This window comes from Amphiura filiformis, unplaced genomic scaffold (assembly GCF_039555335.1).
Source record: "Amphiura filiformis unplaced genomic scaffold, Afil_fr2py scaffold_22, whole genome shotgun sequence".
Taxonomy (NCBI): domain Eukaryota; kingdom Metazoa; phylum Echinodermata; class Ophiuroidea; order Amphilepidida; family Amphiuridae; genus Amphiura; species Amphiura filiformis.
The window spans coordinates 1,210,436-1,274,597 of NW_027305486.1; the positions used below are offsets into that span (position 1 = coordinate 1,210,436).

The window sequence follows — 64,162 nt, forward strand, 5'->3', positions numbered from 1 at the left end:
ACATCAGACATATCGAATTGCATTCTGAATACGAAGAATGTCATTCTGATATCAAATAAGTTTGATTTTTTGAAATTCGCAATTTAAGAGGCATTATCTGTTATTTTGGAGAATTTTTTTTAAATGTTTGCCACGGTCAAAAAATGGATTTCCTTTAAACTTTCATATTTGATGGACCTTGACCTGAAACAAACACACATGAAATAAATTTGGGAAAAATATCCCCGTTGCCATGGTAGCAGCCAAATTTTCATTTTAGGCCTATTTTCACAATTTTTGCATTTTTCAGCAGTCAATTTGTCAAGTTTTGAAGCCAGTGTTACTAATATACACAATATATATATACTGTTTTCTTTATAAGGTATGAATAGGTCAAACCTTAGATGCCGCATTGAAAGTATAAAAATAATCACCAGATGTCAGGGTGGGTTATACCATTTATTTGAAATAGGGGTGTTTTTCAATTTTTTCAAAGTATGAAAATATATCAACTTTGTATAGCTCATAAACCATATGTTAGTGTTCCGATTTCAACATCGACCACAGCATGTTGAGATGATACATTGATCTTATGAAAAAGTTACATTTGAGCTTGGGAAAACACATCTGTATATACAGTGTTGCCAGACATTTTCCTATTTTTCGAAATTCAACACAAATCTCACCTTAAGTTAAATGATGTGAAAATGAAACATCATCCTTTCAAGGAACATTTATTAGAAAGAGAGTTTTTATTCATATCAAATTTGATCAGTTATAATGGTCAGTATTGTTCTAAACCACATGGGTGTTGCCATAATTGGGGTTTTATTGTGATTTGTGGATATTTTCAACTTTTTAAAAGTTATAAAAATACCAAAATGCATTTCTATAATAAAGAAAAAAACATACATCGACCTCGTCATGTTGAGATGATACATTGGCCTTATGAAAAAGTTATGTTGATCGGGGGAAGTAAAACATCAGTTTATACAGTGTTGCCAGATATTTTCCCATTTTTTCAAAATTCAACACAAGTCTCGCCGTAAGTTAAAAGATATGAAAATGAAACTTCACCTTCATATATTATGGAACATATCTTTTTAGAAAGAAAGTTAATTTCATATTCAATTTGATCATCTGGGATGGTCAGTGTTATTCTAAGCCATATGGGTGTTGCCATAGCTGGCGTTTAATATGACAATATTTAGATATTTCCAGCTTTTTACAAGTCTTAAAAATAGTACACACCTTTAAAATTATTGTGGAATGAACGCAATATTAAGGTTAAAAATTAACCTAAGAACACTTAGTATGTGAATTCAAATTTTAAATTTGAGTTCGGAAAATATTTCCTTCTATACAGTATTGCTAGATATTATCACATAATTCAGAATTCAACGTATGTTGAGCTTTTTTCAGCTTTTTTCAGCTTTTTCAGCTATTTTTCAGTCTTAAAAATGCCAAAATACAATGGCATGCATTCCTAAAATAAAGATGTGAAAATGAAACATCGACCTCATCATGTTGAGCTGATACATCGGTCTTATGAAAAATTTACATTTGAGCTTTCTGTTTATACAGTGTTGCCAGATATTTTCCTATTTTTTCAAAATTCAGCACTAGTTTCACCTTAGGTTGAAAATGAAAGTTTATTAGAAAGAAATTTACTTTCATATTAAATTTGATCAGTTGTATAAATGGTCAGTGTTGTTTCAAACCACATGGGTGTTGCCATAATTAAGGTTAAATAGCGAGATGTGGTTATTTTGAACTTTTTACAAGTTTTAAAAATACCAAAATACCATGGTATGCATTCCTTAAAAAATATGTGGAAGTGAAACATCAACTTCACCATGTTGAAATGATACATATTTGGTCTTATGAAAAATTAACACTTAAGCTTGGGGAAAACATATGTTTATACAGTGTTGCCAGATATTTTCCTATTTTTTCGAAATTTAACACAAGTCTCACCTTAAGCTAAATTATGCGAAAATGAAACTTCACCTTCACAAGGAAAGTTTATTAAAATGAAATTTACTTTCATATTAAATTTGATCAGTTGTATAAATGGTCAGTGTTGTTCCAAACCACATGGGTGTTGCCATAATTAGGGTTTAATAGTGAGATGTCGATATTTTTTAAGTCATAAGGGTTCAAATAGCGACGTTTTCACATATTTTTTGTGGACCTGAGAGCACATCAGACATATATTGAAATTTGCGATATAATACAAATTTTATGGCAAATGATTAAAAATTGATATTTTTGAAATTTAACAGATCTCAAAAGTAAATTGTATAAATCTAGTGATATGTACTTAAAGTGTATGTAGCTGGAATGAAAAGCCGTCCATATGAAAATTTGACCTTTCGTATTGTAGATATAGATTTTTTCACCAAAACACCTAAGGTCTTTTGGGGGAAAATCTATATCTTCACTATGAAAGGTCTAATTTTTCAATTAACATTAATTAATTGATTAGTGGTCGGCTTTTCATCCCAGCTACATACACTTTAAGTACACATCATTAGATTTATTAAATTAACTGTAATGTCAAAAAATAAAACAAATCAATATGCATAATTTACCCTAAAATTCTTATTGTATCGCGAATTTAAAAAAAAATCAAAATTATTTTATATCAGAAGGACATTCCTCGTATTCAAAATGCAAGTTGGTATGTCTGATGTGCAAAGGTGGGTGACCAACCCCTTAAAAAACAACACAGAAAACATCAAACATGTATACTTTAAAATATACATAAAAGCCATAATGTTTTACCAATATACACATACTAGCTAGTCTAAAATAAATTAAAATAACATAAGATTGTTACATTGCAAAACGATGCATATAAGAGTAAGATAATGTTTAAATTACGCCTACCCCATATTATTAAAGCACACATCCCAACTATACTTGCAAAAAAGATATGGGGAAGAAATGGGCAAAAAACTATATAGATCCAGCAAATGTCTCGAAAGATATGAGAATAGTCAAAGACAATAACGCACAGAACCTTTTCACAGCCAGACAAATTAATGTCCAGTTACCTTTCCTGAGAGGAGCTCGCAGGAGAGTCGAAAGTATGAAGAAGAAATGACCATTGAAATGTTGCATGATATTGTTGCTAATTCTCTGTCATTCAAGCATCCCCTGCTCATTGATGACATGAATTTGTATGAGCTTGTAAAAAGGAAGCAACTAAAATTAAGCTTTCAAGACTGAAGGAGATTTATATGAACACTTTTGCAGATACTTGCAGGGTTAAAGCAAAATAAAAAATCACCAAATGTTGATAAAAGTTGTCTGAGGAAATATCCGTTTCAAGTAGAAAAAGAGGACTACTGGGCACAGTATACCTATGACATGACCCCGGAGGGGGTTCTCCCTGGTTAAAGGTATACGGGGATGTGCCACGGTTTGGGGGGTACCTTAGCAATTTTGGTATGTCGATTGGTGGGTTTGCAGTGGAGACAATACACCAAATTGGGTGCATTAAGGTTAGCCGAGAGTTTTTCATGCGCTTGATTTCAGAGGGGCGTAAGTTCATAACAGAAACAGCCATGCAGAAAATGAACAAGCGTACCGGGACGTAGGCCTACTTACAATAGAATATCGATCCACGGTCAAGACATGAAAAGGCTATGAAACTTGGCTTAGCTCGTGCCCGGAGCTCGGATGCCGGGGTGGCACAAGCCGTTTTCGGCAATTTTCACAAGGATTTTATAAATTTTAAAATTGATTGGGGGCACTTCGTCAAGCTACGCCCTGGAAAATGTGTTGATTTTGAATTATAGCCTTGATATCTTTGATGAAATCAATGCTGCTATTCCCCTGATTACAATGTATAAAGGGTAGGCAACAACAACAAAATCAAAAAGCAATTATTTGTAAATCGAATTTGGGATGAAAATCAACAAGACAGACTTAGCAGGCCTACAAATTTCTGAATTATATAAAGTGAAAAACAAACAATCACGATTCACTGCACTCAGCGAATCAATCAAATAAAACTAAAAAGAAAGGAGCAAGAAAGAATAAAGAAATAGTGAAAAGAGAAAGAAAGAGAAAGAAAGAAAATGAACGAAAAACAAAGAAAGAAATGAAAAAAAAAGAAATGAAAAAAGAAAGGGAGAAAGAAAAGAGGAAAGAAAGGAAGTAAAAATGAGAAAAGAGAAAAAAGAAAAGAAAATACAGCCACACGGAGACTCGAACCCACAAAAATAGTTCATATTAGATTCCCAGTCTAACGCTCTATCCACTCGGCCATAGATCAGCTTACGCAATTGACTGTTCTCAAAACGGATGATATTTTTATAATTGGATGCAATTACATGATTACAATCGCGTCCGCAGTATGGCTCTTAGAATAAACACGCATGTCGGCGCTGAAATTTTGAACGAACTGATGGAGGAAAACCTCGTTTTTTGCAAAACTAGCTTCAATTTGGAGTGAAAATCAAATGGAATAGCAATTGGCAGAATGTTGAGAAATAATGTAGGTATTCAGATGTCTAAATTAACGTCTCGTAATCAAGATATCGATAATTCCACAAACCAGCTTTTTCTCAAGCAAATTCTCCAAAATTTTCCCCCAAAACGGGCTTTTAAAATTTAATCGGTACTGTATTTGGTTCTTCCCCATGGCAACATTATTTCTTTGATCGATTTGTAATACAATACGAAAAAGAAGAAAACAATCGCTAGGTGTGGATTTATACGGAGCGCACATTCGAAAAAAACCTCATGGAACGTGTTTTTGATCTTGTGAACATGGTGGGTAAAAATGCTTTAAACGAAGGATTTTCAAATTTATTCTAATAATTTGTATATAACACACACAAAAATGTTAAGCTACATCCAATGCACCAATATTTCACTCGCTGCGATATTTGATTACTGAGAAAACACTGTTTTAGAGAACAACTTTATACGTCTTTTATACGTTTTTTATACGTCTCTTTGTGTAACCTTAAGGCAAAAGTGCCCATAAAAGCGCCAAATTAGGACAAATGTGTGTGCTTTTTGTAAAAAATTGGAATACTATAGCTGTAACTTTAATAAGGTGTCATTTTAAAATTATAAATGTATCCACATTTCACTATTAACTCCATTTATAGTGGCATCATCCATGTGGTTTATTCATGGCAGCGATTTAAACAATATAAATCCTAAAGTGAGACATACGTTGAATTTTGAATATATGTGATAATAACTGGCAATACTGTATAGAAGGAAATATTTTCCGAACTCAAATTTAAAATTTAAATTCACATACTAAGTGTTCTTAGGGTAATTTTTAACCTTAATATTGCGTTCATTCCACAATAATTTTAAGGATGTGTAGGCCCTACTATTTTTAAGACTTGTAAAAAGCGGGAAATATCTAAATTGTCATATTAAACGCCAGCTATGGCAACACCATATGGCTTAGAAATAACACTGACCATCCCAGATGATCAAATTGAATATGAAATTAACTTTCTTTCTAAAAAGATATGTTCCGTATGAAGGTGAAGTTTCATTTTCATATCTTTTAACTTAGGGCGAGACTTGTGTTGAATTTTGAAAAAATAGGAAAATATCTGGCAACACTGTATAAACTGATGTTCCCCCCGATCAAAATAACTTTTTCATAAGGCCAATGTATCATCTCAACATGACGAGGTCGATGTTTCTTTCTTTATTATAGAAATGCAATATGGTATTTTTATGACTTGTAAAAAGTTGAAAATATCCACACCTCACAATTAAACCCCAATTATGGCAACACCCATGTGGTTTATCTGGCAACACTGTATAAACTGATGTCTTACCCCCCCGATCAAAATAACTTTTTCATAGTGCCAATATATCATCTCAACATGACGAGGTCGATGTTTCTTTCTTTATTATAGAAATGCATTTTGGTATTTTTATGACTTGTAAAAAGTTGAAAATATCCACAAATCACAATTAAACCCCAATTATGGCAACACCCATGTGGTTTAGAACAACACTGACCATTATAACTGATCAAATTTGATATGAATAAAAACTCTCTTTCTAATAAATGTTCCTTGAAAGGATGATGTTTCATTTTCACATCATTTAACTTAAGGTGAGATTTGTGTTGAATTTCGAAAAATAGGAAAATGTCTGGCAACACTGTATATACAGATGTGTTTTCCCCAAGCTCAAATGTAACTTTTTCATAAGACCAATGTATCATCTCAACATGCTGTGGTCGATGTTGAAATCGGAACACTACCATATGGTTTATGAGCTATACAAAGTTGGTATATTTTCATACTTTGAAAAAATTGAAAAACACCCCTATTTCAAATAAATGGTATAACCCACCCTGACATCTGGTGATTATGTTTATACTTTCATTGCGGCATCTAAGGTTTGACATATTCATACCTTATAAAGAAAAAATCATATTTATATTGTGTATATTAGTAACACTGGCTTCAAAACTTGACAATTTTGCCTGTTACCATGGCAACGGGGATATTTTTCCGAAATTTATCCCATGTGTGTTAGTTTGAGGTCAAGGTCCATCAAATATGAAAGTATAAAGAAAATTTTTTTTTTTTTTGGCAATTATATTCTCAAAAATAACAGATATAGTTCCTCTTAATACACATTTTATGGCAAATCATTAAAAATTGATATTTTTGATATTTAACAGTACTTGAAGTAAACTTTATAAATCAAGTGATTTATACTTAAAGTGTATGTAGGTGGGATAAAAAGCCGACGATCAATTGAAAATTTTGACTTTCGTATTGAAGATATGGATTTTTTCCCAAAACACCAAAAAAAATTAGGTCTTTTTGGAAAAAATCCATATCTTCAATATGAAAGGTCAAAATTTTCAATTGACTGTCGGCTTTTCCTCCCTGCTACATACACTTTAAGAATATGTCATTAGATTTATATAATTTACTTCGAGGACTGTTATATATCAAAATTTGAAAAATATCAAATTTTTATAATTTGTCATAAAATTTATATTATATTGTGATTTTCAAAAAATGAAAATTATTTGATATCAGAAAGACATGCTTCGTATTCAGAATGTAATTCGATAGGTCTGAGGTGCTCTCATGTCCCACAAAAAATACTGTCGAAACGCAATAAACGCTCATTTTAGATCCCTTAAGTACACATAAATAAGTGCCAAACTGCGTAAAAACAACTTGGCCACCTTGGAAATGTGAAAAATCTCATTATTTCTGGAGGAGAACACAAATACCACCTAAATTTGGGAATTAAAAGGGGGGTCATTGGGTATAGCAGGAAATAGAAAAAGGGGGTCATTGAGTACATGAATTTTTTTAAGGGGGTCATTGGGTAATAGGTAGGACCATAACACAAAAAGGGGGTCATTGGGTACAAGCCGGTTTGAAAAGGGGTCTATCCCGAGGCACATGATGCATATCTGTCATGGAAGTGCCCCCCCCCGGGCTTATTGGAGTAAAATTTACAAGTAATGTACTTATTCAATGTGAATGAGTATGTGAGGTGTGAGTCGGAAGCTCAAAAAAATGGCACTTGCGGCGAGCACTGTTGTAACTTACGGTTTCAGTCACCAGTAATTATCATATTTCTATCCAAGGTGGATGAAACATTACTTATTCATTTTTGGGTGAGACACGGACTTTTTGAAGAGAAAAAGAGAAAATTATATTTTATATTTAATACTCGGCCTTTTTTAACATCACCAATATTTGCTGTTAGAAAATGACCACAACAGCTACTTACTTATTCATGAGCTTAATTTAAATGCATGGTTTTAACAAACTGGCTGTATACGGCTAGGAGATATAGCTCATGCACAAATGCCTTGTTTCTACTGTAGCTAGCAGTACAGCAGTCTCACCCGTTCATCGGCTTGATCGGCCCAACTCCTGCATCTCGAACCTCATTTAACCTTCGCAAAAACTGGCTGCCTCCTGGTCGATTTACGTCAATTCGTACGGATTCTCCGAAGCATTGGGTTTCAAAGCATTGGTGTCCCAACCTTTGTATCGGTCATATTTTTGAATTGCACGAACGTGTTATGTGAATTACCGCCAACAAATGAAACGTCACTGGAAATAGGTCTGTATCAATACACAGCAATGTTATTGTGTATTGATAAGATAACATCAATGCACAATAATATTGCAATGCTTTGGCTTGGAACCAGATGGGCAAAATGGATAAGGATGAGAAAATAAACGTAGACAACAGAAAAATGGAGTTAAAAGAGATGAATGGTGTTATCTATCAATAGTAAAACATAATTTATTCAGCAAATATATTCCTAACAACAAAATCAACTGCTATATGAATGTATATATGTCCAGTCTATTAAATCCTATTTGTCATCAATGCAGCACAGATAAATAATAGGTGTTAAAAGAAAGGGCTCCAACTGAAAAGCTTAAATATTACATTATTTTATCAATAAAAAGTGAACACGGAAAGCCAGAAATGGTAGTTAGACAGACACCCATAGGCCAGGACATTTCAATATTGTTATTTTTCATTCACTTTTTTGCCAATTTATAAGCCGAATAAAAGCACGTAACCGAAAAATACGTCAGTACGAAGGCAAAAGCTTACTAACCTAAACTGTTTTTCTTAGGTAAGGCTAATCTAGACATTAACAGCGGTTATCAGTTAACTTAGGTAACGCTGACACTGACGGGTTTGCAATTAACCTCACGCTTGAAGCTATGCATATCCTGGTTTTAAACTACATATGCTGGAATTATATTTTGGTTCTGTTTATTACGTAATGTGCATGATTTAAATAGACATTAGTCAAGATAACCATCACCATACTAACTGTAAGCATTATTTGCATCCCGATTCTTACCACCAGGACTAAGGTGTTATCTAAACCTAGAACAATAAGCAGCCTTAATGCCTAAAGCCATAATGTAACATTTCCACAAAAAAATATATTAGCATTTCGTTTCCAGAAAATGTTATCTTTTAATGTCCCCTTTTAATTTTGAGCCGAACAACCGAGGTAAAGCAAAGAAACTTGGGACTTACTTCGGCATCACCGATGTCGCCAATGCATGTAACTCCGTCGGTCGTGCTACGGAGCCTACGGTACGGTCGTTTGATGTGTGTATGACCGTCCCGCACGCCATGTACGTACTGTGTTATGAGAATCGAGTACACGTTCGAATAATATTTCCATCGTAATAATTAAACGACGTTTCCGGTGCTTTATTCAAAATCTCGGATTTTGACAAAACTACATCACCTAAAATGTTGTTTTTTGCATGGTATGTTAGTTTATTACAGTACATTACAATCGTTCAAAATATCTTGAGGGCGTCCTCCTCAGCAAATGTTACAATATGGCTTTAAATAATAAGCTTAGTAAGTACACCAGAGCAAAAGATTTCTCCAATAAATTAGCATACTTGCCATTGTAACATTTTAATAAAGTCCCAGCATTTTTAAAACGTTTTATACAGGTTATAAGTTAGGTTTTTGGTTTTGGTAAAAACCTTTTAATAACATTAGAATGACGGGTTATATAATGGGCATGAAAACGTTTTAAAACGTTTTGTATGAAAACACAGTTCAGGAATATACAAAAATATTTGTAAAATGTTTATGAAAATGTTATTAAAAATATTTTTTGCTAACATTTCTGCGAAATATTTTGTCAACACTTATGTTTGAATATTTGCAGTAAGTTATCATAAAATGTTTTTGAATGTGATGAAAACGTTTTATACCCTTTATATACCCTTTATATAACCCTACATTTAAACGTTTTCTGGCAACCTTTTCTAACGTTTCGCAAATGATGTCGAAAACGTTTTGTGTTTCCTGGGGTCGTAATTCCCATAAGGTCTGTATACTACATTTGGATCGGTTGCCCAGCAAAAACCTATACAACTTTAAGCATATTGTATATCATATGATTATAGTGACCACAACAATATAATAAATACAACACCACTATGGAAAACATCTAAATTGTCTTAGATTTGAAAACAACATTAATTAACCATTCCCAATACTCATCCTGATGCCTTGATTAAAGAGACCACTTCACAAATTACAAAGATTGATTTGGTCCTAAAATGGAGTTCTAAAACGTAATCTTCTTGCTTACAGAAGCTCCTCAACTCTTACAGACAGCTAGCTATAGTATTTGAAATTACCACTCTTATTAGAAAAAACAACAGGCTGAGCGGTATTTTTTATGACTATCTCGAAGACTATACTGAATGGGGACCAAATAATATATAGTCGAATTCCCGGCAAATGATTCATAATAGCATTCAATTAAAATGTCACTCTTCTTTAGTATGCTTGTATGGTATTAACACTACAAATATATGGTGATCTGATGATAATCTGATATTACTGAGATTTTTTACATTATTTTTAATCTTTAAGCCATCCGTCCTATATTTGCTCATCAAAAAAAAAAAAAAAAAAACTCCGTTCTGCCAGAAAGGACGATATCGACTTCCGGTTGAGTAGTGTGTGCGTGTGTTGTTGGCAGGTGATGGCGGATGCGATATCGCCATTTTTGACGTCGCCATTGGATTAACACATAATCATGAAATCTTCACAAACAATTCTAAATTTGTTATGTGGTGTCAAAGCAAAATTAGATTACTCTAAAACCGTTGGGGTTCGACAAAGTACCCCACTATAAGTATGTTGTTTTTCAATTTATAACTGCTAACCGTCTATTCTGAATTGGGCTGTCATTCTTGTATTTTCGCCAGCCTCCAACATCACGTGTCGCGTGCCCTATGCCGCCTGTTGTTGGAAGGGGGTCCCGGTGCAACAAATCATGGACTGCTGGTGCATCATATCACGGGTCTTAGGTTAACAAAATTGTTTAAAATCTGCGGATGACCTTCATCATATTTTTCCTCGTCATATCCGTCTGTCTATATGTTTGTATTTATCATTTGTATAATTGTCATGATTCAACATGGTGTGCCATGGCAAATCGGTCATAGTGGGAGTAATGCATCAAACGTTAATAGTTTACATCTGGTTGGTACGGATAGTGTAGCTGCAATAGTTCAAGAAATAGAATTATTCAAATAAGTATGCATAGTGGTGAATGAAAATATTTCAACAAATAAAAGTTCCAACATATTTTCAACAAATAAAAGTTCCCGTTATTGATCACCTGTAAAAAGACCGCATGGTTAATAAATTGCGCGCAAAAAGAGAATAATATTAATATGACAAAATTCAGAGTTTCCAAAAAATAACAATATTTCCATTGAAATTTTCTTTTAAACCTACCAATGAGATGAACACAGTTCAAAGCCTGTTATACCGTCACGCAAAGCACCTGTTTTAAATGGTGGGGAAAGGGACTTGGAGTAACGAATAGCTCGATTTGAAATTTTAGTAATCTTACCCTTTGTCATGTAAATTACCATATCTTGCTCAACACAATGAGTGTTCATTTCATCAAGAAATTGACTTGAGTGTAACAATACTTTTTTTGCAGTATAATTTATATTTTAAGTATCAAAATCTTACATATCTTGGCAACTTACCGACCTCCCATCCATAAGTATGGCATTGCCATCTGCAGGATTCATAATCTGTGACATATTCCCATAATTAATGGGTGGAAATCCAGCATTGACTGGAGAAATAGGTGACTTCGGTGCAAATATGCCTTTATGTATCATCATTAGACAGCTAACCGCAGCGGCGATGGTGAGTAACCCTACTATAGATCCTACAGCAATACCGCCGATAGCACCTCCTGATAAACCTTGATAAATATGATACAATAGAACCCTTCCTGAACCTCCTAAATTCTTAAGTTTAAAAGCTAACACGCTAGGTGACATACCGTAAAACCTCGTCTACAAGCATATAGAGTGTTTTTGATGAAAGCTTAATTAAAACAAAACATACGTAAATACGACAATACAACAGACTGGTCTTCCAATAATACATATTAATTTTGTATTATGTTTGTATCGGTAATATTATTTGCTCAAACTATATAATGTTATCCTTTCAAAAGCATTCTATATGCTTGTAGACGAGGTTTTACGGTATTAGGTGAAAGGTGTATGCATATAGTTAAATTCAAGAAGCGCAAAACTACCTAGCATACAATATTTTCTCTGATACTTACCTGCATGTCATTTTAAAGGATGCTTTATATTTGTTATACAAGTTACATTCAATGAGCAGTATATATAATATCGAATTGATTAATTCGATTTAAACAATTCATCAAGTAGCCATGTCCGCTTTCAAGCATGTCAGCTTTCAAGAGGGGGAAATATCTAGGGTGTGCGCTCTTTAAGCAGCAAAGTCCCTGTGTTGTTGTTAAATGGTTTATGGAATGATGTGGGGCCATATTGATCAGCGACAACGTGTAAAGTGTGCTGAGGCTTGTGTATCAACGTCTAGGCGTAGTGCTTCTGCGTAGCGCGCTATAAATCGCTTGCTTTAAAAAAATATTTATCGACCGAAGACGGAAAATCTTGTTTATCTTGTTTATGCTGTCATAAACTTGGAAAAAAAATCTAAATTTTTCTAAAAATTTAACACGATTAATGCTGTTCCATTTAAAAGTAGTGGAAGACCACCAACAGCGTGGAGGCCACCTTTGCAGACTTCCAGTCTAGAAACATTAATGGATATCACCAGTGCTGGCATCAATGAATTGTTTAATACTCTTAAATTAATGAATTCGGTATTATAGACTGATAAGACTGGATTGGGTCCAACAATGAGAACTGAACCTGGGTCGTGTGGCGCAGTAGCTAGAGCATTGGACTCATGATCGTAAGGTTGTTGGTTCGAACCCCATCTCGGTCATTTCCTCCACTCAACAGACCCAAGAGTAATTATTGTACCGTCCAAAAATGGACCATCAGGCTATGATGTTTCCAAATAGACGTAAAAAGGTTTATAGAAATTGACCTTGTGTCAGCTTGGCGTGATAACATTAATCGCCACAGCCGAGTTCCCCCTGGAATTCCATAAAGACAGACAGACAGACAGGATTCATACAGCTTGTGATACTCTGATCACTTCGACTAATTAAGTTGCTAATACAATACAGAAATGAATAATCTATAACAATACTGAAATGAATAATTATAGATTAGACTTCATACGGAATCATTGTGATTTTAGAAACAAGGTTTAAACAAGTTACTTTTAATAGTATTTAAACATAATATTATGTGTTTAACAATGCTAAACCAACCTGATGTTTGGTCACACTGATCACCCTCATAACCATCAGCACATCTACAAAAGAAAATACACAACAAGAAATAAGCCAATTATTTGGATTTTTTAATCAAAACTATTGCAAATTAAATACGGTACAGTATTAGAATATTATAGACGTCCATTACTTCGCATTCTTCATATTGTGTTTTGTACGTCACGTTATGGGATATCATCAAAATAATCGGATTCCAAGTTTTGAGTTGAATTGATCTATGTCAGGTTATAGAGGTTTGGATATTATGTCACCGAGGTATAAGTGCGTTAGTGTCACAGACCAGATGTGGAAGTCCTCTTTTGGTCTATGCACTAGCAGGCTCGCCTTTTAACCACAAGGTTGTGGTTCGAGGCCCGGAAGTGACTCGAAGATAGCGCAGGCTGTGGTGGTCCCTGCTGTTTCTTAACACCAGGTGGACCCATCCATTGGAAAGAGTTAGAGGTTATAAAATGGCTGGACGAATCCAGGAAGTAAGGAGCGAGGACGCGCCTTACGAGAAGGGGGAGCTTTGTTACCGAAGTATAAGTGCGTTCGTATCATATACCAGACGGAGAAGTCCTCTTTTGGTCTATGCCTTGGCGCGTTCGCCTTCGATGAGCGGTTTGTGACAATCAGATGCAAAAACGTGTAGCACAATGTATATTATTGAACACTACATTACGTTTCACTACCTGGAGAAAATTGATCAAAAATTGAATTCCCTCCCGAGGTTCGCATCTGTTAATGAGTTGACCAGATCACAAAGATGTCATTATAGAGGCAGTAGAGTCAATGAATTATATAAAAATGACATTGTGTGATATTTAGTTTAGGAAGTGAGTTTTGCATGAGGCAATTTATCGTTAAATGTTGATCCCTCATTACAAGAGTTATTACCGTCGGTTTGGTTGTAAAAGGATGAGTATAAGGCTTAATCACCTTTTTGCTCATAACATCTAAACAGAACATAATTGTTTTATTTCATGTCTAATTTTCTACTGTGATTATGAGAAAAATATCATCTTTCTTCTGATTCAAAATCGTTATTTTGATTGGGTAAGGTGTAGGAGGATGAAGATGCTGATTGGGTTATCCACTTATATCCTGATCTAACTATAGAGAGGTAGAGAAGTGATGGTAGATGCTCCTTTTTTTTAAACTTCGAGGGTTAGTTGTTGAAGCCCCGGTACATATGGTTTAATATTGAATAGGTTTTGTTAGATTTTTATTCTATAGATTGTACATTTGTGTACAAATTGAGGGCGCTATTTACATATCTTTTTTTAAATTTAAATTAGCCAAATAAGAGTTATTCCTTACATTTTAAGATAAAAAGTTTTTTGACAATTTCTTTTCAGTTGTTAGTCTTTTTTCTGAGGTTCTAATACCACTATACAAGTGTCCCCTTCTCAAGAGGCAAGCAAGATTTGAGATAATTAGCGTCATCATTGTTCAACTTTAGCGCACTATTTTCTCTATAATCAAATTAAGGAATTCTTGGCCAAACTGGAACACTGTGAACGCTAGTGGCTCCGCGATAAACACACGCGAATATAGCGCGGTACAGAAGAAAGTATACACGCGCCTTACACTGCGTACATGCTTAGTACACTACATGGACGCAACGCGCATGTTCCAGTTTGGCCAAGAATTACTTAATTTGATTATAGTTAAGTCGCCATATTCCCAAATTGCTGGTGGTCCTGGAGATCCACTCCCAATTATTAACATAACAAGACATACCGTATAGTAACGGTTTAAGAGGAATTAGCCTCTAGCGTTCGTTTATTGGTACTGATAATTTTTTATCTAAAGAATGAATAATAGGTCTACTTACTGACAGTAAAAGGTGGTAGCTGTAGTTTCACAATTGCCTCCATTCTGACAATAATTATGTGGACAAACCACTGCAATACACATCACAATGTAGAAAAAATAACAAACCGGTTACACGTGCATGAGTTTTTCTCATTTAAGTGAGTATGCCTTTCATTGATCTACTAGGCAAAAAAAGGGTTGTCCCCAAGCTCGGGCCCGCAATATTGTAAAATCGCTAGATTTGTAAAAAAAATGAAATGCGGACTTTTTTTCAAAAAAAAAAAAGTTTTTTCTGGAAAAAATCGGCGAAAATAAGATTTCTTTTCTCAAAATACCATAAAAAAAGTCGAGAATAAAGAAAATCGTATTTTGCATTTCTTTTCAAACCACTATCATGAGCTTTGAGACAACCCTTTTTTTGGGGGGGGGCTACTTGAATGCTAAGTTTCAAAGTTCCACTTTCCACTGACTGAACACATTATTCTTGAACAAATTCATCAGGAATGTTCATAGTAGAATTGTTAGTTGTGATTTCTTGACTAGTCCAATAAAATATCCACTTACTTGCAGACGTTTCGGAAACTGTCAGTTTCCTTTATCGATGCTATTGATGTAATGACGATCTGTATACAGCTGATGTTGACTGCTGCCTAGCAACTGAGTTGCCAGTTGATTTCTTGTCAGTTATCAGATCGTCAAAAACGCATCGATAAAGGAAACTGACAGTTTCCGAAACGTCTGCAAGTAAGTGGATATTTTATTGGACTAGTCGTAAGAAATCACAACTAACAATTGAACACATTATTGCCTTTTGGAGATACATTTTACACAGTGCGATACAGGGTTTATTGTTACCATGTTTGTTTATCATCATAGCTCATATATTTTCATTTCTCTTCGTTACTTACTATTTTCGCAGAAATCACCGGAATATGGTGATTGGCAAAGGCACTTGTTATGTCCAACGCAAATTCCATTATTTTGACATTCGTTGGAACAAAAGGCTAAAAAAATAAAAATCACATTGGTGTTAACATTTTCTTGTTTAAAGTTGATGCCTAACATGCTGAGAGGTCAAAAATTACAGGTTCCCAGTGGCTACACTTGAGTAATAAAAGAAATATGAGGTCCAATTGTTCCGATTTACTTAAAAGTTATGCCAAAATATTCCTCAGGTCACAAGGAAATATATAGTTTGACCTACCTACGACAGTCTAGAATTATTAGTGAAAAGGTCAAAGGTTGAAATTTTGGGCTCCATAGTGGTCAAAAAATAAAGTTTATCCGATTTTTTATAAAAACGGTCTCAAAATGTTTCTTTGGTTATAATGATTCAAAAAAAGAATAGTTTTCACTGTGTACGACATTTCGTTACCTAGGTAACGCGGGAAACTACGTCAACCTCGATAGGACCCAATGGGCAGTAACTCATTTGGTAACGAAACATCGTAGATAATGCAAACTATTCGTTTTCTGAATGATTATAACAGTACAAACATTTTAAAACCATTTTCATCAAAAAAGGGGAACTTTCCTATGGAGCCCAAATTCCAACCATTGACCTTTTAGCCAATAACTCCAGACAGATTCGTCGTAGGTAGGTCAAACTATATATTTTCTGAATCCTTCTAATAGAGGGATTATTTTGCAATAGGTTTGAACAAAATCGAAACAATTTTGAGTTTTGAACCCTGTGTAAACTTTGACTTTGAAATTATCGGAATGCTCAAGGGTGCCTATTAGCTGGACCCCCTTATATTCTTACTCAAAATACCCCAGCTATCAATATTAAAGCAAAAAATGTTATAGTCATACCCAACTTAAAACTCATGAGTAGGTTATATCCGACTAACCACATGCTAACATGTGAATGTCTTTAAAAAACGACTGGTCCAATTTATTAATAAATAGGAATACGGTTTATTCATACACTCCTAGATAGGGAGAACCAATCAGAGCACACGCTAGTAAATTACTAGACGTGCATAAATATTGTATAATTGCACGGGCGTGCACTCCGCGTAGTATAAGTACGCACAGTGCTTTCGGATGCGTTCATTTTTCTTGCGGGTGGATGCATTTATATTTGCTTGCATTTTCCAACATTTTTAGTGACAATTTTGTTATAAAAATAGAGAAAATCACGTGATTTTTTTCTCGTGTATGAAATAGGAAGAATTATAGGTTAATGCTCGTGCATTAGACATATCAACATCTCAGTACGCGTGCATTATTTTGTACAATTTCACTCCCAACAAGTGATACGCATTTGTTAACCTATAATTCTTATTGTTTACATGATTTGTTGGGAGTCGTAGTTCTTCATCTTCAATTATGTTTTTGTCGTTTCTTTCCATAAATACCGGGATTCTTAGAATATACTTTTTACCCTGGATTGAGCATTTTGCTTGAGTCTGGTCCCAAGAATGATAGACATTTCAATAGATTTTAGAGTATCTGACACTAATCTTACCATAAACCTTGTCACATCGACTCCCATCCCATCCTTCAGGGCACCTATTGAAAGAGAACAAGAACATGATATTATTGTACCGTGCTGTGTCGGGTTTAGTTTGGATTTCCCGCGTGTTTGTTATCCAATAATAGATAAATACATCTTTTTGGTGAATGTAGTCCCTGTCCTCAGGTCTAAGTTTAAAATTTAAAAAAAAAAAAACTGTTGAGAAAATAATATGAAGTGTAAAAGATTACTATTATTGTATTATGTTCGGACAATGTACAATATAAAAAATACAAACTCACCGACAGTAGAAGCCACTGTCCGTAGTCACACATTCCCCATTATTTTCACAGTAGTTGTCTGGACATTCCACTAATACTTTAAAAACAAGAATGACATTAAGGCGTTCAAATCTTAGCAAAAACAATAGGATAGGTAAGTTTAAATGACTATTGATACATTCGCGACATTCCCAAAGAAAAAAAAAGACACTCTACCTCGATTGTTGAAAATGAATCAACTGTGAATTTAGCCTTTTTTCTCGTAAAGTATCATCATTTATAATAAAAAAGCGCACTTACACACAATTGTACACGCTTTACAATGTTGTCTCCTAAGTAAAATCAATTTGGAAAAAAATATCTCAAAATATGAGACTGAAAAAAGTTTGCGTCTGACGTCAATGCACGTAAAACGAAGGTTAATTCATCGAAGAAAAGGATCAAAAATACATTTTTTTGCCTCATCACAACAACTCGTTAACAAATCGTTTCTGAGTTTGATTGACAGGTGACCGTCAGCGCAAACTAGTATGTTTATTTCTGGCTCCGATTATAGCAGATATTGCCCTTTTACTTGAGAGATGGGTATGTATCCAAAAATGAAGTATCTTCCTTGACTCACAATTTATCACATTCTGCTTCCCGGCAAACACATTTTTTGAAAATTATAAACGCTTATAAATGTTAGAATGTCATGCAGCAATTAAGTTTTCCAAAATATTTTAAATTTTATTTAAAACGTGTAAACATATCGTTTATATAACCCATTTTTAGCGTTTTCTGTAAAATAAATTGTTCTTGATGGGTTTCTACTTGGTAACACAGAATTGTGAAAAGAGTGGTTTTAAAGTTTTTAAATACATCCCTTTTCGGTTGTACGGAGTACTCACTTTTTTCGCATACTTGTCCAGTGTACCCAAATTGGCAATGACATGTGTCTGGTCCGACACATACCCCATTGTTGTGGCATTGCTGTTGGCATAAAGCTGTATTGTATGATAAAGTTTAAGTTAACGTTTCAATGTAACACTCATTTTCAACTTGTTGTTATAATATCATCTTACTTCATAAGTTTTAATTGTATCTTAAATATTTATTAATAAAAGAGTTTGCCTCTTTGTAAATATTGACCAAATACTTAGTATTATATAAGTTAATGGCTACTTCGATGATTTTGCAAAATCATTAACAATATTTTAGTATTTTGTTAATCTTGAGCAATTCAAGTTTGTCTTAATAGAATACGGACTAGCGTTTTCGGCAAGAGGAGAACAAGATAGACTTTCCTGTCTCCGAATATCCTCACTGACTTTTCTATCTTAGAGGTGAGCCAGGAATTGGAAAGTGAATATTGATATTGGTATTACAGCTTTTGAACAAACACCGTTTTTCATCACCATGCACTATAGTCATGATCATCATCACATGATCATGATCATTATGTCATGATCAACTTCATCACCACAAACATCACCATCATCTTTATTATATATTTTACAAAATTACATGTCTTACAAAATTGACAGCGATCTCCGTCGAATCCGGGTTGGCAAAGACATCTATCTGGTCCAACACATAAGCCATTATTCTGACATTCTGGATCACATACAACTGGAATTATTTTTTATTAAAAATGATTTCAATGCAGAATCCTGCCCTTAAAACTCTCATGACTTTCAACAAGCAAGTTTAGCAATTGTGGTATATTGATCAGTTTAGCACCAGAAGATAATATAACGAAATTGCACCCTACCCATGCATAGAGTAATTATGATCTGCATTAATATGAAGACCTGAGCGCAAGAAGACCGTAAGTCCATATTTGGCATTTTGAAATATGATCGTTCAAACTTTTTTTAAATAAGATACTTTGGAAATAAAAAAAAACCATAATATTGATACTTCTCAGGTACATGGGTATAGGCAAGAAGAATCATTTTGTTTATCAACCAAGTAGAATGTGTAATATTGATCGATCATTTTTGAAAATCACACCCATGGTCTCCCCCACCGGTAATTGCAAGCCAATGTACACCCCAGCACCCATATAGCCATATTCACACCGGCACGCATCCTTGTACTGAACTAACAGAATTATAATAAACATAATACAACTCACCCCCCAAAAAAAAAAAAAAAAACCCAAACAAACACACCCCCACACCCTCCACAACACATACACACCTCCACCCTCCTCCCCCCCACCACCACCACCGCCCACACCCCACTGACATCAATTTACTTGCTTACCTGCCCGTTTTTCACATTGAGTTCCTTCATATCCACGGGGGCATCTTTTAAAATGGTAACAATAAAAGATATATCAGTCTAGAATCTATATATGTTTGAAAATAATATATTTTGCTTCATGCAGATTTAATTGAAAGTTGAGATTAGATATGAAAAATGTGTTGGAAACACTAAAATGCAATTAAATTTTTAATAATCGTAATGATTTCTTTACGATGTGTGTATGTAATATGAAAGATGACTTTAAGTACTGATTACGTAACACTCACTGACAAGAGTAGCTATTGTATTCTGTGATCACACATTCTCCTCCGTTAACACAGTAATTGCTTGGACACCACACTAAAAGGGGTATTAAAATAATACAAGGACGAAAGAAGGTGAAATAATTGTAATAAAAGTAATAATAATAACTTTCATTATTGTTATTGTCTAAACAGTATGACTGTAATTGTTTACAATACAGTTGCAAAAAGAGGTTTTACCTAGTCATTATTATCATCATCTTCTTCTTCCTCCTCTTCTGATTATTCCTCTTCTACTTCTTCTTTCTATTTCTTGTTGTTGTCCTTCTTCTTCTTCTTCCTAATGTTCCTCTTCCTCTTTGTCTTGTTCTTCTACTTCTTTTTTCTTCCTCTTTCTTTTTTCTTTTTCTACTTTTCCTTCTACTTCTTCTTCTCCTTCTTCTTCTTCTCCTTCTTCTTCTTTCTTCTACTTCTACTTCTATTTCTTCTTCTTCTTCTTCGTCTTTCTTCTACTTCTACTTCTATTTCTTCTTCTTCTTCTTCTTCTACTTCTTCTTCTCCTTCTTCTTCTCCTTCTTCTTCTTCTTCTTCTTCTTTCTTCTTCTTCTTCTTCTTCTTCTTCTTCTTCTCCTTCTTCTTCTTCAACTTCTCTTCTACTTCTATTTCTTCTTCTTCTTCTTCTTCTTCTTCTTCTTCTTCTTCTTCTACTTCTTCTTCTCCTCTCTTCTTTCTTCTTCTTCTTCTTCTTCTTCTTCTTTCTTCTTCTTCTTCTTCTTTTCTTCTTCTTCTTCTTCTTTCTTCTTCTTCTTCTTCTTCTTCTTCTTCTTCTTCTTCTTTCTTCTTCTTCTTCTTCTTCTTCTTCTTCTTCTTCTTCTTCTTCTTCTTCTTCTACTTCTTCTTCTTCTTCTTCTCCTTCTTCTTCTTTTTTTTCCTCTTCTTCTACTCTTTATTATCAATATTTACCATCGGTACTCTCTATAATAACCGTAGCCGTAGATGGCTGACATAGATGGCTGGGATCTCCTACATTGAGCGAGATGAAGAATTGTTCCTGGTTCTCTTGTTCCCCATCAGGGTGTATGGTTAAATTTGGAATGTACATTGTGTGGACATCACTGGTAAAATCCAGATATCCAGATACGGGAGTGAAGTCGATATTCTCTGTAGCTGTTGCTTCATGTGTTTGATAAGCTTCGAGTTAAAAAAAACCAACAATGTTGACATTCGTGATCACTACATGTTTATAAGAATGTCGAATGCTAGCCAGAATGTAAAAACTAGGAACGGTCAGGAAATTTACCGATGTGAACGAGTGATGTGGATACGTGTAGGTTGTTATTAATTATAAAATAACAAACACTTGCGTAAGAAGGGTAAATAAAAGACCCGGCGTTTAGTAGTAACCTCGCCATTAAGTAAATGTATAAGGTATATATAAAACTGAAATGAAATAAACTGACTACACGACTTGGTGCACTGGTATCCGCCGTCCGTAAATGTCCCCTTTCGACCTTTACAGTAATGAAAATCACAGAGTACTACAGAGAGCGTCCCACCAGTCAAAATCTCTGCATTATCCGATAATGAGGGCCGATTGTTCCATGAAATGCGACAGGCGAGACTGCTACGCAATTATAGCGTATTTTCATGGTCTATCGCGTAATCGCGAAAGCACGCAACGCTCTAACGCTCTATCGCGAATGCACGCAGCGCTGGCGTGATTGTTAGACACGGCACGGTCGAACAATCGGCCCTCATGAATATGCGAGAAATCACGCCATACATTACACGGGGACTTTCACTGTTGATACATGGTCTGTAGTAGTCTGTGATGAAAATAAAGCGAACAATGAAATAGAGTATCACAAAATAAATGAGAATAAACGCTATCGCTAATGATTAATTTGAAGTCATTGTCTATGATTTCTTAAGATCGATATTTTATAATCACGTAACATTGTGTAATATCAACGGTAGGAAAGTGCCGAATAATAGGAATAGTGTTTATATTCAACAATACAATACAATACGAAAGCTTTTGCACCATTTCCATAAGGAGCGCTTACATAATACCTTAATACTACCACGTAAACTACATTTGAAGGTGCCTCTTAAATTGCAAAAGTACAATACCAAAAACAACATGATAAGGGAAAATAGGTTTCAGTTCTTTTCTAAATATATTTGTAGATGAAGATTTTCTAAGGTGGCTTATTTCACTCTTTTCATGCAAAAACTGTGAAAGTCCTATCACCAGCTAATACTCTAGTGAATGGATAGTCAAGACGAAGATAATCATTGCAAGATCGGATTTGTCTCTTTGGAACATACAATGATAAGCAAATATGTTGGTCCATGGTCGTGAAGACATTTATATACAAGCAAAACTAATTTGAAAATGATCATTTGGCGTATTGGAACCCAATGAAGTGATTTCAAAAGTGTCCAGGTGAGTGTTTTCGGTCGACTAGAAGACAATTTACAATACAAGACAATTTACGAGTGGATATTCATACGTAGTGGATATTCAACACTACACTATTGTTCGCTCACCTGGAACGTTTTCACTAGTTAGACTAGCGTCTTCAGCAGATGGTGATGCTGTGATGGGGGGCGCCGCTACATCGTAACATCCTATGACGTCATTCTGTCAATCATATGACGTCATCAGTGAAGGTCATCCCGATCGTAGACAAGATACCATCACAGCATCACCATCTGCTGAAGACGCTAGTCGAACTAGTGAAAACGTACCAGGTGAGCGAAAAATAGTGTAGTGTTGAAATGAAAATCTTTAATCACAAGACAATTTGTTTCCTAATTAAAGCGTTGTAATAACTTACTGACATTAGTTGAAATATGGCCAATGTATCCTTTCTTTACAACATCTATTCTAAATGTGTTGCTTGATTCATAAGCTCTGTAGTATCGGCTATCAAATGAAAGGCAATCTGAAAGAAAACAAGCAAGATCATCCAAAAGATTGTACAGAAAAATAACATTTATATTCCTGTATCATCTTCCAACATCTGAGAATGCTTGATCTTATGTGTAATATCGGGGTTTTTTTTATACATTTTCTTATAAATTTGAATGTATGAATGGAAATTACTGCTAACGTTCAATGTTTTAAAAATTGTATTTGCCAGACATGCAAAAACCATATTTGCTAGGAATATACCAGAAAAAATGAAAATCATCTGCTCTCTCCTAGGTTACTTATACAGTCTTATTAGCCAAAGTAATGGAGAAGAGGTCGAGTACCAAGGTTCGGTCCAATAGCACATAAACATCTTTATTTTGTATCTTGATTTCAACTGGTACAAATCGTGATGTATGAATATTTAATATTAACTCATAAAGTTGAAACTGGTTCACAAAGCAGAATTCTGTATCATCAGAGAGCTTTGGCTAGGTAACACTATAATTATAAGTTGATGGCTCTAAAGTTGTAATGTTAAATATTTACAGTCATCATCCTTGATACCGATGGTGGTAATACTCGGGGTTCCTTCCACAGTGCCATCTGCACCCCCTGACTCAGACAATGTCAGTTGAAAACATTCAGTTTCTTCGAGTAGTTCATCATCGACGATAGTCACCCGTTCAGTCGTCACAAGTTGATTACTTTCAAAGGTAACGTATCTGTGGATGCTGGTGTAGTCATTTGGTGCCACAGCATCAACGTCAACGTCCAATGTGCGGAGAACTAATAACGGTTAATGTATTAAAATGACGATGATCATGATATATATAGATATTAACCAAAATTCGGGACAGAGACAAACACTTCAGACAAGGACGGAATGTGTGCATCGGTGCCAGAATTCGTTATTCGTTATTTGTCTTTGAGAATAATATTGGATGTTGAGTAAGGTATAACTCAAATCCAGAGATGGAATTGAGGAATAACAAAGTATTGTTGAAGAGTCACGATCAAGTTTTATTTTCTGAAAGTTTTGACTGAATTTCTCTTTGTTTTACTGAATGCTAGAATTAGTTGACAGCTTTGCAATATTGCTATACCAACTTGCACGAGAGGGCAAAATGTCAAATGCAGTGGCGTAGCCTGCAGGACTTTTTTGGGGGAGGGACAAGGCAAATTTCCAGGGGTTTGACGAAAATTACAAAAGAAAGCATCTCGGGATGGGGGCAAGACTTTCCACAGGGGTCAGCTACCCCTTGCCCCTCTCTTGACTACACCTCAAATGCTAGGGCTTTGTTAACCACAGCAGAGTAGAAGTTGTTGTTACATGGATTCCTGGGTTTGGACTGGGTAAAACATGGATATTTTCTTTAAGGGTCCTACTAGTTATGTACTAATGTAAATGCAATATTGTACTTTATACGGTAATGTGATGATAGTAGCTAAGTGCCTACATTATATTGTCCAGACGTACCTACATGTGCAGGCTGGCTCACGTCACCTTTTCTATAGATGATAACATCGACATAGGTAGTAGCCTCAATCACATGGTAGAAAGAGCGAGCAAAATAAAACTCGCTTTCTAGAGATTTAAATAAATGAATCGTATTATAAGACCTGTAACCGCCAAAGTAAAATGACTTAAAACACACAACAAATATTATGTATAGCGCTATGGTCACATATTAAGAATAATTAAAATCCATTGTTATAGCTGGCAATTCGTAGATTTATGCCCAAAACAAAAAAGTAAAGGAAGCAAGTAGATTTCTTCGGTTTTAAATGTATACCCAAATTTCTTCATTAATATATAATAGTATATATTATTCAAGTACAGATACCGTAATGAGTAATATACAAGACAAAATGAATTATGCGATAGAACTAATGATAGGTTATAATTGAAGACCGAATTAAAAAAAAGGCTAGTTTGCGTATGACTAAACTAGACCAAAAATGCTGAACTGGGCAGGTCAGCAACCAATCACGCCGCGCCTTTGCCCTGACGTCAAACGCAAAATAGTCTTTTTAATTCGGTCATTAATTTATTATAATTAATGCGTATTACTTGTTGACAGTGAAATTGTACAAAATAATTTCTCGAGCAACAAGTAATGCTATTTTATAACAAAATGTCACTAAAGATGTACGAAATTACGAGGAAATATAAATACATCAACTCGCGCGTCGCGCCAATGCAATTTACACGATAAATACACCCCTGGCATTTTTCTAACAATTTTAATTGGTAAAATTATTAATTAATAAAACTCACTGGGTGGGTCGTACAAATACACTGTCGCTTTGGTGATTTCGCCGAGATCTCCGTCAGTTGGCCCATATATGGTTATTTCAAACACTTCAGTATCTTCAATTGAGGAATCAGTGATGAGGGTCACAGTTCCTTGTTCCGTTACCGAATTAATCGGGAAAGTCAGCATCATTCTAGTGACGGCTTGGTGGTCGTCGCGAGTTGTAGTACTTACATCGCGGACTGTAAAGGCTGAAATAGAGCGAGAAATGAGCGAAAATGTTACATAAGAAAAAGAAATAAAAAGAAAGCTGTTTGTAATACATCGACCAAAACTGTCGTCGTTATATCTTTAATTAGTCCAAGCATGTTTTGTGACAAGCAGTTTCCGAGATTTGCTACATTATAAGACGTTATCAAGCTTTTTTTACTGCATACCACTTTATAAAGTCTGCACAAAAAGTAACGCAGCTGTTATAAATACTCCTATAGCTTCAGAACTAATAATTGTTTTCACAATATTTCAACATAGAGAGAAGGATGATTTATTTACGCACATTTTGATACCCCATTTGTTAAATGTCGTTCAACATTAACAACGCAAAAGTTGCAGTTTACAGCGATCAATGGTTATTATGCCAGCACTGTTAGCACGTAAAGCACGCCATTACCTTCGCGCTTACTTCAAATCAATACAAATAGCTGCAACTTTTTAATTCGGGTATCTTTGTTTCAAAACACTGCTGTATTGTTAATATTGAACAAAACTGGACAAATTGGGTATCAAAATGCGTGTAAATAAATTATCCTTTTTTTTTATGTTAAAATATTGTGAAAATAATAATTAGTTCTGAAGCTATATGCTATTTATAACAGCTGCGTTACTTTTGTGCAGACTTTAGATCTGCATCAGTGGCCTTTAAATATTTAATTTATTACACAGAAATTTTTCGGTCCATTGCGTACATCTTATGGGCGTTTTACATTTTTCTACAAAAGTATATAATGTTAGATATATTAATATGTGTTCTTTATTTTAACTCATAAATTCAGATTGGGAAAACCCCGAATTTGTGCAGTAGCCTGTATGCCATTCATTTACCGATTTGGGGAGCCAAGGTAAGATGTTTTCAAGAGTAAGCCGGGTTTGTTTATATCGCATATTTTTTAACCATTTCATTGGAAAAGTAACACCAAATAATACTCACTAATAGTTCCTTCAGATCCTGACAAAGATCTTATGATGTTGAAAGTAAATGGTGACTCGTCTTCCACTGCTTTATATTCACAGAATTCTATTGAATATAATGCTGAAATGAAAGTGAGATTTTGAAAAAATCATCATCAGCATCATCATTGTAATCATCGTCATCGTCATCATCGTCATCGTCGTCATCATCATCTTTTATATTAGCAGATAGGCGAGATCTGCTTGTTCTCTGTTGACAAGGGGTAGTCTTCAGTGAACGGCTCTTTTCAGAGTCATTAGTAGGCAAGGTTCGGTCTACATGTCTCATTCTTAGATATTTTGTCCTGAAGAAGTCAGAGCTAACTCCTGATGAAAGTTTGACAGTTCTAAACTTGTCCGACGGCGAACCCGCTAAAAACCCACTAATTGTTATGAATTCCCGTCGTAAAAGCCTATCCCACAAAATCATCATCATCGTTATCATCATCGTTATCATCATCGTCGTCGTCGTCGTCGTCGTCGTCGTCGTCGTCGTCGTCGTCGTCGTCGTCGTCGTCGTCGTCGTCGTCGTCGTCGTCGTCGTCGTCGTCGTCGTCATCATCATCATCATCATCATCATCATCATCATCATCATCATCATAATCATCTTCATCAGCACCACCATCATCAACAGTAGCATTGTCACAACCATCGCGATCGTCATCATCTTCATCATCAACATCGCCATCATTATCGCCATCACCTACGTCTTATTCATCATCATAGTCGTTATAGTCATAATCATCATTATCTTCGTTATAATCTTTGTTGTCGTAATTATTATCATTATCATCATCGTCGTCGTCATCATCATCGTTAACATAATATATAATCATACTTACGTGGCTCCACGTCTATTATATAGACGGTTGCTCTAGAGTGCATTCCAATATTGTATACCGCGGCATTTTCCACGATGGATATAAGAAACAATTCCAAATCCTCCTTTAGTATATCAGATAGTCCAGATATCGTAATAGTTTGTACCCCACAGCTGTCCACGCTCACCATCTCAACGTCTAGTGTGAAATCTTCAGTCGCTGCATTAAGCAACGTTATTTCCACCCCTTTACCAAAAAGCGAAGAAAAAATGGCGGACATAGGAGAAGTGAAACTATAAACATTGGAACATAATTGAGTTATAGTAGATTTTCGATAAAGATATAAAACAACTGACCTGCTGTTTAATATAAGTCTTTTATAGGTGATCCAACATTTTATCCTTCATATAAGCTTCATACGTAAAATGTGATGAGTATTATACTTCACTTTTATAAAAACAAAAACGCCGAAAAAACGACATATTTTCGAGCTTTCCTTCCAAAACCTTGAAACCATGGGGAGAGGTAGCTTTGGTATGATTCTCCCAGGTTAAGGACTAAGGAGAGATTCCCTTCTAGCAGAAGGGGTGGGTAACAGTCGAGCTGGTCCTAATGAATCTTGCAAAACAAATATTATCAATTTTGTCATAATCATAAAAGGTTTCTTGTAAATGACTGTAAATTTTTGTTGGATTGCTCACAGGCGCAAACATTTTCAGCTTTCCCCTAGTTACGCCCCTAAACTTTATGGGCTACAAAAGTATATCTGAGGTTGGATCCATACAACTTTACTTTATCGAAATGAAACATACGGGTTACTCACCCACGTCAACAGGTGTAATACCTCCATCGGCTCCGCGTAATATGTTAACCATCACAGTGTCTCCTTCAACTACCACATAAACCACCTCATCAAATGCTACTGTAGGTATGGCTGGTGGATCTTAGGAACGCACGAGAATAAAGTTAAATATACATATAAAAATGTTTTATATTGCAGTTGGGATCCAGACTACCCCTGTGGAAGATCTTGGAAATATCCTCCACAGGGGGAGTATGTTTTTCAAATGTAATTGGTCAGAGTTAATCATTTTAAATCCCATACTCCCCCCGTATTATGGCTAATACCTATATACTTCCACAACTGGAGTGAGTAAACCAAATGGAAGTTACCCAACTGTCTATTATTTTTGAAACTTTTACTCCCTCTGTGGAAGATATTTCCCAAATCTTCCACAGGGGCAGTGTGGTTTTCAACTGGAATAGCCCATTATGCAACACAGAGGTAAATGATATTGTATTGACGACCTAATAAGAATGTAGGTTTTACATTTTATTTAATTTCACCGATTGATTATAAAAAAAAAATAGTAAACCCAACACAAAAAGAAAGTCATTCTATGTAACCTGTCATAAATCTAAACCTGCTTATGTTGTGATGATTTGATTGACACAGTCGTGTGCAGCATTTTGTTAGCTTTAATTTGATACCACATTTGCTACAAAAACCTCAAAAGATTGATACCAGTATATGAAATTCGGAGCATTTGTAAAATTTGCGACGAATGCGACCATGACATAGCCCGAATCAACCACAAGGTCATATCTATCCTCGGTATCTGTCGCATCATATCCCAGTAAAGCACTGTAACAATTTATGCGATTTAAATTAACAATTGCATTATCAATTTGTAAGCGCTTTTTAGCAAATTCATAGTTCATTGAACTTACAAAAAACAGGCGAAAAAAGTAACTTTTTGGACAAGACTTACAAAAGAGAATTGGCCATTGCTCATTATATGGACAATATGACAATATAAGTGTGCTCTTTTATTTAATAACATACAATTTGACAAATATTGTAATGAATACTTGAGGTTTTGACTTTTAAAACCTACATTTTGGTCAAAAAACGTGCTTGAAAGGTAGTTTTCAACAGATTTACCACATTCGCCTTGCTATAAACATTGAATTGCGTTATATGTTGACCTAATGAAAAAAAGTTTGTAGGGGGAAGTGTTAGCTTTCGTTCGATATTTAAAAAAATCTAATTGGATGAAGGGAACACTTGAGGTTTTGAGAAAAACTAATCACAGAGGCCTATTTTCCAGCTATAATCTCACACAGCTCTATGATGCTATGCACTCAACCGTGTAGTGTAATGACAGACTGTGTCGAGACAATTCACTGGTAGCTTGGACGAAATCGAGGTGGAAACTGTACATAGATGGGTTATAAGAGAATCGTTTTTGTAGCCAAATCTTTCCATATGGATAAACCGAGCACTTGGGATAGTCGACAGGTGCTCGGCGCAGGCAAGCGAACTTGGCCATGCACAGAACTCCGAATGCGTGATCATTTTGATGTGAAACTTTTACCAAATGCATCAAATTTTATATACTGGTATCAATCTTTGTCAATTTAGAGATTTTGGTAACAAATATGCGGTGTCAAAAATGAGCTGTGATGCTGTGATAAGGTTTAAGTTCATAACTGGTTGTGTAAGTGAGTAGTTTCTTTTTGTGTTGTTGAGTTAATTATTGCACAATGAAGTCTTTTATATAAGCCACTATGTTTCCTTACTATGCATTTCACGCTCTAAAAATTATTTTTAAGCTGGTCAACGATTTTAGTTCTCCCGCATGTTATCAATCAGCTGATCAATCGTAATTGTCGCGCCATTATGATTTTAAAACTCCACATAAATACAAATACCTCTTATATATATCGTCGCAATAGAAGGTTTGCCAACGATATATGCAGCATTATCCGGAATAGATAGAAGAAATACTTCAATCCCTTGACCTTCTACTTTCAAGTCCGCTACAGCTGATACCACGATAGGTTCCATATCGCAGTTGGCAACGGCTACGGTCTGTACGTCGAGAGCAAAATCGTCAGTCTCCGTTGCAGTTAAGGGATATATGTCAACACCTATGCATGGGAGAATTTAATAAAATTTTGATAATGTATTATAAAACTTTTAATAGATAATCATATCCACCGTCGCTGGGCATGAGAAACCTCGTATGTAATTCCAAAGGTTAAATGTAAAACCCATGTAAACCCTGGCCCAGTTTGCACAAAAGAGATCAACCAGGTCTAACGTTAGACCTGGTGTAACTGGAATTTAGTTCCATCAGGAATGCTCCTTTTTGGATATAGAATCAGTTCAATTCTTCTACTATTCAGCAGCCTCAGGCAGGGCCAAAGACGCACTGCCTGTCTATACTTTACATTGTGTAAATATGAACAAGCACCAGAATGAACGGGTCAGTCAGTGCTTAGCATTCTATATACTCTTTCCGCAACTGACTGCGAGGTATATGTACATGTATGACTATACGTACATGGGACCGACTGCTTAACGTCACACAATGTCATCGCCCCGATATCTTCATGGTAGAAATCGCCATGGTAGGTTGAATTCACAGCCACCCATGGCCATTTTATTCGGACCTTATGAGATGCATAATTAGCGAAGTGACCCGACTAAGGCTGCTGACAATAGCCGGGGTAATTGATTTCTCGCTGTGTGAGTAAGCTTGTATACGACATTGCGGTCAATGGTTATACTGCCTCCAGTAGTGAGTGCAGCTATAGCCTGCTGCGCGCTGTAGTCCATACAAGACCAACGCAATATAAAATTAGAGTTTTGGTCAAATTTTGAGTTCAAAGCGCACGGCCAATTTTCAAAGCGCACACTAACGACTATAATATCTGTTCAACACGTATTTTCAAGTGTATGAGACCACATCTTGTTTCTTGAGACGAAATCATTTACGGGAGATATTCATCATTTTCTAACCCGGTATCCGAAGATTTTCGTCTGATATCAAAATCGTGCATAGCAATTCACGTGTATCGATCCCGTGTATTCATTTTAGTGTCTCTGCTGCACCAAATAATTATTAGCCAGGCGATGTCGGTGTGCGTCACTTCCGAGGGACGGGGTAGCATCATGATTCATTTACTCAATTCCAAATGCACCATGGAGAGTCTAAGTCTGATTTTTTTCTTTCCAACTCAATACATATGCAAATCTCCACCGCTGAAATTGCACCAGGGAGCCGTGTACACTGAAATCAAGTACCGTGACTATTAGACTACATTGATGACTGCCACCCAGTATTATCTGCTTAATCGCGAATCCAATTAAATATCGTATCGCTTTAAACACTTACCCACATTTATTGGTGTTATGCCTCCATCATCCCCTCTCAATAGGTTAACTGTAACTGTGGAACCTTCATCAACGACATACACCGCCTCCTCAAATGTCACAACCGGTATTGAAGGGGGATCTTTGGGAAAAACATATTTGAAGAAGTTTTATATACAGCACAAAGAAAAGCGTTTCAAAGACCGATCCCTGCGGTAGTCCATAATGCCACCCAAATTTATATCTGAACGATAATCACACAGCTTGTGGTGTTCTAACATCAAAACCTTAAACCTCGGGCACTTATACTTTTGCATAATTATCAGAACTCTGATTCGACACGGAAATGATAGTTTGAAAGTTAGTTCTGAGGAACGTTTTTATAATAAGGGATAAAAACCCGAATGCATTTCTGCACCACAGTATTTGATTGTTCTCAATACCAAAACTCTGAAAAAGGTTGGGAAGAAATTAATTCATTATGCTGAATGAAACGTACCTTTAATGTATATGGTAGCAATAGAAGGTTTGCCAACGATGTATGCAGCATTATCCGGAATAGAGAGAAGAAACGCTTCAATCCCTTGAGCTTCTATTTTAAGGTCTGCTACAGCTGCTACCACGATAGATTCCATGTCGCAGTTGGCAACGGCTACGGTTTGTACGTCGAGAGTATAATCATCGGTTTCTCTTGCGGTTAAGAACGTAATGTCAACATCTATATTTGGAGAAATTAGGAGAACAATTGATCCAGCAAGATTGTTTTCCCATAAATGGCAATGTAATATTATTGTTCAGATAGAAATGAAAACGAATTCGAAATTGATGTTGCCGAATATTATTTTCATGTGATAACCTTTATACAGTTCTTTTAGCCTGGCTCGAGCATATTCTTTGAGCATGGTCCCATCAGGACCTAAACATGGCTCCGGACGGAGTGACTGTTTAAACAAAGAAACCAAAATTCCAAAATACCTCAGGCTCTCGCTGGTACTATATGAAGACCTGAGCGCAAGAAGACCGTAAGTCCACTTGGCCCCTCAACATGTATACACTGAAGTTGCGTATATTAGCGTAATATTTTATACATGTTCAGGGGTCAAAATAAATCTTTCACAACCTTTCATGTTGTTTTCACCCTGGAACATATAATAAACATTATAAAACCCTAAAGAAATTATACGTAACTTTAGTGTATTCATGTTGAGGGGCCAAAGTGGACTTGCGGTCTTCTTGCGCTCAGGTCTTCATATTATGACTGCACAAGGTTATCCTATATGTAACTCATTGATCCCTATATATGGCATATGTACTGCTTCTGACCAAATGATGACAACGCATATGTGGTCCCCTCAGTGGATTTCAATTTGTTAAATGATTGCTAACATTCTAAAAGGCAGAGTCAGAGGCAGAGTTAAGGGATCCAAAATGAGCGTTTATTGCGTTTCGACAGTATTTTTTGTGGGACATGAGAGCACCTCAGACCTATCGAATTGCATTCTGAATACGAAGCATGTCTTTTTGATATCAAATAATTTCCATTTTTTAAAATCACAATATAATACAAATTTTATGACAAATTATAAAAATTTGATATTTTTCAAATTTTGATATATAACAGTCCTCGAAGTAAATTATATAAATCTAATGATATATTCTTAAAGTGTATGTAGCAGGAGGAAAAGCCGATGATCAATTGAAAATTTTGACCTTTCATATTGAAGATATGGATCTTTTCATCCCACCTACATACACTTTAATTATAAATCATCAGATTTACAAAGTTTACTTCAAGTACTGTTAAATATCAAAAATATCAATTTTAATGATTTGCCATAAAATGTGTATTAAATTTAATATCAGAATGACATTCTTCGTATTCAGAATGCAATTCGATATGTCTGATGTGCTCTAATGTCCCAAAATAAATACTGTCCAAACGTTCATACCCCAGCCCTTAACATAATGTAAAACTTTCTTTCAACTCTTACCCACGTTTACTGTTCCTGCTCCTCCATCGTCTGCACGCAAGAGGTTAACAGTGACTGTACCACCTTCGTTAACAACGTAAACTGCTTCTTCAAATGTCACGGTTGGTAATACGGGAGGATCTTAGTGTAAAATACAAAGTTGGTAAAGTTATCAAAATTGACCAAAACTGGTCATCATTTTTTTTGCTAACTATAAATATGAAAGACGTATATTTTGACTCACCTTTGATGTATATGGTAGCAATAGAAGGTTTGCCAACGATGTATGCAGCATTATCCGGAATAGATAGAAGGAGCGCTTCAATCCCTTGAGCTTCTACTTTAAGGTCTTCTATACCTGATACCACGATAGGTTCCATATCGCAGTTTGCGACGCCTACGGTTTGTACGTCGAGAGAAAAATCGTCGGTTTCTCTTGCAGTTAAGGGCGTTATATCAACACCTAAACTTGGAATAATTAGAAATGCATGTTAAGACAGTAAGCGTAAGGTATTTTTATTCATGTGGCACAAGTAATATTCAAAGGCTAAATTACATATTCATTCACAATCGAAGCACAATTAAAATCATTTAAGATATTATAAACATTCAGAATGGAAGAAATAAATGCATTAAATTTGTAGAAACTACGCACAATGTGCGTCGCACATATCAAACAATGAAGTTATTGTACAGATATAATTATCATTCTCATCGCGCATATTTTAACATCCATGGAACCACTCGCAGTTCCCAAGAAAAATCAGAGGCCATTGTACTCATAGAGCATGACCCTTAGCCAATGTCATTAGCTTTTAATTAGACTAATCATTGGTTTTGTGAGATGGTAAGGCATATGCACTATGCAGATAAGAGCAAGACCTGTATGCCTTTATGTATGTCTGTAATTGACGTCATTGTCATATTTGATATGTAGATTTTTTTTTATTTGATTTGTTCGGGTTTTGACAACCCTGGACAACCCAAGAAAGCATCTATTAAAGCTTATTTCCATTGGGGTCCATTTGAGCACCGGGACGGGTTGGGAACAGTCAGGGGTTAGCACTCTACTCTTTTCGAAACTGGCTGCGAGATACATGTACAGGTATGGCTCTCTGCACACGGGACCGACGGCTTAACGTCCCCTCCGAAGGACGGAGTACTTTCACGATTCATTTACCCAATTGTAAATGAACCATGTGGAGAGCGGAAGTCTGAATTTCATCTACAGAGTTTGCCAATTAATTTCAGACTTTTTTTTTTTCAAGTCAAATATCCCAGCAAATCGCCACCGCCGGGAATTGAACCCAGGACCTCATGCACTAAAGGCAAGTACCCTAACCATTGCGCCACGCTCTAGACTAGGAGTAGCATTTTAGTGAAAATCACAGGAAATCACATTTGTGACCTATGTTTGAGATTTGACCTCGGGTTGGTAATGTGACATTTTTGCCACTATCCGTTCGTCCCAATGACTAAGCGACGCTGTGACTTGTTTTGAAACTAGAGGATCGAAATATGATCTAGTTCGTTCAGAAGTTAACCCTAGAATATCACACTAAGTGTAAACGTGGGTATGACTATCATATTTTTGCTTTGAAAGATAGTTTCAGGTGTGTACAATAAGGCCAAAAAAAGGTTTGTTTGTCCATAGAGGCTTATGAAACAGTTGGGTCGGTAGGTCGGATTTTTTAAACATATATTGCACTTGAAATTGACAAGTTGATGACTGGTAAATAAGTCAAAACACATAGCACTTTATACTAACCACTATTTTACTAGCCATTCAAAACGAATTAAAAAAAAAAAAAAACACGGTCGGGACCCCGGTACACGGTTGGTCGGACGTGGACAAACAAACATTTTGTTTTGGCCTAATGAAGAATTGGGCATACTTTAATAGTCATTTCGGGATATCCATGTTCATAGTTTAATCAAAATTCAAAATTGCTCAAATTGTGTTAAAACCAATTTCAAAGTATAAAATTGAATATCCATACGTAGTGGTATAAATTAAATTAGAAGAATTTTTGACTTCAACACTACTTAAAATTTGAGCGCTTTCACAGTACCAACTGCGTCATCAGCCGGATGTTATGGCTCTGATAGTTTATGGCTTGAGAACCTTAGATGACGTCACACAAGGAGATGAGTCCTAAAAGCCATTCACATCAGAAAAAAGGACCCAATTTGAACAGAGACACTGGACTGAACTCCAGTTTGGAACAACCTCCTCATACCCAAGACCACCAGGGGGACGAGGATGAAACCTTTGACGTCATGATTCTTTTGTGTGACGTCATGATTCTTTTGTGTGACGTCATCTAAGGTTGTCAAGCCATATACCACCAGATCCATAACATTTGGTACTGTGAAAGCGCTTCCGGTAAGCGATCAAATTTTAAGTAGTGTGTCAAAAATTCTTCTAATTCAATTTCAAAGTATATCCCTGGTAATAATGATTAACCAGATAAGTACTTTAACCTATGTACAACTTATCAGTCTGCAGTTAATATTGGCATGATTGGTGAAAAGGTCAAACATCAACATTAAGGGCTCCACGTGGGTCAAAGCATGTTTAAGCATGTTATCTATTGGATTGAGTTATCACATGATTATAATAGGCTTTAATGATTGGTGGGTAAGGCCAATGCTATTGTTTATTTTGTGATAAGGTTGAGCATATATGAAAAATACACTGGACATTTTAATACAGCCGATTTACTCAATTACTGCCAACTGAGGAAAGTTAGTTCCTGTTATCTAACCAGTAATGTTTGCTTATCTTAATTGGAATCCTAATAATTATTAGGTCAATGTTATTATCTGCATGGTATAATTGAATTTCAAGAGGCCTATGATAGTGATATTGAATTGAATTATATATAAGCCAGAGTCAGGATGTAGGTATCATTATGCCTCAAATCACTAATTTATTGTAAGATCAGTGCAGAGTAGTTTAGATATAAAAATGGAACAAATTACTATATACCTGATCCGTGAACTGTGACTTTTTGAAAGACTCTCCTTGTTTTAATCAAAATCGGAGCATGTTTTAAATCTTGACCCCTGTAGAGACCAAAATGTGCCATTACCCAGATACAGTAAACGTGAGTCCTTATGACCTGAGAGATACGTTAGGGCGATTTTAACATAATCGATTACTTTTGATGTTGAATGACCTTTGATCTCACTGTTCAACGGTTTCCAGAAATAGGCAATGTCGCAGCTTATTCATCAATTGATGTATTATGTTTGCATCTCTTTAACATTTTTGAAAGACACCCATAAAATCAGCCTTTACCCTACCTAAACGTTTTAATATTTTGCATAATTATTTATATTTTCCCAAACCTTTTTTTCTTCCAAAATGATAATATGCAATCATTATGAAAGTTCCCAATACATTTGGACGCGAAAAACATTAGGAATTTGCAAAGAAACAACATCATAAACATTAACTTCACCACTCTCACTCGAAATATCTCGCACTTTTTGGATTAGGGCGGCGAGTGCGGCCTCAGAGTCTCCTACGAACCAAACTGGCTTCGTAGGAGACTACGATTTGCGATCATTCCGACATATTACCATAATTTGAAAAATTATGATAATATGTCGGACCAACAGAAAATCGTCCCGTTTTACTCAGTACAAATAGGGCGAATAGGTTTAAGTTGGAACATGTGTAAGTATTACAAATATGCCAAAAATTCGGTTTTGAAAAAAATAAAGATATATTCTGAAGAAAGATCGTACATTATTAAGGCTTTTATGTTTAGACAAGACCCATCTTGGTTTACAATAAAGTTAATTAAGTAACTATTTAGTTGTCTTGGTTTGTACATTAGTTCTGCTTTGAGTAGTAATGAACCATGTCGGAGCATACACATTATGTTTGCTTCTTTAACATTGTTGAAATACACGCCTTGACGCCTATCTCTTATTGTGTTCTATTCAATAATATTTTGTTTCATTTATGTGGCTCATTTATATACCAAAACAATGGCGAGGTCCTTTTGTTAGGGCCGCTAGTCAATGTTTAGACACGACTGTTGGTTTTCAATTAAGTTAATTAAGTAACTATTTTTAAACATTTCTTTCTTTGTACAGGGCTTTGTATATTATTTCTGCTTTGAGTATATTAATGAACCATGTCGGAACATGTATTATGTTTGCATCTCTTCAACATTTGAATAACTCGCCTTGACGCCTATTATCTCTTATCGTGTGGTATTCAATAATATTTTGTTTCATTTACCTAAGATGCCCGGGCTAAGATGTCGAAACAATGGTGAGAATCAACCGTGAGATCCTTTTGTTAGGGCCGCTAGTCAATGCTTAGACACGCCTATTGGTTTACAATTAAGTTAATTAATTAACTATTTATAACATTTCTTTCTTTGTACATTATTTCTGCTTTGAGTATGTTAATGAACCATGTCGGAACACGTTTGCTTATTCAATCATATTTGTTCTTCATCGTCGCTTATATTATACAAAACCATTTAAGTTCGGTTCGCTATTCAATATTTAGAAATGGACATTTCTCACTACTCCTGGTTTACAGCAAAGTTGTAACTATTTCAAATAATCATATTATTTTGGAAACAGTATTCATTTTGAAAAAAAAATGTTAAAAATCATAAAATCTTAGTGGAAAATGTATCATTAATTCTCAGCATTTTATTTTATGTTTATGCCTGCTGAAAGTTTACTTCAATAAAATAAATATTGCGAATATTATGAAAACTAACGTCAAGAACAAATTAACATCAGGATATAATATTTTGTATGATAAAATCATGATAATGGTTCCAAATTTACTGCAATTTCGGACAATGTGAAAGATGAATTTACTGAGTGAGCAAACTGAATGACCCCAGCAAACACAAAAACGTTTTTAAAAACGTTTTATATAAGTTATATTTTGGCTTTTGGTTTAGGTAAAAACGTTTTAATAACATTAAAATGTCGGGTTATATAAAGGTTATGATAACGTTTTAAAACGTTTTGTATGAAAACACACTACAACAATATTTTTAAATGTTTTCAAAAAATGTTATTGTAAACTATTTTTGCAAACATTTTTGCCAAATATTGTGTCAATACTTAAATAACATAATGTTAAAATGTTTGAAGCCAGCAAACACAGAAATGTTCTTAAAATGTTTTCAAAACCTTTTAATAACATTTAAATGTCGGGTTATATAAAGGTCGTGAAAACGTTTTTAAAACGTTATTGAAAATATTTTGGGCAAACATTTTTCGCAAAATATTTTTCAACTAAAATAACATTCTGTTTAGAATGTTTTGTATCAAGTTTTCAAGAATGTTTTTGGAATGTTATTAAAACGTTTTATACCCTTTATATAACCCGACATTTAAACGTTTTCTGTAAAACATTTTTGTTTGCTGAACAGTAGATTATCAAAAATGTTTTTAAGGTTATGAAAACGTTTTATACTCTTAATATACCCTTTATATAACCCGACATTTAAACGTTTTCTGACAACCTTTTATAACCTTTTGCGAATGATGTCGAAAACGTTTTGTGTTTGCTGGGACTGTGCGTAAATTAAGCAGGAAATGACACGTGTTTTACTTTTTGAAGCGGGTTATTCACCAAAATTACTGTCCATAGTTGGACGAGTTTTATGGGGGGGTATCAAAATGGGCTTCCTTAAAACAAACTTGTAGTATGTTGTGGAGTTTAGTTGTTACAATTCGCATGACTACTTACCCACGCTCACTGTCCCTGCTCCTCCATCGTCTCCACGCAAGATGTTGACAGAGACTGTGCCGGCTTCGTTAACAACGTAAACTGCTTCTTCAAATGTCACGGTTGGTAATACGGGGGGATCTTAAGAAGGGCAAGTACAATAGTACAATATCCAGATGCCAGAAATGCATACACGTAAGAAAAAATCATTAAAACAATAAAAACATTAAAATCAGCTTTAATTTGTCATTCTCTAAATCTTCAACATATCGCTTTTCACTTTTTGAGCCCAATTAATTCTTGACAGATTTCGACCAAATATTACTCCCAGTAATCTAAGATTGCTTCTCTTGATAGATCACGAATAAACAAACAGACAGGCAAACCACATTTCCCTATTTATGGTAAGATGCGATAAACATCAAAATTGACGGGGGAAATGTTTTGTGTACCTTTAATATATACAGTAGCAATGGAAGGTTTGCCAACGATGTATGCGGCATTGTCCGGAATAGATAGAAGAAACACTTCTACTCCTTCACCCTCTACTTTAAGCTCTGCCACAGCTGACACCATGATAGGTTCCATATCAAAGTTGGCAACGGCTACAGTGGATACGTCGAGAGTAAAATCGTCGGTCTCCCTTGTGGTTAGGTCTGTTATGTCGACACCTAAGATAACAGTAAAATGTTTACTATATTTATATCCTGATAACTTGTTTCATTTGGACCAATCTGGACAAGTCTTGTTTTATGTTATTTCACCACTGTACTCGTCTCTTACACCAATTTTATGATGACTGAGACTAGCACAAACCAACCCAGTCGCCCAACTAAACTGCCGTATATAGTCATTTTACAAATGATCTGAAACTGATCATATACGACATATACGATATCTTAAAATCGTGCTTCCCGCACCAAAGCTGTACTATGGGGTTTAACTGCTGAAAATCGCGGTTTCCACACCATAGCTAAACTATGGAGTTCAGCTGTTAGTTAGTGTTACATTAGGTTACTCTTGCTTTCTTGCCCTGCGGGGCCCTTATATTGGTGTCCCACTTGGAGTGTTTAGTCGTCGTATGGGAGTCGCCGGTCTAGGGCCTGTAAGCCTTGCGGCTTTAATGCTTTTTGTTGATACTGGGAATCAAAAGCATCAAAGCCGCATACATACATCATCCCGCAAGTTTACTTATCAAATTACTTTTTTTTATATTCTTTCATGTTAAAATAACTTCAGAACGTAGTATAAACGCACTAAATGCGTATCAATAGAGGGGATTATCACTTGTAAGATGTCTTAAACTGCCGTATATGATCAGTTTAAGATAATTTGTAGACTGACTATATACGGCAGTTTAGTAGGGAGACCACGTTGCACAAACAGACTGACTAATAATGATTAAAATAAAAACATACCCACATTAATAGTCCCTGCTCCTCCGTCGTCCCCTCGTACAATATTAACTGTACCTGTAGTTCCTTCATCAACAACATAGACTGCTTCATCAAATGAAACGGTTGGCAAGACCAACGGATCTGGATGAATAAACAATGGTCGTAGGCTATTTCTTCAGGCATATACATTGTCTGGTGACAGCATATGCTTACAAACAACCATACACCCAAAGCTACGGCTTCATGACTTGTGAATGGAAGCCAAAGAAACAATTGAGACCCCAAGAAAGACAGAAATGCGTAATATTAATTTGAATTAAATTTTATTTGCGTTAGGCTGACATACATAGTTAGGAATTACATGATCATGAAGTTTCCAGCATCTTAACTAATGAAATTTACATTTCAAATTGTTGCGCAACTGTCGCATTTTTCCTGTGTTAAGTGTTTTTAGCTAAAATTGGTTAAAATCATAAAAGTAAGCAATTTGATTTTACATGATTTTTAATTGATTGTTTGCTATGCGGCTAGCGCCCCTCCGCCATTCCCTGGATCCGCCACTGGGTGCATATATAAATAAGAACGAATTCAACGGAAGAAATTTGAAGTAATACGTGAAATTCTGTAATATTTTACCTTTAATGTATACCGTTGCAAAGGAAGGTTGGCCGATGTTATATGCAGCATTGTTTGTTATGCATACAATAAACACTTCCACACCTTCAATGACAGTGTCCGTTACACCTGTAACAGTGATTGGTGACATGGCGTCGTTGGCGACATTCACCGATGTCGTATCGAGTGTGAAATCGTCGGTATCCCGAGCTCTTAGAAGTTTCGTAGTTACTCCTAAATAGTGATAAGTTTCATGCGTAAGTTTTGTTGCTGTTTAGTAGTGATTATACTTTCCACCTTTTACATCAATAACAGCGTAGGGTAGCCAGATTTCTTTAATAGTAGGGGGAAGCAAAATAAATAGTTCAGAGGCAAAGATAAAAGAGATATCATGCTTGCATCATTTTGAACCTGTATTATCACGATATACCGGGATTTTGTTTAGAGGGACGGCATGTTTTAAGACTTTAAGTCTTCAAAAAAAAAGCGTTATTTGGCCAAATTTTTTTTTTGTATTTTACCTTATATTTTGACCCATGATCGGGGTGAAATTTGATGAAAAACGGACATTTTGCCCCTTTTCTCTCCTTATTTTCTCTTTCATGTTTTTGTCAGTGATGCACTTTCTTCTTTCATTTTTGTTAGGCGGGCACTCTACCCCCCACCCCACCCTGGTTACGCTACTGGGGATTGTCCCTGTGATGAGTTTAAAATTTGCATTTCATAATATAGAACACACTCACCCACAGCTATGGTCCCTGCTCCTCCATCGTCTCCACGCACCACATTAACCATATCTGTGCTTCCTTCATCAATAACATAGACCGCTTCTTCAAGTGTAACAGTCGGTAAGACCGTTGGATCTAGTGAAATAATTTAAATCGTAATTATCATCAGAGTAATTATAGTTTGTAATGAATACAGAGCATCTTTTATATTCGAGTTATTATACACAACAGTCGTGCTGCAACAATGGTGCTGCAACTACAATAATATGATAGCAGAATCAGGGAAAACTGTTAAAGGAAAGGTTTAGTGTTCGAGTACGTCGGAATATAAGAGAGATTAAAAGAAACCTTTCCATATGTAATCCTAGCTCTAAACCTAATTCTAGCCATAAACTAACCCTTCCCTAATTCCGTGTAAAATTACATGAAGAAATAACCTTACTTGGGAGCAATCAGGTGGCCTAATCGATTGTCGATTATGGATTGATTGATCGGTCTACGTCCATAATCGATTTATCAATACTCGATAATCTCGATAATCTCCCCCTGTCAGACAATCAACTGGTACGTCCCTTATGACTGGAATCCTATCGAGATCGACGACAAGTAATGGGATACACGATTAGAAATGAAAATACAGCCTTTAAAGACGACGTTATTCAATAGTATTACCTCTAATATAAATCGTTGTAAAGGAAGTTTGGCCGATGTTATATGCAGCATTGTCCGCGATGCATAGAATAAACACTTCTACACCTTCAATGACAGTGTCCGTCACACCTGTAACAGTGATTGGTAACATGGCGTCGTTGGCGACATTCACCATTGTCATATCGAGCGTGAAATCGTCGGTATCCCGAGCTGTTAGAGGTTTGGTAGTCACAGCTAAAACGTTTGGTGGGGAGATGAAAAAATATATAACAATAGAATAGAGTTGTGTTGTTTATTTGAGTTATTTCTTTGTTCTATTCTAATCGAAATTACTTAAGTTTGGCTAATTGGTACATTTGTGAAGCAGAGGGCTTGAGGCAGGTAAGATTTTATGCAAAATATCACTAAGAGTAACTTTGACTTACAAACAGCTACGGTCCCTGCGGCTCCATCGTCTCCTCGCACAATGTTTGCCATTTCTGTGTTCCCCTCGTCAACAACGTACAGTGCTTTTTCAAAATTAACGGTTGGCAATCCGGTGGGATCTGAAATCGGGTGACAAGTACCAAACAAAAAGAAGGAAACCTATTTCCTTGATGTAATGGCTATACAGGTTACTGAAACAAAATTCCCTTACCGAAATTGCCCGTGTGGCAATGACGTCATGGTTATTTGTGCTCAATGTCGCACACCGACATCGCCCGGTTAATAATTACATTATACAACCAGAGACACTGAAATGAATACACGTAAATGTGCTATGCACGATTGATATTCAGACGATACATCTTTGGATACCGGGATGGAAAATGAATAATATCTCCCGTAAATGATTTCGTATAAAGAAACCAGATGTGGTTCCTTGCACTTGAATATATATTTTGAACAGATATGATAGTCGTTAGTTTGCGCTTTGTGAGAGTAGCTTGCGTCTTGAGCTGAAAAAGTGACCAAAATTCAAGATTTTAAATAGCGCAGCGTAGACCTCGTGGAGGTAGTCTCGGGCCAGATTGTATGTGGCTACCACGAACATACAGGATCGACGAGTGTCAGACCGACTGACACAAACTGGCTGTGTAGGAGACTATCGTAGAGGCAGTCTATAAGCAGATGACAATGGCGAATGTATGCTCGCTGACCGTACAGAGGTCAGTCACAGGCTAATTTCATTAGCCTTAGTCGGATATCCTTCAGCCCACTATGCATTTAAAAACTATTAAACAGGTGGGAACACAATGGCCAAACGTTGCTGTGGATTCAACCTACCATGGCATTTTCTGCCATGAAGATATCGGGGCGATGACACTGCCTCATTTCAAATATGTAGTTTTAGTTTTGGTTTTGGTTTTGGTCACGTGGTTTCCTATTGTCCTGCCTAACCACTTGAATCATAAGATATCGAACTCATTGTTTCTACCTTTTGTTTAAAACCGAACATTTGTGTCAGTCAGTTTCGGTTTGGTTTCAGTTTCTTATAAGTGGTGTGAGTCGTAAAATTATTTGATTTGAAGTTACCTACTCTAAGTATACAAAAGAAATGTTTAAATTTCGCAGTGCAATATTCACGAGGAGAGAAATCGAGCATGGTAATCTACATTGAAAGACGTGGTTTACAAAACCGAATAAGCCTAGGCTAATTCACATGTGAAAAAATATAGTCCATCGAAATATTTGCATTCGACATTACAAAAGGGGCCACTATTGTAATTGTATAGGTGCTATAAACAAAATCGATTCATGTCCTTAATCCCATGTACCAGAATCGATGGAAGGCCATTATATGACCTCTAATAACCTAATGACTTTTATTGAACCAATTTTTACTGCAAAAAGTAGAAGATAGAGGGGAAAAGAGATTGTGTGGTGTGTGTGGGGTGGGTGGGGGTGTGTGTGTGTGGTGTGGGGGGCGGTTGGAGGGCAAGGTGGATATGGGCCGGGAGAGAGAGAAACAGATGAGAGAGAGCATTGGAAGTGAAAGAGAAGGGGAGGAGAGCTCGAGATGAAGATATCGAATGTAGGGGAGGAGGAGGGGAAAGGGGTAATTTAGGGAAGAGGTGGTTATATAGGAGAGGAGCCCCTCTTAAAGAGGTATGGGTTGTGCTTCCAGGGATAATAAACTAATTCATAATCAAATCATCTCCATGCATCGTTTATGTTTCATACAAACAAACAAATCCCCACCCCGCCCCAGGCTTCAATATACGCGCATAGAACTCGTGAGTGTAATATGCCACCTACCTTCGACAGAGAGCATCAACTGTCGTCCGCGGGATAGATTTCCGATATCAATCATGATAATAATTATGTTAGCACAATAGGCTATTGTATACTTCTAGTTATATACCCTATACTGTGTCCTCCCAGCATAATAGTGTTATGATAGCAGACCAGATCAGCTCTACTTTTTAATCCCTTGATTTTTGGTTTCTGAACAAAAGAGAAACCAAAACTATATATTTGAAATGAGTGACTGTGTGTCGTCAGCCTTCATTGTGTTACTGGGACTTCATTGCCACAGGCAATTTCGGTGCGCGGGAATTTTGAATATCGCGTGTTGAGAGCCGAGTGTTTTTATTCGTTTTTATGGTCAATATGAGTTTGTTTTTTAAATAAAACCACGTGATTCATGCTTGATAATTGTTTTTCTAACATGTAAGGTATAATGTTGTGATTACCGGAGTGTTCCTTTAAATTAACATCCCATGTACAGGGGCATAACTTTGATGTCAACTTTCTGTGTTTAATAAAAACGTCACCTGCATGCATGTAAGTTTTGACACAGTCGTATATTGTATATCATATATCAATTTTTCGTCCGAAAAAATTATCAAATTGTTAACCTCGACACAAAAAAAAGAAAAAAAACATATGTTGCTTTGTGCTTTTTCATTTTTGTCCCGGTTGGAGTCACTGCGGTGTCATAGAGTACACATGTGTGACCAGAAAAACGCGAAAAAGGGACCTTTTTAGAGAAAGAACTCGACGCGCGCGTGTCACCTTTAGGGGAAAAAATCGGCGTATTTCCTGTTCTCTCGTGCATCAGTGCCACCACTCAAACATTATAAATAAAGAAAATGATAAAAACTACCGTATGCAATGCGCCTATCGGGTATTTTAACAAAAACTGGTAAACCTGGTGCCTTTCAGATACAATCCTGTTTATGGGTAAAATTTGTTGCGAAATCGCGCTAATATTCCTGTTTAGTTTATGCTTTGAAAATCTCTGACCATGTATGTGAACACTTTTAACGTGAGTGCCCCATCACCCATGGATTTTCCTTCTTGGAGATCCGGAACCATCTTACCATCGTCAACTATTATAATGTTAGCAGTAGTAAGGAGTTGTCCCGCTCCGCCAGCTGATGTTGTTAGATATAGGCGCCCGTCTATAAAAAACGATTCGTCCCCCTCGACGTCGGTATCGTCTATAATAGTAATTGGTATCTGTACGTAGAATGCCGAGGAAAAAGGAGGAAGAATCGGGGCTGCCTCTTCAAATCCGGCGTAATCGACGTTTGCTATGGCAGTGTTGTCCCGAGATTCTGCAACTGTATAGACCAATGGAGTAAAAACAAGATAATAATAATAATAATAATAATAATAATAATAATAATAATAATAATAATAATAACACTAATGATAATGATAATAATATTAATAATAATAATAATAATAATAATAATAATAATAATAATAATAATAATAATAATAATAATAATAATAATAATAAACGACAATTTCAAGTCATTGATCGAAATCCACATTTTAATTTTTGCTAAATAATTACGTGTGACTGACATAAAACTTCTTACAACAACGCCAGTTTGGACCAGCTTGGATTTCAAAATGGCCGCCATTTAAACATAGTATGCTGAATATATTGGCATGTAAAGGTCGCAGAATGCTAAAATTGGTGGCAATACCCATATATGTAATGCTAAGGGTCCCATAATTTTACATTATTATAAACATGAAAAATGCTATCTTAAGCAGACATATTTGATTTCAAAATGGCCGCCATTTGAGTTGAATAGTATCCTTTGTTATTTGTGACGTAAGCAAGATAAATAAAACGGTACTAATTAATGGTAGTCTTATAAAGGGTCCTAAATACTACCATTAAACAGTAGAACTATTTCAGTGGACTTGTCATCTTGAATTTCAAAATGGTTGCCTTTCCAAACTAGTTTGGTATGTGTTTGAAATTGGTAGTACATATCATCAATAACTGTACATTGAATACATGATGAAAGGATTATATAATAATTATGTACATTTCCTTTTCATTACAACCTTACTAATGTTTTCTGTTATAAGACGGCTGGAATTAGCTGGTATTGGATATTACAGTTACAATACATTATTATCAGTACTGTGTACATTTCAGATTTGCATTATAGCGTTTGCACCTTCTATGACAGTTCCTCTTGCAGCCACATTTGGCCATTACCCTACATGGTTTGGATGCTTCTAGAAGTGTTGTCTAAACAAGAGCCCAGTGTGCTGTGTCGTCTTCTTTAACTAACCCAATCCCAGTTTGAAGGAGAGGGAATTATTGGATTGGAAGTTAAGTGATTATCCCCTAATGAAACCTGCCTGGATTACAGCTCACTTGACAAGCTGGAGGAGTGCAAGAAGAACGTTCTCAAGATGACGGCTCCCATAAACAAATATAAATTAATAAATAGGTGTTTCCTTGCTTCGTTCACTTTAGCTAGAGAGGATGTCCTGTTAAATCGGAGAACAACATAACTCTCCAGCTTATCCATATCATCATCTGTGATTGTTTGTGGAGTTTGAGATAGGCAAAGCAATTGTGAGAAGCTTGGCTGTGATAAAGGATAAGGGATACATAGACAAACCTGACAAAGCCTCAAGTCATAATGCAAGGCAATATCGTAGTGATAGCCAAGCACTTCTGTGGATTCAAATAAAGCACGACTTTTCTAGTTTCTCGCTTCTGCTATAGCACAGTCCCGGTACCAGAAGGTAAATTGCTCCTGACAACCAATGAAGAACGTGTTCTTTCAAGCCCACCATCAGAAGTATCTGAACTTGAACCTTGTAATCATGAAGAGGCCGACTACTGTATGGATGTTGCTGAATGCTATGCATATCCTTCATGTGACTACGAGGAAGCTGTACTTGTCATGCCATAGCAACAGCAAGTGTTTGCCCGGGTGTTAACTATGGCTGGCATTTGAACATGGATCCAACTTGTACATCGGCACACGGTATTGCCAATCAGCTACGCACAGATTGCTCATGGGGCCTTCTATTCATGTGTGCTGTTTCTGGATGTGATACCATATCATCATTTAGTGGGATTGGTAGGAAGTCTGCCTGGAAAGTATGGAGATCATTGCCATAACTAAAATCAGTCTTCAAACACCTGTCTCAAACTCCACAGACAATAACAGATGTTGATATGGATGAGCTAGTTATGTTGTTCTCCTATATAACATAACATCCTCTCTGGCTAAAGTGAACGAAGCAAGGAAACACATCATGATTGGTAGGAAGACTGCCTGGAAAGTATGGAGTTGCCATAACTAAAATCAGTCCTTCAAACGCTTATCTCAAACTCCACAAACAGTAACAGATGTTGATATGGATGAGCTAGAGAGTTATGTTGTTCTCCTATATAACAGAACATCCTCTCTGGCTAAAGGGAACGAAGCAAGGAAACCCCTATACATTTGCTTATGGGAACTATCATCTTTAGAACATTCCTCCAACTAGGTGTGCCCTTGTCCAGCTTGTCCAGGCAGGTTTCATTTGGGGATAATCACTTACTAATTCCAATCCAATAATTCCCTCTCCTTCAAACTGGGGCTGGGTAAAAGGAGACAATACATGTACATCACACTGGGCTGTTGTTTGGACAACACTTCTAGAAGCATCCAAACTATGCAGGGAAATGGTCAAATGTGACTGCAATAGGAACTGTCATGGAAGGTGTAAATACTATAATGGCGGGGCAAATATGAAATGTACACAGTTTTGTTAGTAAGGTTGTAATGAAAAGGAAATGTACATAGTTATTATGTAATCCTTTCATCATGTATTCAATATACAGATATTGATGATATGTACTACCATCACAGACTGTTGGTCCCGATTTGTCTCGTCTACCTACCTTCAAACCACTTGTAGTATCCACCTACAATGTGCGTACACTACACCAACAAGGAAAACCCATCAACTATTTACGGGTTGTAGCGATGCAGGCGTCGACATTGTCGGTGTGCAAGAACACCTTATTACATCATCCCCCACTGACGAAATTATGGTCAGATGACAAGAATTGGGTACTTATTTACAGTTCTGCCACAGACCAGAGGCAGGGAGGTGTTGGACTTCTGATGTCAAGGCACAACCATAGGTGTCTTCAGAGTGTGCAGACCATCAATCAGAGAATACTAACAGCTTCTTTTAACGGGAACACCCAGCTTACGGTTACAATTATTTATGCCCCAACTGAATCAGCAACCTCAGGAGAAAAGGACAGTTTCTATAATCCACTAGAAGACCATCTTGAAAAGGTGAAGAGGCACAACATCCACCTCGTGATTGGTGATTTCAATGCCAGAATTGGCCAAGATAGCCATGTATCTCATCCAGCTGTGGTTGGTCCTCATTGTTTTTACGACACAACAAATGACAATGGAGAGAGACTAGTGAATTTATGCCAGAAATTCAAGCTCCGTCCTTCACAATCAAGATTTCCCCAACCCAAAAGTCGTCTCTGGACATGGATGCACCCAACGGGCTCAAAACACCAACTGGACCACATCCTTGTCAACAGCAAGTGGGTTAATTCCCTGCGCAATTGCAGAGCTTATAACTCTGTAGAGCTGGATTCAGATCATCGAATACTCAGCATACGACTGCACACCAGTCTCCGAACCACCAAAGGTAAACCTTGTAAGAGGCCTAAGTACAACTGGAAGAAGCTGCTTCATGCTCCTACCGTTTCCAGATTGTTACAGTTACAAATTTCTGAGAGGTATGAAATGTTTGAGAAAGTAGTAGAAGAAGTCGCAGAAAAGGTTGTGGGAAAATGTAGCCCTTGTGGAATGCCGAGCTGGGTGACTGACAAGACCCTCAAGTTGAGATCAGAAAGAGATGCAGCCAAGAAGACATATCTACTTGTTAGAACTCACCACGCCAGAGAAGTGTGGAGAAAGCTCAACACCCAGCTCAACGAGTCATATAGGGCTGATGAACTTGCCTCTATACACAGAACAGTGGATTACCAATGTTATTGTTCCCCTTCCAAAGAAAGGAGACCTCAGCCTCATGAACAACTATAGAGGAATCACACTGATTTCAGTTGCAGCTAAGGTGTATAATAGGATCCTACTGAATAGAATTAGGGACCATGTTGATCCAGTAATAAGAAGTAACCAGGCCGGATTTAGACCAGGCAGAAGCTGTGCACAGCAAACGCATATCCTCCGTAGAATCATGGTGGCTTTCCATAGTTACCAACTTCCACTAACTATAACATTCATTGACTTCAAGAAAGCCTTTGATTCAATCAACAGGAAGATGATGTTTTCTGTTTTGCGGCACTATGGTATCCCAGAGAGCATCATCAAGGCAATACGTGTACTGTATACTAATTCGCAAAGTGCCGTATTGGTAGATGGCAACATCTCGGATCCCTTCCTAGTAACTACTGGAGTATTGCAGGGGGGTGTTCTAGCCCCATTCCTATTCATTGTTCTCATCGACTATTTGATGACAATGGCTATCGAGGGGACTAACAGTGGTGTTGAAACACACCCGCGTCGCTCCAGGCGTTATCCTGCTAAGGTTTTGAACGACTTGGATTTAGCTGATGATATTGCCTTACTAGAATCTTACTAATAGTACTTAGGACCCTTTATAGGACTACCATTACCTAGTACCGTTTTATTTATCTTGCTTACGTCACAAATAACAAAGGATACTATTGAACTCAAATGGCGGCCATTTTGAAATCAAATATGTCTGCTTAAAATAAAATTGTTCATGTTTATAATAATGTATATGGGACCCTTGGCATTACATATATGGGTATTGCCACCAATTTTAGCATCCTGTGACCTTCACAGGCCAACATATTCAACATACTATGTTTAAATGGCGGCCATTTTGAAATCCAAGCTGGTCGCTTGAGGTAACAGTTCTCATGTTTAAAAATACTTTTTACGGGACCCTTGGCATTACAAATATGGGTATTGCCACCATTTTTAGCCTACTGTGATCTTCACAGGCCAAGATATCCAACATACTATGTTTGAATGGCGGCCATTTAGAAATCCAAGCTGGTCCCTTAAAGTAACAGCTCTCATGTTTAAAAATACTTTTTTATGGGTCCCTGGGTAATATAAATATGAGTATTGCCACCAATTTTAGCATCATGTGACCTTCACAGGCTGAGATATTGAATATTCTATATATTTCAACGGCGGCCATTTTGAAATCCAAGATGGCCGCCAAATGGATACTCATATCATTTGTATCCGTAGATTTTTGAAATCAGCATACTTCAGAACCCCCAACTACCAATTTTCATGATTTCTGCCAGAAGTGAACATCTATTTCACATATCTGCCTCACTACAAACATTTCAAGTTGTTTACGCGTAGCCAAAGCGTAAGTGATGGCGAGTATTGCAGAACGCGTAACCAAGCGTAATGATTTGCGTAGAATGCGTACGACGCTAATATACTGCATCGCGCTTTGCTGTGCGCTGTGATGCGAGAAGAACATAAAGTTCGTTGCCCTGGCCACTTTATTGCTAATTAATGGTCTTTCACGTGACGCGTTTCAACAAATCACAGTGCGCGATTTTGAATAATGGGTCGTGGGGTAATAGAATAAAGTATAAGGACTTAAAACAAACTGATACTGTTAAATATATCGAAATTTACGCAGTCGACCCTTATGGTGTGTAAAAGATGTTGTAAATTATATATAGAATTGCAGATTCATACGTAGTGGTAATAAAATGAAAGTAAATTAAATTAAACTTCAACACTACTTGTTTATTTTCGCTTACCGGGAGCGCTTTCGAGGAACTTCCTCGTCGTCAGCCGATGTTGATGGCTCTGATGTATTTCTTGGAAACGGCTAGAGACCAACGTCATGTGTGATGTCACATGATCAGGTTGGTCTCTAGCCGTTTCCAAGAAATACATCGGAGCCATCAACATCGGCTGACGACGAGGAAGTTCCTCGAAAGCGCTCCCGGTAAGCGAAAATAAACAAGTAGTGTTGAAGTTTAATTTAATTTACTTTCATGTTGTAAATTGTCAGATAAAGACGTATATAAATTAAATCACAAACAGCAATCACAGAAACATAAATATGCAATTCCAGGCGAAATGTAAAATAGAGGTTAAATTAGTATGAGCTTGTGACACCACAAAAATTGGTGTGAGACCTATTATAGTAATAATACAAGAATCACCCCCCCCCCCTAATGACTTTCATTGTAACAGTTATTTGCTAAACTGCGATTATTACTTTTTCGGAGATCTTTTCGAACTCTCAATCCTTAAATGACTACCTTTAAGTTATTTGGAATTTTTAACCAACATTACTTTATACGCATCTACTTTAGGGAGGACAGCTTTATTTATTTGCTGAGCTCAGCCATGCTTTGCTGACTTTGATTACGCATTGCAGCGAAGAGGTACCCGGCTTTTAACAAAGCCCAAACCCATAAAAGCATGTAGTAAACTCTGTCAGGCTCCGCTGAATTGTACACACCGATACCACGCGTTGACCAAATATCGGTCGAATCAATTTTACGACCATGCTTGAATTGACAACCACTTGAAACCTAATTACACCACTTTATGTAAACATTTTTTTGGATTAAAATTAAACACATTCTTGACTTTCTATTGACCGCAGACACGGCCCCAGACATGTTTATTTAATGACCACTTGAGTAGTTGATGAGTGGGTCATTATGTACTTACTGAACACAAAGGAAATCGATTATGGTTTTACCATCGACCGTGTTTATAATCCTTTTGCTTTGCTGACTGCTCCGATAGATATCAGCAAACTCGTATACTGTTCGCTTGTTCTTATTGAACGCTCTGGCGAACATGAGCCATTATCGTATGGCTGAGCTCAGTAAACCATTAAAGCTGTACTCCCTTACTCCCCATTATATGTCAGTTCTAAAGTATTGACAAATAGGACAGTTGGCCGCCACTGAGCCCTTCTTACCGCCCATAGCATATTCGAAGCCACCTGTATCTCCATTACTAAACCTCACCCAAACCAACACAGTACCAGCATTCTCATTAATCATGCAATCCGTTGTTGGTCCAACGCCCTCTCCACCACAGAAAACTGTCACGGCTGTAATTAAGAGAAAAAATGTCATTTTGAAAATTCCACCAACTAAACATGTGACCAATCCCAGTTATTTGAAGCTGAGCAGTATGGCCAGTGGCGTAGATTTCTGTTTGACATTGGGGGATGGTGTTGGAAAAAAATTCTTGAAGTATAGTGGATCCAGCACCTTTTAGCGACAGAATAAGTTTATCGTACAAATGCGCGCGAAGCGCGTGAAAAATTTTGCCATTTTGAAGCTAAACTGTTGTAATATGGTGTAAAAGTGGGATAAAATCTAGACTACCCCGTAGTCCACTTGCCCATTGTGCATACTCTGGATATTGTATTTAAGCTTAAAACTCTGATTTAATTAATGTGTGCACAATATTGATAGATTTTCACATCTGATCTTTTCAATCACCCTACTCCCTCTGTTTGTTAGCTTCCCAAGTGGACTACTGACTTTGCCTTGCGGTGAAGATTTTTAACACGGGACTCTATACATACATACATACATATTAGAGCTTATAAAGCGCTATTACAAAAAGATCAAAGCGCTAAGAGATACACTGCAAAAAACAAGAGAATGAACAAAAGCAAAGAGTCAAAAAGGATAATAATGAGCCTTAAGAGATTTTTTAAATGATGCCACTGAGGTTGCCTCCCTGATGTTACGCGGGAGGCAGTTCCACAATGCTGGGCCAGAAGAACGAAAAGACATGTCACCACTGCGATTTTTACCGATGTGAGTGTTCAGAAGACTGGTATCCATAGAGGATCTTGTGACGGGTCCAGATGAGCGCGTTCTGTATGAGAGTAATTCTGTGAGGTATGAAGGAGCAGATTCATGCAAACATTTGAAGATGTCCAGACAGAGTTTGAATTTGATTCGATCTCTTACTGGCAACCAGTGAAGGTCGTGCATTAATGGTGTGGGGCTATCAAGTCTGGCGGCATAGCATATGAGTTTGGCTGCTTTGTGTTGGAGGGACTGCAAACGATCAAGGTCTTTTGATTTTGCTCCATAGAGAAGAGCATTCCCGGTGTCAAGGCGTGATATCACGAGAGCTTGCACAACTGTGTGAAGTGTTTTGTGGTCCAAAAAGCGACGAATACGGCGAATATTACGGAGCTGGAAATTGATTGAAGAAATCATGCTATTAATGTGAGGAGTCATCGTTAGGCGAGAGTCAAACACTATGCCCAAGTTCCGAACATTATCAGATGGTTTAATGACGCTGTCTCCCACATTAAGTTGCAATGGCGGAAGTTTACTAAGACCTTGAGAAGTACCGGCTATGAAGAATTCAGTTTTATTGTTGTTAAGTTTCAATTTGTTCACGCACATCCAGTCTTTGAGTTCTGAGATACAGGATTCAAGTTTGTGAAGAGCCATCTTGTGAGCGTTAAGATCCCTGGGATTGAACGATATGTATAGTTGCGTATCATCTGCGAATTCATGGTAACTGAGTCTGTGTTTATGTATAATCTCACCGATGGGCAGTGTATAGATGATGAACATAAGTGGACCGATAACCGAGCCTTGAGGGATACCGTAGTCAAGTGAACGCTTTTCTGAGAAGAAACCGTCAATGTGAACTTGCGTGGTCCTACAAGTGAGGTATGAACTCTATGGAGAGTTAGGCCAATTTCTGGCCTAACTAAAATTGGCCATGATGTAATGCATCTTTAAATGGATCTGCCTTGTGATTGGTCGCCCATATCTCGCTATGGTTTAAATCTTTTGGGCCCGCGCCATTACCATTAACTACACCGTACACAACTGTCTGTGGTGTTTGCGGCGCCTTTGTGTTGACGCGAAAGTTAATCTCTCATCAAACATCTAGCACGTCTTGTACTATACCATGCTTAGTACTTGTGGTTAATGGACTGATACACAAGTATGCTTGACAGTGTGTTTTTAGAGAGCAAAGTCCAGGGGGTAAAGTTCTGCTTAAAATTCAAAGTCCATAGTCGGATTTTCGGGGTTCGCTATCAATAAACTGGTAAATTCCAAAATCAGAATTGTTCAGTATTAAAGTGAGCCATTATAATTATGCAAGATAATGTTGCATTCAATTACCTTTATTGTCATTAATCATCTGATATTTTGAACTCTTTATGACCATTTTACTATTGAATAGGCCTACTTTAATTTTAATAAACATCAGTATAATTTTGAGTGGGTTCATCATGACTAATAATAACATATTTTTAATAAAATTCGACTATGGCATAGTCTAGATAAAATCGCGCGAAGTGCGCAAAAATTTGCGCTTTTAGGCTTAAAATGGCCAAATATGAGGTACATTTTGTCAGAAACCAACAGCCGTCAACATGGGGGGGGGGGAGCAAAATATTGGGGGATTTATCTCGAGCTAACTGTGGGAGCATTTTTTTGCAGTAAAACTGTGTAGACTCTCATTCATCTGGGTATGTTGAAATTAAGATTTAATTTAAATCTGGTCAACCAGACATACCTATTTTGACGGACGAACCGACGTTGCAACTGAAACCTTCAGTCTTCAGCTGGGTTGTGATGCAAATGACCTTGAGTACCGGACACTTCCGGTATTGATGACAATCGACGAGGAATGTCCTTTATGATCTCTCAACCGTGGAGGAGGCGTCCGGGCCAAGCTGTCACACGGCTGGGACCGAATCATAAAGGACATTCCTCGTCGATTGTCATCAATACCGGAAGTGTCCGGTACTCATTTGCATCACAACCCAGCTGAAGACTGAAGGTTTCAGTCGCAACGTCGGTTCGTCCGTCAACATAGGTATGTCTGGTTGACCACAGATTTAAATTAAATCTTAATAATTTGCAGTACCTTGAAGCTCCTTTACAACTTCGGTCTCTGCTTGTTAAATTACTTGGCATATGTCGTCATCATATCGCGTCATGAGAAACCAATCACAAGATATGAACTTGAATACTGAATTATTGGAATTTGGAATCTGTGAATTGCAAATCATTATACAGTTGATGGAAAGCAGGAATGAACTTTGAGTATTAGGTGGTATCGGATGCAGTTGTTAGAGAAACGAAAGGCTCGATGAGATGAAGATACCAATGAAGAGTGACAATGATGACACAACGAAAGTTGGGAGGTTTTATGTTGAAGTTTGCTATGCTACAGCTTCTTTACTAAAACCCAAAAATTGGGTGAAAAAAGGATAAAATCACAACCCTGATAAGTAAAAATAAGCCTCTAGAGTCAGTCCAATTCACCAAAACAATAAATAACCAGAATAGAATAACAATACTCATGATTCATGATTTAACAAAGAAGTAGACGCACGGCTTGAAAAATACATTAAAAATCTTAATAAAAACCTAGGATCGTTCTCAATAGTGTCAGGTGCCTAGATTCAAGCGTGTAAAGATCAAAGAGCTTTTATAAACATAGAGTGGCAATAGATTACGTAACGCATTGTTCCTTTGTGCTGATTTGATTTACCGACTCGCTATTCATCGAGATACCTATTGTTCGGAACAAAAGGGCTTCCGCCATTGATCTAATCAAAATCAAAAGTTGAAATTGTAACGATTCAATTGTGCCTTGTTACAAATGTGTGCTTTATTTATTGGCCCGTGGTGTTTGTGTGCAATACAACGATGCGTTGCCATTGAAAATTGTTGAAATTGCAAAAATGAGAAAGCAAAGTTCAATTAACAAAATGTATATTTCAGAATAATCCAAAATTATCAGGTTGTTGAACAGTAAGGATGACTATAATGACGAGTTTCTTTTTATGCTTGGTGTAGTCAAAATTGTATTCATCTATAATTGCTATGGTAGTTAATCCGATTTATTACGCCACTTCGATCGACAGCGAATTGTTCAGTCATATTCTTCTTTTCATGAAACATTGCATTTGTTGTGATTTATGTGTTTGCAGTGCATATGCGTGAACATGGCAGACATGACTTTGACCTTGGGTCATGAAGTGATAATAATAATAAATAATAATAATAATAATAATAATAATAATAATAATAATAATAATAATAATAATAATAATAATAATAATAATAATAATAATAAAACTAATGAATATAATAATGATATTATTTGACACTAATATAAATAATAAATAAATAAATAAATCTAGGTTGCAACTCACAATGTGTTCCATAAGCTACTTCATAAACCGACATTAAAACTACAGAAAGCAAAAGCGAGCCTGCCATAGTTATTCCATACATCAAAGTTACTGATATTCAACCAAGAAGGAGTAAATCATGCCCGGACGAGTACATCATGTCATCAAACTGCTACTTACTCACCAAATGATGTCCTCTACCGTGGCGTTACGTTTATACTCTGGTTGCCTGGTTAATGAAGCCTAAACTTAATTGGGTTCATAGCTGTGGTTCCAGAATAATTATATACAAATATTATTTTATTTACTATTATATTTATTTATATAATTTAATTTACTGCAGAAGACACCTAACAAATGCAGCAGCAATTCGTTATGGAAAGTTATATTACTGTAACTAATTACCCAATACTGCCTATAAGTTCATGTGGTGTAATTGTTTATCTATTTACTTTCTCAGGAGGGTATTTTATTTAAGTCAGGGTAATCTATAAGCATACCCTCCTAACGGCCTGTAAAATGTTTTATTTTAATTTGTTGAGGAAAATAAAATTCGGTTACACAACAAGAAGGACAAAATGACTTACTCATATTTGTAATTGAATTAACTCCAAATGAAAGGGAGACCACAGATCAACTTTTATAGTACACCGGTAAATTTATGATAATCGTGTAAAGTTAGTCGTGGACAAGTCTGTCCACCACTTATGAAATGACACGTCACTATGGAAAAGGAGGAACACATTTTGTTCATGTTAATACCAGTGTCGGCGGAAGCATTACCATTTAGGGAGGAACCGAACATCAGTTGTGCCGGTTTCGGACATTTGCCCGGGAAGCGCGCGAAATATTTCCTTTTCAGACACTTTTAGCACAAAAGAGGGTGTGTTTCGGGCTAAAACTGAAGCTGAACAGATTTGTATGATTTGAAAATCTCTGGTAACGTATGTGTACGCTGTGAAACTTGAGTCCCTCCCCCCGGTGTTGAGGCCCTAATTTCGTAAGTGTCAACGCCGTACCAGATCTTACTACGAGAAGACTACATGGCATGAGTTGCATCAAGTATAGCAAAAACAAATTGGGCTCAAATTAGACTGCAAAGGTGGTTTTTAGGAAACGGGCGAATTGATTGTGCTGCAAAAGGGCTTAGGCGACATCGGCAAAAGGCGTGATATAAAAGAAATAACAATAATTATAAATCTGAAGGCTGGAAAATTGTACCAAACCAATTCCTTTAATTTCTATTCATCAACACTTTATTCAAAACCACAATGATAAAATTTAACAGGTAATAATTGCACATTTTTTTTTAAAACAGCCGTTTTTCAAGAAGTCAAAAAGTGGACGGATGTAAGCCCTTTTGCAAATCAGGTCTTTCTATTATGGACCGTGCAAACACAAGTAACAAGTACTATGATAACATTAGCAAAATCACAAACAAAACAATATAACGGGACTGGGAAGGGCACTTTTGGAAGGGCACTATACTGTTTCCATTCACTTTGCTCTGAGACAATTATATTTTATCCAGCTGGTAATTAAAATATAAGGGTGTTGCGCTTCATCCACATACCCGGCCCACGGCCAGCTCGTCAGTTTTCTTTGAAATCTACATGCTGTTAAATATGGAGTCCATTCTCATGAGTGTGCCAAATAAAGCGTCATCAAAAGAAAATAGAAATGGACCAAAAAGAAAAACTGGAAATTATCAAGTCAGAGAACGAAAAACAAGAAAGATTATAGACGGTAATGTGGACCCTTATAGAAGGGGGCGAATTTTTAGAAAAATAATTTAAAATATTTTAAATGGCCGCGGATCGCGCTTGCGCGACGCACTCGGGGTTGTCCCCCCTCAGATGTAAGAAACTTGTGCAAAATGAAGACCTAATTGAAGCGATTTGGTGGACAATTTTGGCACTATTAGTGTGTACAATTTTAGTTTGGTGGCCGAAAATTTGTGAAATGTGCGGTTCATGAAGCCTTTCGTGGACAAGTTTCCCTATTATTGTAGACCTATAAATTGTTTTAAACATAAATCGGCGAAAGCAGAAGCGAAAATGGCCACTTGTATATCGATTACGCAGGGGAGTGTAAAATTGAAGTGATTTCGTGGACCATTTTGGCACTATTAGTGTGTAAAAGTTTAGTTTGAAAAAGCCGCAAATTTGTAAAATTCTGTCCATGAAACCTTCCGTGCGTGGACACATCTGGACCAATTTATAGCATCACACATCATTGCTTTCAGTCACAATGGTTAATAGAGGTTATCCGTGTTCTATAAGTTGCATATCCTACCAGCGACTGCTATACCTTGTTTAGGACTTTCAAAAGAAGTACATGCATTTGCAACCATGACTGCTTCAAAATAGCCCGCCAAATTCATGAAGGTAACTCCGACAGTCAAGATTAATAGGAACATTTTCACGGGAAAATTTTCTGGACACGTGACACCCATGGGCGCAGACATATTAGCATTATGGAATGTGACCTCGAGCACAGCGGGTGGTCTTCCAATGTATTTGAATAGGCAGAATTTCTTCTTGGATGCAAAATAAGTTACTTGTCGGAAGTTAATAATGTTATAACAAGAGTTTCCGTAGATAAATATTTTTTTCCGTAGGTAAATATTTTTGAAATTACGTTTTGATGATATTGTGAAGAAATTAACTTCACATAATATTCAATAATTTTGCAATGCATGAATTTCTATCGAAACTGCGGCCAAAAATACTATTTCAATTCAAAATAACTAAGACTTGAATAGCGAGGTCACCGCCGGGGGTCAGGGATCAGGCTCGAGGTTACACTCACATTGATACGCATTGGTCACGTGTCCAGAAAATTTTCCCGTGAAAATTTACCTATTAATCTTGACTGTCCGAGGTCGTGCATTGAATTGGTTTGAATGAGGAATACTACGGGAATCAGCCCCTTTTGTTAGAAGTCACGCATGAGTTAAGTGGATAACCTCTATTGTGTAAGAAAAGAGGCCGATTTAAAAGTTAAGTCCATGATAGCAGTCAGGTTTTCTTTCACAAACACATGAATAGACCTGGCCTATGTATTGTTTGAGAGTTGACTTCTATGGACTCAGACGCAACGCAACTCAGGAACATTGTTTAAAACGGTATTTTTTACATAATGAAATATTCTGTGTGAACGCAATGACCTGTGACGCTATAATTTGGTCCTTATGTGCAAAACAAATAAGGCTACTCATTCCCATGTCATTCCCTTTGACACGTTTGCATTTTGTTAAATATTTTTCGATTTATTTAAAAAAAAAAAAAAGTATTGAGGGCAGATCGGGGGGGGGGGCAGTTGTGGACCCTATACATCTAATAGTCAATTGAAATGAACTGATTTGTCTTCATGGGTTAAGGGCTGGGGTATGAACGTTTGGACAGTATTTATTTTGGGACATTAGAGCACATCAGACATATCGAATTGCATTCTGAATACGAAGAATGTCATTCTGATATCAAATAATTTTGATTTTTGAAATTCGCAATTTAATACACATTTTATGGCAAATCATTAAAAATTGATATTTTGATATTTAACAGTAGTTGAAGTAAGCTTTATAAATCTGATGATTTATACTTAAAGTGTATGTAGGTGGGATAAAAAGCCGACGATCAATTGAAAATTTTGACCTTTCGTATTGAAGATATGGATTTTTTTTTCCCAAAACACCAAACAAAAATAAGGTGTTTTTGGGAAAAAAATCCATATCTTCAATATGAAAGGTCAAAATGTTCAATTGACCGTTGGCTTTTCCTCCCTGCTACATACACTTTAAGAATATATCATTAGATTTATATAATTTACTTCGAGGACTGTTATATATCAAAAATTTGAAAAATATCAATTTTTATAATTTGTCATAAAATTTATTATATTGTGATTTTCAAAAATGAAAATTATTTGATATCAGAAAGACATGCTTCGTATTCAGAATGCAATTCGATAGGTCCGAGGTGCTCTCGTGTCCCACAAAAAATACTGTCGAAACGCAATAAACGCTCATTTTAGATCCCTTAAGTAAAGACGTGATGGAAGTATATTATGAAAGAGCAATCAGTTGGTACATTTTAGATTTTTGTTTGTATTGAGCGTCTATGCAGAAAATGTGGAAGAAAGGTTCGATGACTAAGTGAAATATAATATGAAGCACTGGGTTAGATCTAATAATTCCCTTATTGTTTTTGAATACTCTAAATAATAACATAACAGGAAAAAGTCTTTCCATAAAACTTGCCCACAAATAGCTGTAAATATTTAATTGCCGTGGTCTCGGTGAGTCGACGGTACTTACAAAACTCTATTTATAACAAGCAAAGTAGATTTAACGTCTATTTATAACGTTTTGTTGAAAAGAAGAAAACGGAATTTCAACCAACCCGATCTGCATTACTTTTCTTTTACCCAAACAGTCAAAAGGTGTAATTAACCATGATTTTTTGATAATTAAATTAATTATGCTTCACGGGATTCATGGTAAGTGTCATTGCTAATTGAAGGGACTTTCAGAGTCCATCGAGGACTAAACAAATCTGAAGTCGCTTTAGGCTGAGTTCACATAGAAGTATACGGTATACGGTATTCGCGATACGAAATACGCTCATTCGATCAGGCTGAGTTCATATAGGAGTATACTATGTGAACTCAGCCTGGTCAAATGAGCGTATTTCGTGTAGCTAATAGCGAGTATACATTTGTAGGTCAGTTTACCAATTTTCTTCGTCTAATTAAATGCTTGTAACTTTACTTCTTGAGGTCACATTGCATTGAATGAGGTGTCATAATGTGCAGAATTAGATACTGCATCTATCACAAAAAAATGAATTTACCCACATATGGTTTAGTTTTAAAATTAGGACGGTATACGCTGCACTAAAATCGAGCACGCACGATTCCCACTATACTATACTATACGCAGGTATACATGGTATACGGCCTTTTCGAATAGTGCCTTATGTGACCCGGTACTATGAAATTACATTGTCCGATTTAAGCTATACGCGTGCACCTGCAAAACGTGCACCTGCAAAACGTGCACCGTATACCCGAATAGTATACTTCTATCTGATCGTAGCCTTATGTGACCCGGTACTATGGAATTGCATTGCTCGATTTAAGCTATACGCGTGCACCTGCAAAACGTGCACCGTATACCCGAATAGTATACTTCTATGTGAACGCAGCCTTACAGTTGATAAAGACCTGATTTTAAAATTTCAGCTCTAAAAAACCCTAAATGTTATTGCTCACCCATTCATTGGATTTTCACCAAAAAAGCCAAGAAAGACCCTTGATTTTGACTGTCATATATTGTACATGCGAGAGTATATTTGTATTAAAGGTGACTGGGTCGGCTAGCCCTCTCAAATAAGTGCCCAAGTCTCTTAGTATCTAAATATAAGGCACAACCAAGCCCAAATTTATACCTGAAGTTGAATTGCTCAATCATAATAATTACAGGTGACGGGTCTAGCCCTCAAGGGGTGCCTATTATCAGCTATTGTCCAAACTTATTGACTGGTGAGCCAATTTAATTAATTAATGACTTTTCTTCTTGATGATCCCAAAATAGATACTAGGTACAACAATGATATAACATTCGTGGTTCTCATGATAACCACAAGTCCACAACTTTTCAAGTTTTCAAGTTAAGACTTTTAATTCTTTTGTGCAAAAAATAAACAAACACAATGCTAATATGGGCTTCTGTGGGTGTTATTGCTGGTATGGTTTTTAATTAAGAGGTAAAAATGCACAATAATCAGTACTTGTATCAAAAACTGCAAATGGATTTCAATAAAGATACATCAATTTTATTATTTGTGATGGTTTAATAGTATAGCACCTTGAAAAAAAACAAGAGCACCAATGGTGCTGTAGCTCAATTGTTTCTGGATATAGGCATGTCATTGGAACTAATATATAATTATGTAAATCGGCACAAGTCTTTAAACCTCTCAAATCTTAATTATTTTATAAGGGGGGGTGATTGTTGCAAAATCATTAATATATAGACCTTTGCCATTATGAAACGTAATTTCTTTTCATTTTAAAGCGGTTTTAGCAGATAAACGGTCAAAAACTATATGTTGAGAATTGGTATTTAATGCAAATCTAGGGAAATAAGCATAAATGGTCAAAATGTTGAAAATGAGCACATTTTTGGAATGCACCATGTAACTTTGATAGGAAATTTCTCTTGATGTAGATGTCACAGAGCACTCAAACCTTGAGTGTTTTACTCAAAACATTTTATATTTCAAGAAAAATATAACAAAATTAGATTTTATGGACATCATTTACCCTTGAAGGGGCACACCACTAAATCAGTGCGCCATTTGTGTAACCCTAATGAGTTCGGTAAAAACAGAAACTTTTTGAGGTATTTTGGGCTGGTCTTTAGGCTAATTAATCAGAAAGAGTGGCGAATTATAGCTTAAATAAAAGTGTAAAGCCTATGCATAAATTTGAGTCGCCAAAAAAGTCGCATTTTTATAATTATGGAGAAAATAGGTCAGCGAATTAAAAAATGGCAGAAACGGGTTTGCAGTATTGAGAGCATGTCAAAAACAGTGAGGGCGCTGTTCGTGGCCTCGTAGCGGGAAAACGAGGTGGTGCAATCGACTGGTTATCATAAAATATTTTAAAACAAGCCCAAAAGGCCTCAAAATGAGCAAAGAAAACCAGTGTTTTTACACGTATTACAATGGGGCGATTATTTAGTGGTGTGCGCCCTATTGCTATGTATAGCCATATGTAAACATGTATAGCCATGTATAGCTATGTATTGCCATGTATAGCTGTGTATACAGGGCTACTAACTTTGAAAAACACATTTCAGTATTCTCAAACCTTAAAATCAGTATATTTTCCATACAAAATCAGCATTTTAGGGTTGCTCAAAACAATTAAATACAAAGAAAGTTGAAAGCGCTCACAGGCTAT

The 64,162-nt window shown here is 36.3% G+C and overlaps 2 protein-coding genes and 3 long non-coding RNA genes across 5 annotated transcripts; all 5 read right to left on the reverse strand.

Annotated features, from left to right (window-relative positions):
* Positions 1-10,435: 10,435 nt before the first annotated feature.
* Positions 10,436-13,249, reverse strand: LOC140143506 (uncharacterized). The gene is made up of 3 exons (XR_011857761.1): positions 13,211-13,249; positions 11,529-11,752; positions 10,436-11,029 (listed from the first exon to the last, which is right to left on the reverse strand). It is a non-coding gene; the product is annotated as an uncharacterized lncRNA (long non-coding RNA).
* A 4,269-nt stretch (positions 13,250-17,518) lies between these two features.
* Positions 17,519-19,381, reverse strand: LOC140143484 (uncharacterized). The gene is made up of 4 exons (XR_011857756.1): positions 19,289-19,381; positions 18,664-18,759; positions 17,795-17,870; positions 17,519-17,548 (listed from the first exon to the last, which is right to left on the reverse strand). It is a non-coding gene; the product is annotated as an uncharacterized lncRNA (long non-coding RNA).
* Positions 19,382-19,989: 608 nt separating this feature from the next.
* LOC140143481 (FRAS1-related extracellular matrix protein 3-like) lies at positions 19,990-32,355 on the reverse strand. Its single transcript, XM_072165315.1, has 13 exons — positions 32,156-32,355; positions 31,679-31,798; positions 30,210-30,428; positions 28,318-28,437; positions 27,516-27,740; positions 26,654-26,755; positions 25,470-25,697; positions 24,669-24,776; positions 23,738-23,977; positions 23,112-23,219; positions 21,232-21,459; positions 20,293-20,365; positions 19,990-20,067 (listed from the first exon to the last, which is right to left on the reverse strand). The coding sequence occupies exons 1-13, from the start codon at positions 32,289-32,291 to the stop codon at positions 20,007-20,009; spliced, it is 1,968 nt and encodes a 655-aa protein (XP_072021416.1). The 5' UTR covers positions 32,292-32,355; the 3' UTR covers positions 19,990-20,006.
* A 1,281-nt stretch (positions 32,356-33,636) lies between these two features.
* LOC140143521 (uncharacterized) lies at positions 33,637-42,911 on the reverse strand. The gene is made up of 8 exons (XM_072165351.1): positions 42,758-42,911; positions 42,101-42,220; positions 41,463-41,591; positions 40,764-40,883; positions 39,798-40,016; positions 39,367-39,486; positions 33,871-34,089; positions 33,637-33,767 (listed from the first exon to the last, which is right to left on the reverse strand). Exons 1-8 carry the CDS (start codon positions 42,909-42,911, stop codon positions 33,637-33,639), a joined length of 1,212 nt encoding a protein of 403 aa, XP_072021452.1.
* Positions 42,912-46,156: 3,245 nt separating this feature from the next.
* On the reverse strand, positions 46,157-57,343 carry LOC140143495 (uncharacterized). Its single transcript, XR_011857759.1, has 3 exons — positions 57,215-57,343; positions 52,973-53,107; positions 46,157-46,284 (listed from the first exon to the last, which is right to left on the reverse strand). It is a non-coding gene; the product is annotated as an uncharacterized lncRNA (long non-coding RNA).
* Positions 57,344-64,162: the final 6,819 nt, after the last annotated feature.

Coding starts and splice junctions, on each gene's coding strand:
- LOC140143481 (XM_072165315.1), bottom strand. CDS start 32,291: ATGGAATCTATCGTGGTAGCAGCTGTAGCAGACCTTAAAATAGAAGCT. Junction 31,799..32,155: donor TGCTACCATATACATTAAAG/GTACGTTTCATT, acceptor TTTTTCCCAAAG/ATCCCCCTTCAATACCGGTT. Junction 28,438..30,209: donor TGCGACGATATATATAAGAG/GTATTTGTATTT, acceptor TGCGTTCCTAAG/ATCCACCAGCCATACCTACA.
- LOC140143521 (XM_072165351.1), bottom strand. CDS start 42,911: ATGGTGAATGTCGCCAACGACGCCATGTTACCAATCACTGTTACAGGT. Junction 41,592..42,100: donor AGCAGGGACCATAGCTGTGG/GTGAGTGTGTTC, acceptor ATCACTATTTAG/GAGTAACTACGAAACTTCTA. Junction 39,487..39,797: donor TGCTACTGTATATATTAAAG/GTACACAAAACA, acceptor GCCCTTCTTAAG/ATCCCCCCGTATTACCAACC.